Source organism: Solanum verrucosum, unplaced genomic scaffold, assembly GCF_900185275.1.
Source record: "Solanum verrucosum unplaced genomic scaffold, falcon-dt-bn FXZP01000103.1, whole genome shotgun sequence".
In the NCBI taxonomy this organism is placed as follows: Eukaryota; Viridiplantae; Streptophyta; class Magnoliopsida; order Solanales; family Solanaceae; genus Solanum; species Solanum verrucosum.
This window is the reverse complement of record NW_026020048.1, coordinates 1,419,028-1,484,795: the sequence shown is the minus strand read 5'-3', so window position 1 is coordinate 1,484,795 and position 65,768 is coordinate 1,419,028. Positions and strand designations below refer to the sequence as shown.

Below are 65,768 nucleotides of genomic sequence, written 5' to 3'. Positions count from 1 at the left end.
AGTACAAGTTGTCGTTAGAGTCTTAATTTATTTACAGCAACACGAATAATGACTCATACTGGTATTGTCTCCTTCTAGATATAGCTGATTATTACTTGCTTTAAAAGTAACTAAATGACTTTCAACTATTGTCTGCCGTGTCAAAATTTAATTTGCTTAGACTTTTATTTATTTATTAGTTTAAAGGAAACTAATGACTTAATTTCAAATATTGTCTGGCGTGTCAAACTTTAATTTGCTTAGACTTTTTATTTTTTTTATTTACAAGTTGGAATGCAATCTCAAGAGGAAGTAGCCGATGAAGCTTCAAAGCCTCAATATATTATTCAACAACATGTAATAGATATTGCTTAACCGATTTCGAATTCAAGAATACTTGACAAGGTCTTTACTCGCTTCGTCCCATTATTATCATCCCTAGGTAAAGAGCGCTTCACTTGCTTTATGCAGCACGAATTTGGAATGCTTCAATGCGAATATCAAACATCAAATTGAAAAATAATTGCTTAACCAATATTATATATATTATATTGTTCAACAGATATATATTGCAAATCACATAAATTGAAATTAACTAATATTGATTAATACATCATGTTTACATTATTTCGGGGTTTGGCTAATTATAAAATGCAAAACGTGCCTTAACAAGACATCAACCGACCATTCCAGTGACAAAGAATTAAATGGGAAATAGTTTAATTAATTATTTTAATAACCACAATCTAATTAACAAAGATATCCTTATCTTTCTCCAATACTGTCCAAGACAAGTGAATTAGTTGCAAGTTAATTAATTAATTATTAGTGGCTGCTGCTAAAAATCAAAACCCTAGCAACGGATAAGAAAACTACTTATGGATTTCAAAAAACAATAATTAGTCTTTAAGGACAAATTAAATGGAAATAAAACAATTATCTTTATCTTGAACTTCTAAATTAACAAATAATATGAAACAATTATTCTTACTTCTTAGAAATCATGATAGATGGATAATTTGAGACAAAGAAAATATAATTTATATGATATAATTTTATTTAATATGGAGTTTTAAGTAAAAGGGAGACTTGTAAAAATTTGTGAGGCTTTAAACTTTTGAAACTTAAATTTATCAAAACTTTCTTCCACCATCCATGTTTGACTTGGCACATTGTCCATGTTTATTTGTCTATGTTTGATTGTCTAATTCCTTTATGTATATATTGAGATTCACATAACAGGATTAACTTGACACATCCTTTTGAAGCAAAAATAAAGTAATTTTATTATATCATTTTTAATTATTTTAAGTCATCTAAATGTTAAAAATGAACACTAGCACTTAATAATAAAAGGTAATGTAAGTATATATTAAAAAAATAACAATAAACATATATTTTTAATTAATATAACTAATAAGTAAAAATAAACGGATGAAGTATAGTATATATACCATTCTAAATAATTGATCCTATATGCAAGCTTTATCCAATTTAAACACGAAAAAGTAGGTAACGGTGGCTTTTAATATATAGTCTTTTAAGTGCGTGTTCATGATGATATCTACGATATAAATAATTATTGCTTCCTTCAGCTTAATCGATGTTTAATTTTCTCCTTCTTCAAAAAATGTCCCCACATTAATTATATGGAGATGTAATTATAATGTTCGTAACCTGACATTAGCATGCACATGTACTTATAATTTCAGATCAAAATAGGTGAATTCACTTCGACATGTAATTATTTGTAATATATATATATATATGGAATTAATCGATGATCATAGAAGTAAAACAGATAACTTATACTAAGTACTAACATATGTTATAATACATATATAACATAAAATTTATTTATACCGTCCATATATATAAGTTGAATAATCCTGCAAAGAAAATACCAAAACGATAACCTAACAGGCTAAAACTATTCTAAAAGATCTTAGACCAAATTGTCAAATATTCAAAAGGTTGCGTTTAAGAAAAGCGTTACCATTATTTTTTCAAACACTTGAATTGTGACCAGTTGTTATTATGATTTCTATTTTATATAATATAAATATAGTTAATGGAAAGACGAAGTGCACGTTCTTTTTTGCTTTTAGTCAACAACTAAGATTTACCAACTAATAAATAAATTAATTAAGTTCATCTTCTTCCAACTTGTTTGTCTTAAATATTAAAAATACTAATATGATATTGGATAAATGACAGAAATCAGATCGCGAAAGTTTAGTAAATTAAAGGTTGAATATATATTAACATATAAATTTCAAAATTCTACAATTGTTTATTATTTTTTATTTTTTTAGTTAATCAAAGTGACAAGTGATGATACTAGCAAGCTTAACTATCGTTTGAGTTTTTAAGTTTTCAACATATTCGAGTTTACACATAATGCCAATAGTATCTTCAAATAAGGATATGCTCATTATTCCCTCTCTCTCTCTCTATCTATCTATCTATCTATATCTATATATATATATATATATATATATTAAGGTCTTACATTCACCTTGTTACATTATTCAAATATTTTACTAGCTAGGTTTATTTTGGGGTTAAAAGGACAGAACATTAAAAATAAAATAATATGCAGCGTAACAAAATATTGGGTCATCGTGTGGACGGACAAAGTGTTCAGGATAGGAGCATGAACTATATTCTTGGTACTAGTCGATATTGTTTACTCTCCGTTCATTTTTACTTGTTTAATATATTAAAAATATATTATTTTCACTTTTACTTATCACATTTTAGTATACTGACAGAACATTTTTTTTCCTTTCATATTTTACTTTTAATATTAATTACTTAATTTTCAAATCATTTTTCAAGACTTAAAACTAAACATTAATTGTGATAAAAATAATAATGTCAATTACTATTTCTCTACGACTAGGCATGCAAAATTCAAACTAATTAAGTGAACGGATGAGTAGTTCTTAGCTAGCATATATGTGTCACCTAAAGTTACGTTTGATCATTGAATTCTCAAGTCATTAAGTATAAAAACTTTTATTAGACTATTTAACCCCTCATTACACCTAGAGTTAAGAACGTTTTTAATTGCTAATTAAAATGAATGCTTTGACTTTTATTAGACTTTTTAACCCCTCATTACACCTAGAGTTAAGAACGTTTTTAATTGCTAATTAAAATGAATGCTTTGAGTAGGGGTGTTTGTGGTTTGGTTATTGATTAAAATCAAACTAATCTTGTTGGTTTTTTAAATTTCTAAAACCAAATTAAATCAAATGAAAAAAATAACCGCCGGTTTGGTTAATTTTTTCTTGAAATTAATAGTTTTTTCCTAGGACGTACGTATCTCGATAGACACAAGCACCAAGTACATGAACAATTCACAGAAAAGCTATTGTCGGTTCAATTAAGCAATTAAGCAACACTAGAGTTATCATTATACGAACAAAGTGAGTCAATTAAGAAAAAATGTGACTATTTTATGTGAAGTAGGGTAGGTAAAGATTAAAATGGATTTTGATAGACTTGGACTTAGGATTGTTATAGTTGGGCTAAAGTGTTGGGCGTCACTTGAGAAATGGTAGAGTTAAAGACTTAAGTTAATTAAAGTTAAACAAAATATTTATATTTTATTTATGAATAATATAAAAATAATTATAAAATTTATATATCTAATTTATCAGTTCGGTTTGGTTATTTTTGTGGTTGTTTTTTAGTAAAATCAAAACCAAACCAAATAGTATCGGTTTTCAAAATTTAAAACCAAACCTACCAAAATATTGGTTTTTTTAATCGGTTTGGTTCAAATTATGATTCAATTTGATTTTTTAACCATAACCATGAACATCCCTAGCTTTAAGTACTCAATATTGAAATACCACTAATCATAGTTAGTACTTAGGCAAATTAATTAGTCAGAAGACGTAATCGTTTTGAAGATGAAGATTAGTTACCTGTTTTATCTCATCTTATAATCTTCCATGACTCATGTGAAAATGCTATATGAATTTTCTGTTTGCCTAATTTCTCTTCATTGACTTTAATATCACTTGATTGAATTTTACGTGTTGACAATTAGAATATGTCAAATTGTCCAAGCTAAATTATATTAGTCGGTCACTAGGTTTCAAATATAATATAGGGAAAAGGCATAGATTTCTCCCTGAACTTGTCCCGAAAAGTCAGTTACACACTTTAACTATCTCGACGACCTATTACACACTTGATCTTGTTTAAAAAAATCTTAAAATTTGAGATATTTTTCAAAATAATTTTAATTTTTTTTTTTTGGGGGGGGGGGGGGGGGGGGGGAGGGGAGAGAGAGAGAGAGGAAGGGCTGATTTGAGAGTAGGGGTGAAAAAATTATTTGATATTTAAAAAATAAGATTTTTTTTTTTTGATAGGGAGGGTCGGGTACAGTGTACAGGGTACGGGGTAGGGTAAGAAAAAAATATTAAAGGATGAAGTAGAGTTTTGGAAAATGTTTTCCTTAACTTTTGAAGGGAAGTCATTTTCCTTAAATTTGAAGAAAAAGAGTTGATTTGCAAAACATTTAAGTCAACCAAACATAGTAAAATTAAAAAGTCATTTTAGCGTAGTAATAATTTTATTTTTGAATTGTTCTGTCAATAGATTACTCAAGATTTTTGTTCTTTATTTGGATCGAGAAAAATGGGATAAGTTCTTACGGAGTCATAATATAGAAACAAAAACAACAACTATATTAGTGTAATTGTATTATAAGATCTCAATTGAATATATTGCACAAGCTCAAATTAACGTAGCATGAAAATTCGATTATCCTTTATTTGTATAATTGGTTAGTAGATGATTTTTTTTATTTCTCTTACCACTTATCAATTTTAATTTCAGGCATAAGATTCTTTTAATCAAACTGAAAATCTTAGAAGGAAATATTACTAGGCAAGGATAATTTTTTTTTATAGATGTGGGACAACAATCAAATATTTTATCAGTCCTGCACAACTTTTAGAAAACAAAGATAGAATTTAAATAATGGCCTTAAAAAGGAGCATTTGCATAAACCAGTCCTTAGCAAAGGCATCTGCAACTATATTCGGGATTATAGACACCCATTTATATATTTATATTGTTAACAAAAAATTAAGAGATTTAAATTCTTGCCAAACTTATAACTAAAATGGAATTATTTTCTAAAAATATAAATAAAGTAAAGCTAGTTTATATTTTTTTGACAAGGCCAAAATTTAAATAATAGCACCCTGAGATGGCTGCTATTCGTGCAAATCACCTAATTATATTGGGCTCCAAGTAACAATGACAAGTGGTGAGTTGGGCCTCGACGAGTAGGGATGCGGGGTGGGTGGGTTTAAGGCTATGCGGGGCGGAGCAGGTTTAATGTTGTTTAAGCGGGTGGGCGGGTTGAAGTGGTCTTTTTAAAATTAATGCGGGGCGGGACGGGTTGTGGATATATCTGATTTTATGTGGGTTCAAACTTAATTTTAATTTTTTACATGTTATAAGAGTGATAAAACATTATTTATTAAGATAATTTTTTTAAATCTACTAAAATATTCAAGACAATAAATGAAAATGATTCAATAAAAAATAATATAATTTCTTACATGTTTTCCAATTGACCTCTAAAAAATAAAATTTTAAGTCACTATCCTATTAAATTAATAGAACTTAATGAAAAAAATAATTTATTTTTATGAATCTTATTTTTAGTATCAAACTTAACTAGAAAAAAAATATTATTTTTCTCTGTACTAGACCAAAGGATCATCGTAATTAGTGCTAACCAAAGAGAATTACATTACGTTAGGGTGTTAAATAGGTGGATTGAATTAAATTTAAGAATCATCCAAATAGGTTGAATTAATAGATAAATGTACCATTGAAGCATTTAAATACCATATTCAATTGTTAGCGACTCAGAACTCGATCTTTAGCAATTTATGACATCAGTTTTTTCGTTTACAAGGGACACAATAAAACATGAGTATTGCTTTACAATTTTTTTTTCGTGTGACCGAATGTTTGGTGACAACCCAATAAGGCCCAAATTGGTTTGTCTTGCTTCTTTATCTCTTTAGCCTCTCTTTTATTTTCACTAATCATTTTAAAGAAAGAACTAAGAAAAGGAAAACAATATTTCATCTCGAAACATAATATTTGTTTGATTATATAAGCCACGTATAATATATGTTTACTCTTATTTAGAAATGAGAGTGTGGATGTACTAACACTGCACTCTACAGTTGTACAAGAAGCTTTGTTAGTTGTACTAAATTGAAAATTCTCAATTTTACCCCTTCTTTTCCTAGATTGATGGTCTATATTGATTTTTTGGTCCTTCTCCTTTGAACATGTGTACTTTAAAGTGTTCTTCTTTCTTTTTCATTCTCAAATCTTTTGTTCCTTGGAAATTTAGAATATATTTGTTCGACATAGTTGAAAATTGAGGAAAGAAAATTTATGAATTAACCTTGGTTTCTTCTTGGAGACCATCATTTTACACAATTCATTCATTGCGGAGTAACATCTGAAAGCTTTCTATTTATTTTTTTTCATTTTAGTTTAGTGTTTAGGGATAAGAATTGTTCATATTTGATTTTACTCTTCATGTTTTATTGATGGAATCTATGTTCTTTTGGTGTTGTTATGGAATCTGAAGGAAGAACTTCTTACACTGCTAAAGTGTTTGATGAAATGTTCAAAAACAATTAAACAATTTTCTGTTTTAAATGTTAAGAAGATCTTACTTTTGAATAACTAATCTTGCACATGATTTATGCACCAACGTACTTCTTAAAAAATATGTAAACAAGTCTTACCAGGAATACATCATCAATTATATATTTTATATGTTATTTATTGAGTAGGCGTTAGTGTTTAAGAGAGTGTTTGAATTGACTTAAAAATTGGTCAAACCTACATTTAAGTCAATTTTTGACATTTGAAAGTGTTTGGTAAATATAAAAAAATAACTTAAAACAAGTCAAAAATGACTTAAAATAAGTTGGGAAGTGTTTGACAAGGACAAAAATTACTTAAAATAAGTCTAAAATGACTTAAAATAAGTCAAACTAAAAGTAGGTCTCGCCCTACCTTTTATTTTTGGACTTAAAAGTCATTTCAGTTTGACTTTTTTTATTGATTTAAAAGCTAATACTTTTTTTAAGTCAATCCAAACGGGCTCTAAGTCATTCAAATGAAGAGGTTGAAAATATTTGATGATGTAAATACAGATAAATGAATTTTAGTTTAGCTTAAAATATTGAGATGCAATTGTATGATCTTTTTAAAAAAATAAAATGAACTTTCAAATTTTTTCTTCTCAAAATGGTGACTTCGTGGAAAGTCGGTGAGATGCACTCCTACACATAGAATTATAACATTTACTATTTGTATTTGGCGTATATATCAAAATTTTAGTCACATATATCTACTAACATTGTGAAGTATGTAAAAGTCATATTTATTTTAAGATTTATTATATCAAGGTTTGTCAAAGTAATAGATATTTTTTTTGACTTTATCAAATTTCTTCATATCTAAATTTTGCTGTTAATTAATTTTTAGCAGAGAAAAAATATGCGAACCACATCACATAATTGTTCTAAGATGGCAGATAGTAGATGTGTGCTTTGTGATATAGCAAATAAATGTACGAGCAATGAGAAAATTAGGAAAGTCAGTCACTAATCGTTTTAAGAAATAAAAATTGATTGAGCAAAAAACTTTGAGAAGACAATATACAATCTATGTGATAAGATCCAGTGATAAGTAGAAGCAACACAGATTACTTTGGTGAGTTTGGTCTGTGCATCTGATTCCATCAACATACATATTTGAAAACGTATCTATCATAACTTTATCATTTTTGTATATATGTCTTCTGCTTGTGTCAATGATATTAGCATATAAGCTTATCATTCATCGCCAAATGACAATGTAAAGCATCAACTACTAGAAAATATGAAGTGTTAGGCCCGTGTTGACACGGGCCATGCCCATCTAGTGTTTATAAACATAAAAGTTTGTGAGTCTTGATGGGTGGTATTTGTGATGATGTGAAAGTAGCTAGTATTTTGTAGAATTAGTTAAAGTGTGCATAAATTGATGCAGACACTAAAGTTATAAGAAGTGTAATCTTATTAGAAAAATCAACACATGAAAATAGCATCTATAATTCTTACGTGAAATTTGCACAGAGAACTATGCACGATAAAAAATAAATCAGAAAAGGAAATGGGTTACTACATAAGAATCAACAAAAAAAATTTAAATGCTCCTCTCCTTATAATCAAGTGATTGAATGCCCCTCTCTAGATGAGAAGCTGAACACGTCATCACCTATATCACTCTGATTAAAAGTGACACACCCTAAGTATAAGCACAACTCAAACATAGTTCGAGATATACTTAGACTTTAGGGAAATGATTTCCATATTTAAAAATTACTAAACAAATTAAAATTTTGGCTTGATAAACTAATCTAATCAATAAAAGTTCTCACTTTGTGGAGAAATAATTCATCACCCGAAAATGATAAATGTTATAAAACAAAAATTACATAGGAGAGATTTAAAATATGGTATCCCACTAAATCTAACAAAAAATGATTACTATAGTAATGCATAATATAAAAGTTAACAACATGATCATATGACAATGGAAACTATTACCAACCCCCTAATAATAAATGACATTATAAGAACAAAAAAAAACACCCAACTTGATAAAGCAAGACGATAGACAATTTTTTTTTATATATATAATAACTTATAATTATTTCGTTTATAAATATGATAGACGATTGTAATCGATGTTAATTTTTTATTTTTAAATTACGAGCTTAAAATCTACGATCGATGTTTTTAAAATTCAAACATGCATAACAAGAACTCAACAACCTCCCTATGACACAAGAAAAATATAGAGTGCATAAAGTTTGTCAAAAAAAAGAGTTTTTATTAGTTGAATGAAGGTGTTCTTTTTGTGGAGCTTTGGACCAACTCTTGTCCAGAGTTGTTGAGTTATATTTTGTGATTAAGTTGTTGTATCCTGGAGGGGACAAGTCAAGAAGGACTACTGCTGGACCAGTGAAGAATATTTATTGTAGTGGACTTGAATCTCCTTAATGAGAGTGAGATATTCGCGCCTCAACCTGAAAAGATTTTTAGTTTCAATTGTAATCTTGTATTTTTTCACTAACAATTACTTTACTGTGATAGGACGAATTCCACCATTATGAATAAATGAGTGTAGTTGTTAAGGTAATAAAAAAAAAAAAAACAAAAAAAAAACCTCCCTATGGCCTAGGCCAAGATAAATAAAAAAACAAAGAAAAATGTTTTCTTATCTCTTTACTTTAGATGCTGATTGATTATGTTTTATTGTAAAATTTGAGAAAGATATTTTTTGTTTTCAAAATAAATAATAAAAATTGAAAATTGAGATGTTTTCCTCGTAGTAAAATATAAGACAATAAAAAAAATTATATAATATTTTTAATCTAGAGAAGTATTGAAAATACCCCTTAACTCGACATGAATTATTAATTCATCCCAAATTATTGACAAATTTAAAAACAACTCTTTACTTGACTAACCAAATCTAAATATACCCCGATCTTGCAACATGAGTAAAATACATCTCTAAAATCTCATCAAGTTTATGAACGCTTTCAACACTTCTTTTGGTTTTTTATTAAGAGTTCCATGTTCTTACAAGAGTTTGAGACCATTTGCTATTTCATATTGTATATCCGGGATTTATCCAAATTTAATAAGTCAAGTAAAAAGATATTTTTATGGCTGTAGATAATTCAAAAGCGAAATTGATAATTTACACCATTCTTTATAAAAAAAATTTAAACCTGATCACTTACGATTCTTTTTGTTTCATTCAAAATAAAATAGTAAAAGTGCCTTTGATGACCTAAAACACTCCACAAAATGAGCTCATTTGGCCACACTTGTTGTCACAATCTGGAGATTAAAAATTACAATTAAAAATTAAATACTTACCTATAAAGAATGTATAAATGTAATATGAAGGTACACTAGAAATTAATTAAACAATATGAAAAGAACAAAAAATGACTCCTCAGCTAACCAATACGAGAGACCAGGTGCTTTTGTGTATGGTGTGTAGCAGGGAATATTTGCCCCTTACCATAATTATTAATTAACAAGTACATAATTAAAAATAGCCGTTCTAAGCCTTCTGCCAAATTAAGAATTAACCCCTTAATCACAAAGTATTTCCTAATTCCTACTCACAAATCGTACTTAACTATTTATAGCCATTAGATCAAAAAGTTTAAAATTACGTATAATGAGGTTTATTAGCACTGGAATATTTCCCTGATTAATAAACTGCTCCTTAATTTGAATTCCAAATTTTTACAAAAAATTCTCTTCTTTTTGGGTCCTACCACAACTCCCTCTTCAAAATACACCGCTCAACCACAACAAATCAAAGCTTAAACACCCCACGCGCCTCTTATTTTATACTCATTTGAATTTGAATTAAAATACTATTTTAAATTTTTGACTAATTGTACTTTAATAATGGAGTACTATTATTATTTATTTATTTTTTAAGTTTTGACCACACATCCATTTATTTTTAGATAAATATGACACAACATTTACATTACTTAACTAAAAATCTCAACAATTATTATTATAATAAAAATAATATCCTAATCTCGTTTATCGTATAGACTAGTTCAACTATTTGAAATAAAAAAAAAATTTGGTTACATTTTAAAATAGTGAATCAACAATCTCCATTCTCCAACAAGGAAAGCCTTTTTATTTTTTAGTGAAATTTGTTTGAAATACTAATTTGAACCAACAATAATTGTGGTGGGATATCTAGAGATTTGAAATTCTTTTGACTTTGAAGTTACTTTTGTTAGAAATCACTATATTCAAAATACAGATTTTTTACATGAATCTGAATATAATCAGAATTCAGTATAGATATCGAACTGATTGAAACTCTTTTTTTTTTTTTGCAAAAGATTATTATTTGAATGTTGTGATTCGAATTCAATATTCAATTTAATATTATTAATATAATTACTCACACAATACACGCTCCTTCCTCCGAGGGTGGTTCTTTTTCCCATTGAAGCGTAAAACATAAATTAGCCCCCTCTCCTCTCTCTATTCTCTGTGTTTTTTTTGAAACGAGAAAGATAAAAGGTATTATCGCACTCGATTGCAACCCATATTTCCCCAAACTCGCCGGCACTCGGCTGAGACCGAAACGACAAACGAAGAAGCAGAAATTAAGCGCAAAACGACCGCTTCCTCTTTCTCCGGGTGCTTCTCCGATCGGTGTTTATCAATCTGAATAAACACCGAGAAATTCATATACATTTTCGAAACTTCTGTGCATTTATAGGTAACAATGTCGGAAGATGAGAAGTTGTTGAAAGAGGCAAAGAAATTGCCATGGGATGAGAGGTTAGCGCACAAGAACTGGAAGGTACGAAATGACGCTAACATTGACCTTGCCGCCGTCTGCGACTCCATTACTGATCCCAAGGACCCGCGCCTACGTGAATTCGGTGAGTATTTACTTCTGTTAGGGTTTTGATTTCATTAGATCTGGATTACTTTGCCTACGATCTCATTTATAGCGATCTATATGTTTTGTGTATGTAATGTGATTGTATTTGTTAATAGATTTTCATTTTTGAATGTTTTTCTTTTTGGAATTTTCAGGTCCTTTTTTTAGGAAGGCTGTAGCAGATTCAAATGCGCCAGTTCAGGATAAAGCTCTTGATGCTTTGATTTGTTACTTGAAAGCTGCTGATTCTGATGCTGGGAGGTAAAACTTTATTTATTTACTTTTTATTTAATTCTGTTTAATTGTTGTTGTGTTGGTTTATTTATTTGCTGTTTTTTTGGATGATGAGTAGATATGCCAAAGAAGTATGTGATGCAATAGTGGCTAAATGCTTAACGGGAAGGCCGAAGACAGTGGAGAAGGCACAGATGGTGTTTTTGCTATGGATAGAGTTGGAGGCTGTTGAGGCATTCTTGGTATGTGTTAAATCAAAATGCTATGCATTTCCCAAATGCTTACTGTGTACTTGGTAGTTACTCTTGTTCACTTCTAGGCGTTAATCAAAATGCTATGCATTTCCCAAATGTCTTCCATGGTTTTACTCACTTCTAGGCGTTATTGAGTTGAAGTAAAATAGCAAACAATGTGGAAGTAATTGTTTTGGCCATTAAAAATTCTTTCAGAAAGCTACTTTTTTTTATTGTTTACTTCATGCAACATTAATGCTGTTGTCTTGTAGACTACTGAAACTTATTTGAATCACGTTTCGTGCCAGAGAAGTCACCTTTTTGTTACTTAGCTGGAAAAGTTATTGACGATATATTTACCTCTTTGTATGAGAGTTCAGTGGCGTTTTATTTGTCCTCTGTGCTATTTATTGTTAGAAATCTAAAATGTGTAGTCATTGTGAAATGTAGAAAGTGGATTGAGATGCTAAAGGGCTACTAGCGTTGACTCAAGCTTGTATGACTGTAGCATATCTGGTGGTTAAAGAATACAGTTAGAAGGATTCCACAGAGATATTTTAAATTTAATGTCTTTCTAAATGGCGTGAGCAATATTATTTAGTAAATTAAGGATGTCACATCGAAATACCCAAGCGATGGAAATAACAAGTAGGAACACATTCAGTTGTTGTTAAGCACTTATACTTGGGGGTCGTTTGGTGTGAGAGATAAAAATAAAGTCTTGGGATAAAAAAATAGTCCTGGGATAAAATTTTGGTGTCTTGTTTGGTTGCCGTGTTTGGGATAACTTATCCCACCATTTATACCATAGTGATGGGATAAGTTATCCCATTTACATGGTGGGATAAATTTATCCTGGGATAACTTGTTCCCAACCAAACGACCCCTTAGTCTGTTAAGTAGTTAGTGCTTGTGATTACTTTAGGCTAAATTGAATATAATTGATTTATAATTGCTAATTTGTTAGAGGATATATTCCGAGGGAGTAATCTAGCTCTGAACACGTTGTTTAGTGCCTTTTTCTCCTTCAAGACTGGTGATAGGGTCGATGACAGCTGTTTTGTGGTCTTTTCATCACCAGGTGATATCTGAAACCCTCACTGTATAACTGGAAGACTTTCTTGTGGACTTTTTTTTCTAAGAAGACGTACTCTTTGTGCTTATGACAGTTGACTGTTATCATTTTGTATAGAATCCATTTATATTCTTTCTTTTTAAATCATACTCTTTAGAGTTGCACTTGGAGGGTAAGAAGATGGATGCTTTTAATTGGAGGCCAAAGTTTTACTAGTATGGAGTGTCCGTGCTTCAAATTCATTACATAGGATAGTGACTGAAATTTTAACTCTGCTATTCCGTTGGCAAAAAGTCGTGAGTGAACAATTCTTTAGAATAGAAGTCATGACTCATGATAAATAAATGAGAAGACATGTTAATTTGAATTCAGGAATTGCATAATTGCTACTCTATTTTATATGTACTAAGATTGTACTGTTTCAGTCTTAGTGATAAGGTGTACCATAAATACATAAGTTTATTGACTTAAAGCTTGCCTTTTGGTGTCTTATCTAAGCTTTTAATATAGAGGATCTTCTTGTTGTGTCATCGGAAATAGAGATTTTACTACTGATCCTATTGTAACAAAGTGAGCATTCGTCTTTCATTTTTTGTTCTAAATGAATGTAAGCCTATTTTTGGGCTACTTCTACTATTAGAACAATGTGCCACGCTACACTACCTCTCTTCCCATCAGGGTCGGATATAGTGTAGATGTTATTGCTCATCCGAGCATTGTTAAAGAAGTCACTAGGCGCACTGCAGAATTTTGAAATCATGCCAAAAGGTTGGGAAAGCAAACCAGACAGGCATGGTTCTGTAGTCGAAGCAACTTCATCACTTTCGTGCCCAGTAATTTTGTTTCTGACTTTGTTTATACGTTCAAAAAATATCGATCAGTTAAAAACTTAAAATAATAGATTTCAAACCTATTAAATCAAATGGGCTATGGTAGACTATCGAATTCGTACCCATGAAGTTCAAATCTTGGGCCCACCTTTGTGGAGCCAGTTTCCATTAGCGCTCATCTTTTGTGTGAAGAGAAGTCTCAGATGTGAAACGTTGACAAATGTATTAGTCATTGTTTTAGAGCGAATAAACGCAAAAAATGCCACAAGGTCCCTGGGGCTTGAAGCGGAAAATGAATATTGAAGCGCATATTTTTTTGAAGTGAGTGTACAATTTACAGATAATTAAAAGATAGCAAACATATATTAATTTAGTGCTGTAATATTCACATTACATCACAATTAAAATTACAAATTTCATCTGATTTGTAATAATGCTCATATCTATCCTTGATAAAAAAAGTTCATGTCTATTCAACTCCTTAACGTTGAGATTCAAAGAACTGATTGCTTCTAGTTTGGATTATTTTGCGTTTGTAACACACTTCTTTGAAGTGCATGGCTTCACCCTTGAAACAATAATGATAACCCCTCCCTTCGCATAGAACACGAAGTTGATGACCTTTTTTTTTGAAAGAGGTTGGTATTAGTTACACTACACATTGCAATCCTTGGACCCTTCAAAATGTAATTTTTCTCCTCGACTTTTAAACAATAGTAAGTTTTAGCAGTCTTGTTCTTCTTTTCTCATATTAAGCTACACTATTTACCAGTGTTGTCAAAGGCGAGCGAGACACAAACATGTTGAGTGCTTCACCACTTTATGGCGCCTTTCAATATCGTCATCAAAACTCTAAAACATACTTTTTATTGTCAATGAGTGCAATCATGAACGTGCGGCACTACACAATTGATATTTCACTTTTCATAATTTTATTAATTTTCTTGTCCGTATGAGTTATTCATTTTATTATGGTTAATATCTTGGACTACACATACATATTTATATTTTTTCTCCATTTTTGCTGTTTTTTATTAGATCCCACACTTCATTTGTGTTTTGCGCTTTAAGCCTCAAATACTTTAGCTTTTTGTGCATTTTTTTTTCGTTTTCGATAACATTACATTTTACCGATTCTCATCAGTAACCATGTGAGTCGAAACTCGCCATTTTATTTGGGATTGTGGAATCTCCATCCAAACGAAATTGGCGATTATAGAGTAATATATGTCAGATGGAAGTGCTGAAGGTCACAATAATTACTTCTGATGGAAAAATAAGTTGATAACTTCTCATATGACATGTGAAAGAGTTACTTTGGAGAACCAATTGCAATGGTGACCTTGTAATGATTCCAATATGATGCTTGGGAAACTAATAACTGCTTTAACAGATATTTCCATGAGTACAGTCTATCTGTAGGTGATCTTATTAGTTCATTACAAGGTCTATTGTGAACAACCTCTCTACCCCGCAAAGGTAGGGGTAAGGTTTGCGTATATCTTACCCTCCCAGACTCCACTTGTGGGATTACATTGGGTATGTTGTTGTTATTGTTTTGAGAACTAAATTAGTCCATTAAGCATCAAACAAATTGCTTTAAGTTGTAGTTGTGTTTATTATGTTTTTCCAAATTAAATATTTGGAATGTTCTCAGAAGTTGTGAGTAACTTTCAAGTGCTAATCTGCTATTAGCTAATGACAAGATATTGTGTTGGAACAATTTTCTTCATATGATTGAACAGTCTTTGAGTCATATGCGTTATAATAATTTTATCTTCTCTCCACTTGAATAATAATTATATTTTGCGTTCTTTTTGTGTATTTCTTGATTTTTGTTCCACCCCCCCGGCTATACGTTTTATTAGTTGCCTTGCTCACCAATATTGTTTGTGGTTTAGGATGCTATGGAGAAAGCAATTAAAAATAAAGTTGCCAAAGCTGTGGTTCCTGCAATTGATGTCATGTTTCAGGCTTTGAGGTTTGTGAATATCTGTGTTCACATGTTAGATTAATCTTGTTAGTTACTAGTTGAATTATGACACTTTACCAATATGAATAGTGAATTTGGCACAAAGATTGTTCCACCAAAAAGAATCTTGAAGATGCTGCCTGAACTGTTTGACCATCAAGATCAGAATGTTCGTGCTTCATCTAAGGGGCTGACACTGGAGCTCTGCCGCTGGATTGGAAAAGATCCTGTGAAATCTATATTGTTTGAGAAAATGCGTGATACAATGGTATACTGCTACCTTGGATACTTCTGATGTTTTTATGGTGTGTTTTGGATGAATCTTCACCTTACCTTTCTCTTTCTTTCTTCTTTTTAAGAAAAAAGAATTGGAAGCTGAGCTTGTCAATGTTTCGGGGACTGCCAAGCCAACACGCCAAATAAGGTATTTTCTCCAATCTGACAAATTTTGTTGGTTTTTTATTTTTTCCTCATTCCATAGCAGTTAATCCAAGAAAGGTGCATTATTCGTGCTGAAGTCATGGTTCTTCTGATTCATTTCTTTGATTGTGTGGGCATAGATTCTTGGCTTGGTCATCTTGTTGAGGACAAAGGTCAATCATTTAGGTTACAGGTGCTTGATAAAGAGACAGATTGCACCTCACCTATATGATTTCAAATTTATAATGAGCTTGAAGGATCTGTTTTCTCAAGTCTTCCGTGTAGGTTCTTCTACCATAGCCGGTGGAAGAAAAATGGTCTAGGAAGTCCACCTTGAATTATCTAGAATGATCCCATATAGTAGGCCTGCATGACACAGCTACACGAAAAAACTGTGTAAGCTCATTAAGAGCACTCAAATAGATGGTTGTTTATTTCAGTCTGATATTTATTGTCTTTGGTCGGAGCTTGATGTCTCTGGTGGATTCTCTTTGCTGTATTTTGTGTCTGATTGCTAACTGCATTGGAAGTTGACTTTGCTAAAATTGAAATTGATATATTCTTCTTTGGATGAGGCCTGAATAGTAGCTACTACATGGTATGCATTATTTGAGAAAATGTTTTGGTCATGATGAAGGTTGGGAAGGCATTGCTGGTGGAGATAATAGAAGTGAGGTTATTAGAAATGGAGAAATGCCTATGGACTTTGATGAGACAGGATGTGAAGCTTTAGGTTGAGGAAATGGAGTCTTTGCTATCTATCATTTCAAAAAAAGTTGAGGAAATTTAATCTTTGCTATCTTTGAGGATTAGTTGGATAGGTGCAGATTCCAAATTCATTATTAGGGTTTTAAGAAGAGATGACCGGGGTTTTGTTTTCCATTTAAATGTTATGAGCACCCTACTTTTGGAATTATATAAATGTGTATACCTTATCTATTTCTGCATCCAACTTGTCTTACTTGCTTGTACAATATTTTCTGTACTTGTGTATTTTGTGGATTGTGAAAGGACACATGCATTATTGACTAGTGGAATGTACTCACAGAACTATCTATCTCTGTATCCAACTTGTCTTACTTGCTGCTTGCTTGTACAACATTTTCTGTACTTGTGTATTTTGTGGATTGTGAAAGGATACATGCAGTATTGACTAGTGGAATGTACAATCTTTGTTGATGGAAGAATGTAAACATGTGTCAGAATGTAACCAGACTTGACAGTATCCTGCAAGTTTATTTTTTAATCTAGCTAAACATGTACCTGTTAATAAACATTCTCGTTAAACAAGCTGGCTTTGCTATGTTAGGTTTGATGTTGATTGACCTGATAAAAAAGTTTTGATGTTGATTGAATATTTTTCATTCTAATGATCTGGGCTGCCATGTGAGATCACCTAATGATTTTCAGTCAGGACCATTCTACTTGTGCATATCTATTTCTGCATAACTCATTAACATCACTATGATTAGCAACATTTTTTGGTGAAAGTGATTAGCAACAGTTTTTGGTGAAAGTGATTAGCAACATTGTGTTAAGCTTTTATTTTTTATTTATTATCAGATCTGAGCAGGACAAAGAGCCTGAACAGGAAGCAGTTTCTGAGGCAGTTGCCTCTGGTCCTTCTGACGAATCTGCTGCAGACAGTATGTAACTTAACTGAAGATTCCTTATCCATTTGAATCAATATTTCTACATAAGTCAAGATTCTTCTAGCACACCAAGCTAGTAAAAAATATGTATAATTAGGGTATGTGGCTCAACCACAATCATATATTGAGTCGGTGCAGCTCTCTACACAAAGGGGAATTCTTGATTTACACTTGAAAAAGAGATCTTGTTAATAATCACACTCAATATTATGGAATGTTCTCATATTTCTTTCATGCCAAAATAAGACAAATAGATTGATATGCTTCTCCAAGATGCCTTACTTTTGTTGCGGATCTTCTGCAATCTCCTACTTGGACTTTTGCGGCACCTACTATGTTAGCTATTTTTTTTTGGTTGAGAAAAAGACCCATGCCTTGTGAACATCAATAATGAATGGTCCTATCTGTGACATGCCACTTATTGCATGGGTAGTTATGGGGGACAATCCTTTTTGTAATTTTGGTTCTATGGAGGGGAAGACATAAGAGAACTTTTGATGGGGTAGGGAATCAAATTTTGAGAGTCAAAAGTTCTTCTTATTTCTTTCCAACTTGCGTAGACAGTTAGTTGACTAGATTTTTGGGAGGCGCCTAATGTATTTCCAAGCTTCACCCTTGTAAATATCATACCATACCATCTTGGGCAACTAGGGAGAAAAGCCAACACAAGTGCTGTGTAACTTTGCCCATAATTCTTAGGCAACTAGGGAGAACTCACCTAAAAATATATATTAAAGAAAAACATTAAGTCACAATGCAACAGTTGCTGATTTGTCTTCTCCCCAATAATCCGGCTCCTCTTCTTTAAAGAGATCCATATCACTATTTTGTTTGGCTTAGTTGCTGTTTTACTCGTACTATTGTCATATGGAAACAAAGTGCATATAATTTAATAAAACCTGGGAATTGCAGCTAATTGCACTAATTTAATGTTTGGAATTTTTCTCAATGTGAAAATTTTCATTGCAGTGTGAATTATCCCACTTGACACACCCTCTTCTTTCAGTTCCACAGGAGATAGATGAGTATGACCTTGTGGATCCTGTTGACATTTTGACCCCTCTGGAGAAGACAGGATTTTGGGAAGGAGTGGTCAGTGTTACCTCTTATTCTTTTAGGCTTCCTGTTTATTTTATTGCATTAAACTGTAGGATTTTCTTATGTTTAACGTTCTTTGGCATCCTGTTACTGATGTGACAAATTTCTTTACGAGCGACAACACATATTCATTCATTAATTTGTTTTTCAATTGATTTTGTGTAGAAAGCAACCAAGTGGTCAGAGCGTAAAGAGGCTGTTGCAGAGCTAACAAAGCTTGCATCTACAAAGAAAGTCGCACCTGGTGATTTCGCCGAAATTTGCAGGACACTTAAGAAGGTTTCTAATTTTGTGCTCCTTGGTTAAAGAAATTGATCGTTTAGCTGATGCAGAGTTTTTGATGGCTACCTGTCAATGATTCTTAAAATTGATTGTTGACCAGTAATTATTTCTTGTTGATTGGGAAGTACAGAAAGATAAGTATGATAGGCTTAAAGAAAAAAAACATTGCTAAGTGCCTGTCTAATACTTATGTGGCTCTTTGTACGCTATGGCATCACTGGTGGTGAAATCAACCAGTGGGGCTTGTTAAGTATCCCACATCAGTGGAAGAAATTGATTGTTATCTCCTTATATTGCCTTGGGCATTCCTCGCCTCATGTAGTTTTTGGGTTGAGTTAGTCCCAAGGTCCGTTCTTTAACAGTGCTAACCATGAGCTAGTCTAGAAGCTTGGATGGATCCCCTTTACTTTATTTCTGTTGTTCATCTCTCATCTCCTCACGCATTAAATGGTTCTAGCTGAATTTGTATGAGCACGGGCTCTTTATATTTTGCCTAATATGGTCATGGATGTCTATTTTCGCATCAATGAAGTGAATTGAAGCTTATGCTTGTGCATGGTGAACAGTATTTTGTTTGCTAACTGTCGCTTCACCTACAGTTCCGTGATGTTCCTGTTGATTGTGGTGTTACCAACTGTTTCCATGGGTTTCTGTGAACCCATGAAGAGTTTCTTTCTCTTTTACTTTTATATTCTTACTTTTTAGCTTCTGTGGAACTGTTATTCTGATACTCTCTTTCTGTATTTTTGTGTTTGTGGTGTTTTGACCACATTGTTGTAATCTATCTCTAGTTTCTACTATCTTGATTTCAATAATTTCTTTTTGTAAGAATTGTTTGTTTGTGGCATTATATTGATGGCTAATTAGTTCTTGTTTATTTATTTTTACATTGCACATTTGGTCATGTACTGTCTTTTTACCTTGCACATTTGGTCATGCACTGTCTTTTTACCTTGCACATTTGGTCATGCACTGTCTTTCAGTACAAATTGACTGTTGTCTTGTGACTTTGCAGCTCATCACAGATGTAAATATTGCCGTGGCAGTTGAAGCCATCCAGGCAATCGGAAATCTTGCGAGGGGACTGAGAACACATTTTTCAGGAAGCTCTCGCTTCTTGTTGCCGATATTATTGGTAAGCATTTGGCTTTAAGACGAGCATCTTTCTTTTTTATATACTTGGCGCATGTATATCTCTATTTTTGTCAGAAGTTGGTTCTCTTATTTGTCGTTGTGAACTTGCTATATCGTGGACCTCAAGTTAGTCCCCTTGTTTGGAAATTGAGGTTTGCGTTCTGTCCCTTGCTGGGGTTTTCAATTAGAAGACAGGTCTCTGGGGACTGGTCAGCCTCCATTCACTTTCTTCACACCATGTGGAAGCTTATGACTACCACTCATTTTGACATAGAATAATTTCTTTTGAGTTGAACTATTTCATACTTAAATTAGAATAATCTCTTTATTATATTTCTCTTTTACATGTTCTTTTTCTTTATAGGAAAAACTGAAAGAGAAAAAACCAACCCTGACGGATGCACTTACTCAAACACTCCAGGCGATGCACAAATCCGGGTGCTTAAATCTTGCTGATATTGTTGAAGGCAGGTTCCCGTTTTCAATTCGAATAAGCTATCTACATTTGTTGCAAATAATTTTCAGATACTGCAATTGCTAATATAAATTTAACTTGTGGAAATTTTTAAGCAGTCATGTGTTGCTTCTCTATGTCCATAGTGATAATTTAATCCCCTTCTCTATCTGATTCCTAGACTTTTTACTTGAAAGAACTTTATTGAATTTATGCTAGAAGACTTTCATGTCTAACATTGTGAAGCTGACAAACATCTAAGCATGCATCTGGTTCGTCTTACCGACTTTGTGCAAGATTTACAATAATAGTAACATTTGACATATGCCATTCAAGTTATTGATAGCTTACTTTTGTCCACAATTTGACTGAACAATATTCAAATATGTCAAAGGGTGAATAAGATTTTGATCCCTGGGGGTGTTGCATGAGTCCAAGACACAGCATCGATGATGCAACAATATGGCGGTATCTACTGTCTAACGCTACCCAGATAGGTGGCATCTAAGGAAGCCCTTGGTTACTGCTTATTTCTTAGTTTGTTAAATTGCCTTAGGGATTTTCCAGAAGGGCTTGTAGTAATACGGAGTTATTAAATTGCCTGTTTTTGTGATGGAGGTGTGTCTTATATGTTGTCCTTTGCCTTGTAAGTTGGTTTCACTAAATAAAACATTGTATTCGAAAAAATACCTAATTTGCTTTTATATTTTTGCAGATGTCAAGACTGCTACGAAAAATAAAGTACCCCTAGTTCGATCTCTGACTTTAAATTGGGTGACATTTTGCATTGAGACAAGCAACAAAGCTGTTATTCTAAAAGCGCACAAGGAATATGTTCCCATTTGCATGGAGGTTAGTTTGATCGGTTCCATGTACTTTGTTTCTTACAGTGATCCTTTTTCTTTTGATATTGTAACATTTGTATCATGCATACCCAAAAATCAACCACTCCCTCCATCCCAAGCTGGTGATACTTTTTCCGTTCTAGTCTCTCCCAAAAAGAAGGTTACCTTTCTATACTTAGTAAGGTATAGCTTTAAACTTCCCTTCTTACACTTGTAAGATGAGTTATAGCCATTACTAATATCTATGACTTGTTTTAGACCACAAGTTTCAAAAAGTTTTTCCTCTTTTTAAAATTTTGTGCCCAATCAAGCAACATGACATAAATTTGAAATGAGAGAGTATTAAACTTTGTTTTGGGAGTACATTTGTATTTGCTGGTATTCTGGCGGTGTTATATAAATTGCCGTATTCTTAATCACGCTAGAAAATATTGTGGTTCGTCACAAATTTTTGTGAAGGCAAAAACATTTAGATACTTTTAATGTTTAATGAGATTCGTCTATACACTGTTTTACTCGGTACGGAATTCTCTGGTTCTTACCGTTTTGTAGAAATGGCCTAGGATGTTTTAGCATGCAGTGAAAATTCAGTGCTTTTTTAGCTAGGTACAATACCCAATGTGGCCTAGCTCTTCCTAGGACCCCGTGAGAGTGGGAACATAGTGTACCGGGCTTTCCACTTTAATATGTTTAAACTGTAGTTGAAATGTTTGAAAAAAAGTTAATGGGTATAAAAGGGTGTCTTCAATTCCCAAATAACATGAATTTGCCAATTTTTGTTAGTTGGAAAATTTAAATGTTGAGGTGAACCTACACATCTTGCACTGAGATAGCTCTTTTTCACCTCCTGATAGTATCCCACTCTCTTAGATTATTTACTACTTGCCTATATTTGCTTCTTTATCATGGATGCTATGTTTATGATACTGTTTTTTTTTTAAATTATTATTATTATTATATTGTTTTACAGAGCCTGAATGATGGAACTCCAGATGTTAGAGATGCTGCTTTTTCAGCCTTGGCAGCTGTGGCCAAGGTACTTATGTCAGGGAATTTTTCTCTCTATTTGTAGAGCTTCTCACTCAACTTCTCTATTGACAACTGTTGCTATGTGTTTCTTTCTGCATCAGTCGGTTGGCATGAGACCTCTGGAGAAGTCGTTGGAGAAATTAGATGATGTTAGAAAGAAGAAGCTATCTGAAATGATTGGGGGCTCTGATGGTGGTCCACCTGCCGCATTCACCTCTGGTTGAAATTCTTTTACTTTTTCAAGTTTTCCATTGTATATGCTGTATTATCTATTTATTGCTAATATGTTCTGTCTTATCATGCTCAATTGTATATAACTGCCAGGTGCAGTCCCATCATCTGGAGGAATTGTATCTTCCACTCAGGTGATTTATCTTTCTTTTAACATACTGATCAATTCTATTTAAATAAAGTATGCTACGTAGGTCTATTTGAGTTATTTTGGGAGAATGTGGGCAAACATTTTTGTTTTACTCTACCACACTTGTGAATATATTTTCCCAAATTACTTTTGACTTGTTGCTTCTAACTACAGCTTGGTATAACTGCATTGAGACATTCGTTGTTACTATAAATTTTTGTTCCTAGCTACTTGGAGCAGTGAAGAAACTGTTATTGTTGTCATTAGAGTTGTATTCTAGCTGATCCAACACTCTGTATGACTTGCGATGGCCAACATTATTTGTTCGTTTTGTTTTCCTTTAACAATTTTAGGGTATTCAATATTTTGAAATGATCTGTCCATGCCAGCCTTAGGTTAATTTTTTGTTGATATCTATTTCCAGTTAATTTTCAGGTCAGTTTCTGTCTATGTTCTTCAGTTTTAAGCATATTAATGTGCGCATCTTTAATTAGGCTGTAATAGGTGTTAGCTACCAGAGTACAAACAATAGCACTCCATTTTGTAATGATGCGTAGTATTTTACAAAATATTTCCTTTTGAACCAAAAAGATATCTTGCTCTTTTTTCTTGTAGGCTTCGAGTGGATCACTTATTAAGAGGTCTGCAGCGAGCATGCTGAGTGGAAAGAAGCCTGTACAAGCCGCTGTGAGTTTTGCTTTCTTTTCCTACTTCAATTATCTTTCTTTTGGTCTTTCGTCTTCCTCATTTTTGTGATATGATTCTCAGCCTCCTAGTAAGAAAGGGACATCTGCAAAATCTGGTACAAGCAAGAAGGGTGATGGAACTTCTCAGTTAAAAGCATCTAAGTCTGTTGAAGTTGAAGATGTTGAGGTGATGGCTGTTATTTTGTTTCAACTTTAACTTTTTGCTTAGAATCCTTTCGCCATTCTTGATACTGTGAAAAACACACATGATTAATGAGTTAATTTTTGATATATGAACAGCCCGCAGAGATGAGTCTTGAAGAAATTGAAAGTAAGTTAGGGTCCCTTATACAGACGGAGACGATTACTCAGTTGAAGAGTGCTGTGTGGAAAGAGAGGCTTGAAGGTTCTTTCTTCTTCCTTTTTTTTTTTTTTTTTGGGTCTTTTTGTGCTTATCTAAGATGATTTCATGGACCCTCCCTCCAAAAAAAGAGGAAGACGGAAGAAGATGGAGCCCTGGATATACAATGGCCTAAATTCTACTTTCACTTTATCCTAGAATGGGATAATAGATGTGGACTTGATGCAGACAACTTACAGAGTATTCAGCTGAGAGTATCTACTGTATTTTGTAGTTTTGATTCACCTAGTTTCACCATCTGTTGTTGCAGTAGGATCATCGATAATGTTGTGGTCACTACTTGTTTTATGTCCACTTGCTTGTGTCAATTCTTTGAAACAAGGCGAATGCCGTGTCACCTGTCTTTATTAACCCTTACAAAGTTAGTGATATTTGATCCTCTTCTTATAACCTTCTACCAGAATTTGTACTATAAAACATGTATGTATTCCCATAGATAGCATGCGATCCCCATAGCAGTTAGCATGCGATCCCCATAGCAGTTAGCATGCGTCCACGTAAGATGTGGATCCTCTTCTGGGAACTTTCAGTTCCTGGAATGTTGCCACATTTCACTTTTTTTTTTTTAGCATTTCTTTTTGTTTGTTTAATTTGCTAGTTTTCTCTATTAGTCCCTGCAGTTTTCCTGCTTTTAGACCTGATGTGGAAACATCTTAAGTAGATGATACCATACTTTTTTTGTCAAAAAAATGATACCCTACTTTTGGCTTTTGACTTTTTTTTTTTACAGTTTTTTTTAGCCTAAAAGTGAGAGCTTAAAAACACTTCTTAACCTTGTCAAATACCTCCAAAATTAAAAAAAGTGCTTAAAAGGCAAAAGTACCTAAAAGTAAGCTAATCCAAACGGGCACTAAGAATGTAATATACTTTTCAATGTATTCCTTTACACCTCTGTCCATTTCTTTTTGGTTTGAAAGTTGATATTATTTCTCTACTATCTTATGCAGCTATTAATTCATTCAAAGAACAGGTTGAAGCGCTACAAGTGCTTGACCCTTCAGTGGAGATTTTGGTCCGTCTTCTCTGTGCTGTTCCTGGTTGGAGTGAAAAGAATGTCCAGGTTTTTCTCTTTTGCCTGAACTGAACATAGTGAAGATGATTGATCTGGAAAGTCACACGCTTTCTTGGTTCTTGTCAATATATATCGAAGTGCAGGTCCAACAGCAGGTTATTGATGTAATTACCCACATTGCTTCAACTGCATCAAAATACCCAAAGAAATGTGTTGTGCTTTGCATTCAAGGTCTCTTCATTTTTTCCCTTTTCATTCCACTTAGTTGCATCATCCTACCATGCAATTTTTTATTTTATTTTTTTGGCTGATTTTAAGATCAAATTCATTTTTGTCAGGTGTGAGTGAAAGGGTTGCTGACATTAAGACTCGTGCTCAGTCCATGAAATGTCTAACTACGTTTTGTGAAGCTGTGGGCCCAGGGTTTATTTTTGAGAGAGTAAGTAAAGTTTGTACATGCATTGTTTTCTATTTTAACTTCATGATATGAAATACTAATATTTGGATGTTGTTATTGAAGTACGACTTATCTATACTTTCATGTTACTGAGCTATTACTTTTTGTATCTGCTTTGATTTAGCTTTATAAAATTATGAAAGAGCACAAGAACCCTAAGGTTCTTAGTGAAGGCATATTGTGGATGATTACCGCAGTTGATGACTTTGGTGTTTCACTTCTTAAACTAAAGGTATTCTGAGCTTATGAAAATCTGAATTCACTCAAGATTAGTTCACAATTTTAGGTCGGCTTAATCTTTGAAAATGGATGTTATTCCTATAGGATTTAATTGATTTCTGCAAAGATACTGGCTTACAATCCAGTGCCCCTGCCACAAGGAATGCAACCATTAAACTTATTGGCACTTTACACAAGTTTGTTGGTCCAGGTGAGCTGTCTTCTTGGAAATTCTTACATGCCTTCTAGGTTATTGCTGGGGATGAAATATACTTATTATTTTTACAGATATCAAAGGGTTCTTGTCAGATGTAAAACCTGCTCTTATTAGTGCACTTGATGCAGAATATGAAAAAAATCCATTTGAGGTATATTTGATTGCCTTCATCATTTCTTGTCCTTGTGACTAGTGGCTTTAACTTCACCTCCATGTATGTAGGGGACATCTGCAGTCCCAAAGAAGACTGTGAAGGTATCAGATACCCCTTCCTTGTCTAGTGGTGGGCTTGATAGTCTTCCACGCGAAGACATTAGTGGAAAGATAACTCCTGCTTTGCTCAAGGGATTGGAAAGTTCTGACTGGAAGGTACCTCAATTGTTATCGATGTTTCAGCAATTGGTGTCTTAATAGTACTGCTGTAATTCTTGTATTGAATTTCAGGCTCGGTTAGAATCTATTGAAACTGTAAATAAAATATTGGAAGAAGCCAATAAGCGCATTCAGCCTACTGGAACTGGTACGGTGTTCTTACTGTGCTGTGAGTGATTATCTTGCAATAGTACTTGTGTGCATATGAATGTCACTTCATTTCCCCCCCTTAACTGTGCAGGAGAGTTGTTTGGTGCTCTTAGGGGTCGTCTATATGACAGCAACAAGAATTTAATCATGGCAACTTTGTCTACTTTTGGTGGTGTTGCTTCTGCGATGGGACCAGCAGTTGAGAAGTCAAGCAAGGTTCAAGTTGTTCAGAACCTAAAAGTTATCTCTGTATTTTTTCTTGTTATTGATTATCCAATAATGTTTTTCATTGCAGGGGATTCTGTTGGACATATTGAAATGTCTTGGTGACAATAAAAAGCACATGAGAGAGTGCACTTTGAATACATTAGATTCATGGCTTGCTGCTGTTCATCTTGATAAAATGGTTTCCACCTCACCAGTTCTGTGCTATGTTTTAGTTTTGGTTAGCATTGTTCACCCCATTCACAATCATGTTATGTAGGTGCCATACATTACTACTGCGCTAACTGATGCCAAACTTGGTGCGGAAGGCCGCAAAGATCTCTTTGATTGGTTGTCCAAACAGCTAACTGGAATGAAAGAATTTCCTGATGCTGTACATCTTCTAAAGCCCGTAGCGTCTGCTATGACGGTAAACTGATGGCTCTTGCACTAATCGTTTAGTGTCTGGCATATAAACTTTGCCTTCTTTTACTGGACCTAATTGTCTATGTCGTGCACTAAAGTGATTGCGTTCTTTATGTTAGGACAAATCAGCTGATGTTCGGAAAGCAGCAGAAGCATGCTTTGGAGAACTTGTTAGAGTGTGCGGGCAGGAGACGGTATATGAGCTTTAAATAGTTTTGAGTTATTTCTGCTTGTCCACCAATTATTTGCTTGACATCTCTTTCTGTTTGTTGCGTTACTCTCTGATGTAGGTGAGCAAGAACTTGAAAGATATTCAAGGACCTGCTTTAGCTATTGTTGTTGAACGATTGAGACCATATGGGGTACTTCAAGGTATACTTTACTCTATGTTCTAACTTTACGATTTTGTTGTCATCCACTTGTGATGGTGTCTCTACACAATCTATCATTTCATCTTTGGTTTATGTGATTGCAATAATTATTATTGCTTATCAGAAACCTCTGATCTGGGAAGAACAACTTCCACTGGGACAACATCGAAGGTGGGGTCGAAGATAGGAAAATCCACTGGTCCTGCTGATCGTGCTTCTAGGCATGGAAACAGAGCTGGTGCTTCGGTATGTTTCTATGTGATTGAATGACTGAAGTCAGGGAGCAACTGGAGTAATGATTTTTCTTTCTTTAATTTGTTTCTCTAGAGAGTTGTTCCTGCAAGGAGCTCAAGGCAAGAGACCCTAATGTCTGTTCAGGACATTAGTATCCAGTCACAAGCTTTGATAAATGTCAAGGACTCAAACAAGGTATAGCTATATTTCAGGAAATACTATCTTTGTGTTATCTATTCCTTTTTGTTCAGTGATGCTATGATCAAATACACTTGCAGGGTGACAGAGAGAGAATAATTGTGCGCAGATTTAAGTTTGAAGAGCCACGATTGGAACAGATTCAAGATCTTGAGGTTTCTGGAAGATTCATTTAGTGAACTTTAATAATTGTAGTTTTCATTTGATTGGTGAATCTCATTAACCTTTAATTGCAGACTGACCTGATGAAGTACTTCAGAGAGGATTTGCATCGGAGGCTTCTCAGTACAGACTTCAAGAAACAAGTTGATGGAATAGAGATGCTGCAAAAGGTGCTTTTATTATTAGATCAACCTTCTTTCGGGAATTGAGTCAATTGACTATCATCAACCATATTATGTTTGCTCATTTCAGGTGCTTCCATCAATTGGGAAGGAATTAATTGAAATTCTTGATATAGTACTGAGATGGTTTGTTCTGAGGTTTTGCGAATCAAACACTTCCTGCATATTAAAGGTTTGTTCCTATTCCTTTTATTTGTCCTTTTCCTTAATGTTATTTTAGCTCTGTTGCGAATCAAACACTTCATGTTATTTTAGCTCTGTTGCTTTCTTCCCTGAAGTCATTTCAGTACTTCACTGTGATAATTTTTCTCAGGTTCTGGAATTCCTGCCTGAACTTTTTGAGATGTTAAGGAACGAGGGATACATGATGACTGAAGCTGAAGCTGCCATTTTCCTTCCTTGTTTAGTTGAGAAGGTACTTGTCCAATGATCTTCTTTACTTCAAATTGTTGTGAACTTGTGATGTTCTTTATGCTTGATCTTTGAAGCTCATAGGTCTATGGGCTCTCCTTTGCTATCTCCATAATTGATGTGTATCTATAAACATATATGCCTGTAAATTTGGCATACTGCCTTTTCTGGTATTGGCTTGCCTTCAGATGACATGTTGTGTTAGATGCTTGATTTTTATTCTAGTCTGACATTATTTCCTTGTTTTCTTTAATTGCATGTTTTGCGTGTCGTAGTAGTTTAGTTATTATGCTCAGTTCTTGGTATTGGTTTATTAGATAGGTCGTAATAGTTAAATCACAAGAACTGTTATTGGTACTATATTCACACATACATGGATATTTAAGCGCGCTGCCGATGCTTTATACATGTAACACCTCTTCTTTCTTAACCAACACATTCCTTCCTATTTTTTCATATGAACACCGACCTGTCTCATATGATCCTTTCAATCTTTTCAGTCTGGTCATAACATTGAAAAAGTGCGAGAAAAAATGCGAGAGTTAACTAAGCTAATCATCCAAGCATATTCTGCTGCAAAGACTTTTCCTTACATTTTGGAAGGTTTACGATCAAGGAGCAATCGAACTCGTATAGAATGTGCTGACCTTGTTGGCTACTTACTGGATAATCATGAAGCTGAGGTAAATATCTGAGTTATTGATCTTCTCACCTCTAGAGGTTGCTAAATCCTCTTCTGTCCTTCCTGGTGATAGATTGGTGGACAATTGAAATCCTTGCAAGTTGTTGCAAGTTTAACAGCAGAACGGGATGGTGAAACTAGGAAGGCTGCGTTGAATACTCTGGCTATTGGCTATAAGATTCTTGGTGAGTGTTTGTGTTCTGTGAGGTTCTTTAGTTATGAATACTGGTGTAAGGTTAACTGGCTTCCGGTTTCAGATTCCGTAAGCCCTTGGCATGTCTGTGTTGCCTTTTGAAATATGTTTTTCCAGTGAACTGGATGAATGACAGTAGTTTGGATGAAAAAGCATCTTAATTAAATGTCTTTCAGGTGATGACATTTGGAAATATCTTGGAAAGCTGACAGAGGCGCAAAGAAGCATGTTAGATGATAGATTCAAGTGGAAGGTTGCTAAACGTTTCTGCTCATTATTTTCTCTTTATTTTATTGCATATTTTGCCGAGGGTATTTCGGAAACAGCCTCTCTACCTCCACGAGGTAGGGGTAAGATCCACGTACAATTTACCCTCCCCAGACCCCACTTTGTGGGATTTCACTGGGTATGTTGTGGGTGTCTTGCATATTTGTTCCCTTACCTTTCTCACAACATTGGGTACTAAATTTTTTCCAGGCAAGAGAGATGGACAAAAGAAGAGAAGGCAAACCTGGTGAAGCTAGGGCTGCTTTAAGGCGTTCAGTGAGGGATAATGGGTATCTATTTATTTGCTAATACTTGGATTGTCTTGTACTTTCGATGTAGAAATTTTCAACTAGGCAAGAAACATCTTTTGGAGGGTATGTAATGCTTAAAGTTTCATCTAGACAAGAAACATCTTTTGTAGCATATTGAGTTACCACTTTCCCTTGGATTGCAAATCCAACCTATAGGTTAATCAACTGTCCAGAACCTGGATGATAATTATACAATACTTTGACTGTCTAACTTACTAGTTGACGGTTTTCGTTTGAGTTCTAATTTGTTTTTACATTTTGTTTCAAAGGTAGAATACCACATATTTGTGCTCTCGTTCTGTTGTTGAACCCAGGTTGAGCTCATAATATTTGTTACTTTCGTCATTGACACTGGATATTTTTGGTTGATCTTTAGGACTGATCTGGCAGAGCCGAGCGGTGAAGTTTCACGGCCAATAGCTGGCCCAATCTTAAATAGGTGATCAAGAGATCCTTGCATTTTTTTCTCCTACCAATCTGAATATGAGTTGCTAATTTGTTTTCTTTGTATGTTTTATCTCTTCTTTCCAGGGATATTTATAACACTACAGAGCTTCCCATGGAAAGAAATATGAATCTACGGCCAGTTGCTGGTACAATTGGTCCCTCAGACTGGAATGAAGCTCTTGATATTATATCATATGATTCTCCTGAGCAGGTTGTTTCCCCTTTTCCTTTTCATGGATTAGGATTGACTTTCATCTTAATCCCTTGTCATACCCCGTGTTTATAGCAATGAAGGATTATATAAGCTTAAGTACTCCATACACCCACCAACAACTGAATAAAAATGAGCATTCTCCAAACAAGACTACTCTAAGGGTGTGTTTGGCCTGAAGATGTTTCCAATTTTTTTCCATGTTTGGTTAATCAGAGTTTGGAAATCACTTCCTCTAGTAAAACAAGCTCCTTGAAAATGAATGTCATGAAATAGGGAATACAAGTTCCATAAGTGGTATTCCACTCTTCCCCATCCTCTCCTACACACCCATAGCTCCTGTCTCCACCCCCACCCACCCCATAGTGTTTCCAGATTATCTGTTAATAATTTTGAAACAATATTTTCTGCAAGAAATCCATTTAGTTTCCAAGAAAACATTTTCCTCTGAGATGTTTTTCACATCCTGAACCGTATTGGGTGATCCAAATGATTGCCTAAGAGTTAATCCACAATGTTTGTGTTTTTTCTTAAGAATATGAATGGTTTTTGTCCCCATTGAAATATAGAAATTTGGATCCCTAATTAGACTACTGGAGTATTTTATCTTCTGATGCCGATGATTTCTTTCTTCTTTGGTTTTGGGGATATTCTCATTGCTAAACTTGTTGTGAGCTTATAAAAAAAAATGCATAAGTTGTCTAAAATCCAGAACAACGTATGTTGCACAATTTATTATAGCTGGTTATGGGTTCATCTTTCTGTTTGTTTGTGTGTCTATGTCTTGGTTTTCCTGCTTCTATGGATTCATCATTACAGAGGTTAATGAGGATGGAGGGTAACTGTCAATGATTCACTGATACAATCATTTCTTTCCCTTGTTGCAGTCTGTTGAAGGAATGAAAGTTGTGTGCCATTTGTTGGCCCTAGCAACCAATGATCCTGAAGGCAGTGCCATGGATGAAATTGTCAAAGATGCAGATAGGCTTGTTTCCTGCTTAGCAAATAAGGCGCGATATGATTCATTCTTTGTGTAACTAATTCGTTGTTGTCTGTGTATTCTTCAAATTGCTCATGTTCTAGATCTACTACAGGTAGCAAAAACGTTTGATTTCAGTCTGATGGGTGCATCTTCAAGATCTTGCAAATATGTTCTTAACACACTCATGCAGGCATGTGGTTATCCAATATCTATTAATTCTGCACTAACATTATTTTTTCCTTGTATATGTGATCATCAAGTATTTGAACAATTGTTGGTCTCACACGTATTTGGAAATATCTCAATTTCTGGCTGTTTCCTTGTTTGCAGACATTTCAGAATAAAACGCTTTCTCATGCCGTAAAGGAGAGTACCCTAGATATCCTCATTACTGAACTTTTGCTTTGGCTTCTTGATGAGAGAGTACCCCGCATGGATGATGGCAGTCAGCTCCTGAAAGCGTTGAATGTTTTGATGCTAAAAATCTTGGTACTTCTGCTTCTGACATTGCATAAAAAGAGTGCAGTTTACCTTTATTTTAGCTGGCTTGTCCTGATTATTTTCTGTCTTTCTTTGGTCACTAATATAGGACAATGCTGATAGAACATCATCCTTTGTTGTGCTGATTAATCTATTACGGCCTTTGGACCCATCAAGGTGGCCATCTCCAGCAACAAATGAATCACTTGTCATAAGAAATCAGAAGTTCTCTGATTTGGTCGTCAAATGTCTTATAAAACTTACAAAGGTAGTTTTTCTCGCTTGTTATTACAATCCTGGGTTTCTTAAGATTGTGATGACTAGCAATTCGTAAGCTGTATTTACGTTTTTATGCAAATATGTTTGTCTGCCTCCTTTTCTCTCTTTGTTCAATGTGATGTGGTAAGTTTCTGAATGCAAAATCTATACAATCTCTCCCATGTTGCTGTAGTAGTGTAGTGGACATGTTTCTTTCTTGAAGGTTGATATTGTGACGATTAAGTATCAACTGTTGCTTTCACATTTTATAGGTTCTTCAAAGCACCATATATGATGTCGATCTTGATCGCATCCTTCAGAGTATTCACATTTACCTACAAGAACTAGGAATGGAAGAGATCAGGAGGAGGTAGCTTTCAATTAGATTTCAGATTTTTCTTTTTGGGTATGCACTTTGATATGGATTAATCAGCTATTTTCTTTCCTAATTCTTGTCTTATAAAATACTGAAAGAGCGGGAGCCGATGATAAACCTTTACGAATGGTGAAAACTGTGCTGCATGAACTTGTCAAGCTTCGTGGTACTGCCATAAAAGGTCATCTGTCCATGGTGCCAATAGACATGCAACCACCACCAATTATTCTTGCCTACATTGATCTTAACCTTCAGGTTATGAAATTTTTAACTGCCATATTGCTTTTTCTGTGCTACTAATTCACGTGGAGTTCCCAATTGATGTTAATAATCTTTCAGACCTTGGCTGCTGCGAGGATGCTGACTCCCTCTGTACCTGGCCAAACTCACTGGGGTGATTCTGCAGCAAATAATCCAGCACCAGCAACACATAATGCAGATGCTCAATTGAAGGTATAATGTGTGGCATTTTTTTTCTAGCTTGTTTTTTCGAAAGTGAACTTTCCTTTTCTTTCCTTTGCAATATAATTTTGTTGCATTGTACTAGTAAATAACAAAGTAGTGTTATGTTGTGTGTTTTACAGCAGGAACTTGCTGCCATATTTAAGAAGATCGGTGACAAGCAAACCTGCACAATTGGTCTTTATGAGTTATACCGGATCACACAATTGTATCCCAAGGTACAATGCTTTATCCTTTTTAGTGTCAACTTATTTCCCTGCCTTCAAAACTGAACTTCTTGTAACGTCATTTTGTCCAATCTGTATTAGGTTGATATATTTGCTCAGCTGCAAAATGCTAGTGAGGCATTCCGAACATATATTAGAGATGGTCTAGCCCAGGTGTGCATTGGATCTCTTTGTACTACACATTTATAGATTTGTAGTTACTAGTCATGGAATAATTGTTCCCATGAAATTGCAGATGGAAAAGAATGCTGCGGCTGGAAGGACTCCTTCTAGTGTACCCATGCCAACTCCTCCTCCATCTTCACTAAACCTGTCTTCTCCCAAATTTGGTCCTTTATCTCCTGTAAATACTAACCCATTGAATGATGCAAAATCTGTAAACAATAAAATTGAACCATCACACTTTAGTTTGCCACCGTCGTATGGCGAAGATGACAGAGGTGGTAATGCTCTCCCCTCAAGAGGACTATCATCTGAACATTTGGAGTTGCAGAGAAATGATAGATTGCCTTCTGGAGGTACACATGTGCCAAGTTATTTTTATTCTAGCTTTCGTGTTTTCCTTTCTTTTTTCATTTTTGATATATTAACTGTCAATTCAAATGTCAGTTACAAAGTAGTTTTGTTGTTGCAGTTACTAGTGGAACACTAGAAGCGATCCGCGAAAGAATGAAAAGTATTTCATTAGCTACTACCGTGGGGAACACGGACCCAAGTAATAGACCACTAATGTCCATGAATGGTAACATCAGTCACATGGTGTCAAATCACGCTCCTGGCACAGAACATTCTAGTGTTGAAAATACCATTCAGAGTGGGGTTCTTCCCATGGATGAGAAGGCACTTTCAGGGCTCCAGGCACGAATGGAGAGGCTGAAGAGTGGATCTATGGAATTCTAGATATTTTTTGGTCAAGCGTGATTCCCAGTGAACTTGCATCATAAGATGCTTTATGTTTGCCGAGAAACACCTTGAGCGTTTATACAGCTCATGTCTGATTACAAGTGGAAAGCTCGGTCAAGCGTTGCCTGCCATCTCAATTTTATGGGACAGATCTTTGTGTTCTTGAGATCTCGTAGATAACGTACCATAATGGTTTTTTCCGGCAGGATTAGCTGTATATTTTTGTAGAGATATCTACTGATTTGATTTGGTCTAATTTAATTGAGAGGCTCTCGTGTGTTTCGAAATCTTGATCTAGTATGTCATGCCTCAATTGATAGCTAGATTCCGGCTAGGTAGTTGAAACTGTTGTAAGCTGTATGATAACACTTCAATGTTGAAATCTTCCTATTTTCACGTTTGATTCCGACTCCTTGGTGGAACACAATAATGACAATATAAAGGATAGTAGTATTACTGGAGTAATATTGTTTTAAGTCATCTCTGTTTTGGATGAAAAAAATCTAAAAGATTCTAAACAATATCACACGAGATATCAATAACTTGTTTTGCCTTGAAACTCTGCGTGTGAGTAAATTCAATTGTGCAAAATTTTTATTATTCGTCTATAATTTTTTGATGTTTTTCTTAACGTGATTTGCTCCTTGTGGGACACACGTGACCACTTTTATTTAAAGAGGAAAACAGTAGCTTACTAGCTTTCTACCATTAAATTTTTTTAATAATTTGATAAAGTTAGTAACTAATTTGATATCATAAGTTAAAGGGATAATGTGTACTGGTAAGGGTCGTTTGGTTCAAGTACATTCAAAAATTAAAATGCATAGATTATTTATGCAGTGATACTGGCTTAATATCTAATCTCAGAATGCTTGTATAATTTATATATTATATTTTTTATACACAGCCAATTAAATATTACATTGTCTTTTACAAATTTTTATACTGAGATTAGTTGCACTAATAACACAACTAAGCCACCTCTTAAAATAGGTAAGTTGGGTTTAAACTTAAACCTATTTTTATATTTTCCAACATTGTGAAGACTGAGGAATATTGTATCAACAAAGCTAACTTTTTTTTTTTTTGTATAAATAAGTTGAAAAAAACTAAAGTAACGTAATTTGTACATCTTCTCAGAAGGTTCCTTCCATAGCCTTGTACCTTTTGCTTCCTCCCCAAGTACCCCTTTAAATTCAAATACTTTTTTTTTTTCTGGGATATGCTTTAGTCTAAATTTAGTTTCTAGCTTACGTATACGCATGACTTTTTAATTTTATTTTGCATAAATATATTTGTTTGGGTTTGATTTTGGTTGCAGAGAGCGAAAATATAAAGTTTGTATAGCAAGATGGCTTCAACACTGTTACTGGTTTTGGTTTTTGTGCTTGATTTGATAGCTTTTGGACTTGCTGTTGCTGCTGAGCAGAGGAGGGCTACTGTGAGTTGTTTTCCGATAATTCTTCTTCTTTTTTGCTCTTTCCTGTATGTTTTTTTGTTATATTCTTCGTTCAGCTTTCAGTATCATATTATATACTACTGTATTGGGGTTTTTTTGGTGTGGGTTTGTATGTTGAGGAATTGAAGAAATTATGTAGCTATTTTAGAGGGTAAATAAATTCTCAGCCCATAAAATTCTTCGTGCACTATGAACAGTAGTTATGGACTAACACTAGCAAGGTTGAAGATAGTTGGATTATGTTCTAGTATATAGTTTATAGCTTGTTGAGGTGATATTCAGGGAAGGACCCAGAAGTTGATTTAACAAAAAAATTTAAAAAAAGGATGGGGTGTGGGTATTTTGAATTTTGAACAAGTAGGGTCATGCCCCTCCACTGGCCTACTGCATGTGTCTGCTTCTTGTTGTTGTCTATCAGAATATAGTCTTATTTCTTTCTTGGGTTTAGCAATATGGGACCGGCTTGATAGGTTTGAATTGAGTGGCTTCTCATTTCTTGTATGGTGACTCAACTAGTAATAGTTAAGTATTATCTCAGAAAATCATTTGGACAACGAAAATGATTTTTTAACCATATGAGAAATCTAATCCTCATTTTATGTAAGTAATGTCTTTAAATCTAATTAGATTTTCTTTGCAAATAAAGGTTTTATAAATTTTACACTTATCCCTATTCGAACTTAATGTAAGTGTAACGACATCAACAACTTAACTTTAATCTGACCAGTGTTGGTAAATTGGATCCTTGCTTCCATAATGTTTTATGTTTGCTAATCTGATCATAGATCTACCTCGTTCACTTTTATTACCATCTATTGCCATAGTGTCACATCTACAGATTAGTTTGCATATGCTGAGGCTTGTCGTGATATCAGGTCATTATTGTTAACTGAATGAAGGACTTGGTGACTTAGATGCTTTTGGTTATGTCAATCAAATATTTAAGTTAGAAGCATTATTTGCACATTCTCATTTATATAAGCACGTGAACAGATTTGCAAGTCTGATCAGAGATAATTCCCTATCCAACTTCTCGGATGTGGATAAACTTGGAAGGAGTGCTAGTTATATCCTTAATTCAGTTGATCTAAAAAGGTTGTTTCGATGATTCTTTGAGATTCCACAAGTAACTTGATGGTCTTTTAAGATTTGGATAATCAAATTAGAAAAGTAACCTGTTCAGTCGCATCGCCATATAAACAAGTGAGTGGATTAAAAAGCGTGGCCAGAGATCTTAAGTACATATGGACCTTGCCTTTCAAGATACTATGCATCAACTTCATCGAAATCTGTTCAATTTGTACCTTCATGGTATTATTACATCTTGCTTGGTGTTCTCTCTTCTTCCCTTGAATCTCTGTGTGTGTGGTTGGAAGGTGAGGTGATTATAATCTTTTGTTAAGTCTGTACTAAATCAACCCCAATATGTAAGTCTACTCTCTAAGAGAGTTAACCAATGTTGATGTCCTTGTTCAAATGCAAGTGGAGTGGAAGTTGTCTGAGCATGCGAGTCTTTACGTGATCTGATGTGATCAGAGTTCTCATTGACTTTTTGAGGTTAGAACAGACAGGAACCGATCATGACAGACTAGTTCTGCAAGAACGACGAAGTTACCAAGTAACACGTACATATTCAAAATGGACATGGTTCATAGGTTTCATGCAGGGACGGTTATAGTCGTTGTAGGAGCCAACTTAGATGGTGGCCTAAGAGGAAATATGAGATTTCAGAGCAGTTAGAAGAAGTAAATGATAGAAATCAATATCTGCGCTAATTGCTTAGAGGTTTAGTTTAATATTATAAAAGCATTTCTGACTTAGCTATTTTGGCTATAAGGTTGATGTTTCTATACTTGACAATTATCAAGATCGTAGAGGCTCTGATACCATGTGAGAAATATAGGAAAAGAATATTATTGAATTTTTGTTGTGTCTACATTATTACATTGAGACCTTATTTATACACTAGAATACAATCCTTTACCAAGTAGGATACAATTTACTATTTCCATTCCTTTTCTAAATAGGATTGTATAAACCTATTCCTATTCTAATAGGATTGTGTAAACCTATTCCTATTCTAATAGGATTGTATAAACCTATTCATGTTCTAACAAGTACTAATAATATACATTTTCAGTAAGTTTAATTATTGGGTTCTTTATTTCAGGCAACGATCAACAGAGATGCAGAGTATAATTACTGTGTGTATGAGTCAGATGTTGCAACTGGCTTGGGTGTGGGTTCATTCTTCTTTCTTTTAGCTAGTCAGCTCCTCATAATGTTTGCAAGTCGATGTTTATGCTGTGGGAGGGCACTGCGACCAGGAAAGCCCCGATCATGGGCTATTGTCTTATTCATCACCTGCTGGTACGTTTCTACACATGGTTCATGAACTACATTTTAGTGTTTGCTAGCCAGAGTAGAGACATAATGATTTCACTGATGTATGTAAGAATCTAGTCAAATATGTGAGAAACAATTATGTCTTGAATTTCTCAGGGTCACCTTCTTTATTGCTGAAGTGTGCTTACTGGCGGCTTCCGTTAGGAATGCCTACCACACAAAGTATAGGACTTACTTGGCACAACATCCTCCGTCCTGCGAGGTTTTGAGGAAGGGAGTCTTTGGTGCTGGCGCTGCTTTTATTGTTTTCACTGGCATTGTCTCTGAACTTTTCTACGTCAGCTATTCCAAGGCCGATGAAGGATCCATTCCTCCAAGAATGGATGGTGGCATAAGGATGAATGCGTTCAGGTGAACCCATTGAGGAGAAGGAGGTTTTGGTTGTATACTCACTAAGCTTTTGCACTTACTTAGAATGTGATATTGGTAACGTGGTATACTTAACCCTGTCGGGTTGGTGATTTGACTTCAACGAAATTAGAGATTCTGATCATTTGTTGCGACTTTTGTGCATCCTTCATCATTGTTCAAAATTGCTTAGTAGGGATATAGACACAGATAGGTATGACTGCTACTTGTGAGTTCTGTTGTACAATGTTTTGAAGAGAGTTTTTCTGGGGTCTGATGAGGCAAAAAATAGGTTGTCCACCTTATGATACCTTGAGATGATTCTAATGTTCCTGTTGCCATTTCACATTCTGTTCTAGTAGCATATTCATATTTCTTGACAACTGAGACATCTCCGAGAGCTGTTGGATCACAGTTTGAAACTCGGTGAAAAATGGGCCTGCCCGCGCTACTACTATCCTTCTCCACTTAGTTACCAGGCTTGTCTTTTGGAAGTGTTTGAATTCATGACGTACACCTAACTCACACTTGTATATAACAATAGAAGGGCAAGGAGTTTCTTTGGACATATCTACCCATCAAATACCCAAGTCCTTGTCCATATTCTTGACTTTTTTTATATTGGAGGTCATCATCATCTTGAAGGGTCTACTTATTATTTATTTTCCATTCTAAACATAATTTGCATATTTCTAAATTGTTAATTTAAATGGGGTTGAATACCTGTTATGTGATTGTGATTGTGGTAAGAGTTATAAAATATGTTATTATGTCATGTATAGTTAATTAAGACATATTTTCACCTCACTTGATCATTGTAAAGTTATGTAGTTAGTGATAAAATCCGATGTAGATAAATAACATTTTTTGGTGAGAACTCTTCATAACTTTTCCTATGACCAAATATACATGGTGGACAGAGGACTAATCATAATGCACAAACTGTTACATTTCGTTCGGTAGATGATTAGAATTATTAGATATTAATTTTGCGGATATTAGCTATTTCATCTTTTATTATGTATAAGATAATACATAAATTTCCCTATAACTTATTATACACATATATTAGTAATGCATTCTAAATTTCAAATGAAATTTCGTATTAAATTTTATACATGAGTAATTTTCTGACTAACTACTAATTAACTTATACCAAAATTAAGATACTTCTTTATGAGCTACCAAATGATCCCATAGAATTCAACAACAACAACAAAAAACTAGTACTTACAAGAAGTTCAAAAAAACACTATGATTTTTTTTATCTGTCATAGTCTTGGTGGACAGAGTTACCTGATACCTATTGCTAGTAGAAGGTGGCAAATATTCCATAAAATTAATTGAAATGCACAAAAAATAATCCAAACATCACGATCGTAAAAAATAAAAAAAAAACTAGTACAAAGAAGTGGGGAGCAAGAGGGAATGACTCCCCAAGCAATTAGACAGATGTAGAGAAGAAAATAAATCTTGTGAAGAATTATTGATGTAAAGAGATTAGACATATATATCCACAAGAAAGAATCTTCCAATTCCATTCAATCACATCTAAATCATCCCACCACTACCTAGCTGGAATAAGACCCCATCAGTCTCTTCCATTCTTAATTCTAATTAATCTGTACCTCTCAATATTCACACCCTTTCCTATCAACATTTAACGGTAACTGAGTTAATGTCATTATATTCAGAGTCACTAAAATCTTTAGTATCATTTATATAAAGTATTGATTATAAATATTGATAGTTATTATTATCGATAAATATAATATAATGACAATTATATTATTACCGCTAAATTCTTTGTTATAGGCTACACAACCTTTGTGTACTTGTTTTCTCATTCACAATCAAAAGAGAGAATGGAAAACACAACATTATTATAGCATGAAAGCTGATTATAAAAAGGGATATGCATTTTTTGAGGGAAAAAAAGGTTAATGGTAACATTAATAGTACTAATTAACAAGACTTAGCTTGAACATTAGCCCAGCATAACCCAAATTAAATTTACATCAAAACAAATCCTTTAATTAACTAATCAATATACAAACATTTCTCTTGATCATCCTCTTATGGTTTGATCTCTAAATCATCCCATGCTTTATTGAGATCGGCTGCATTACTCAACGTCTCGAATTCGTTCCAATTCCAGTAATTACTTGACATATTTTCATCTATAATAAGATCATAATTTCTTGTTTCTGGAACTTTCCATGGCTCATGAGAAAGAAGATCATTGCTGCTTGTAATTGGCATAATTGTAGTTATTGTTGACTCCTCCAATATTGTACTATCAAACTTCCCCATATGTTCATAATTATTATAAACATTTGTAGATAATTGAGTATTAGTACTAGAATTGGGAATTAATGAAAAATGTGTATTCCCATGATCTTGAGAAATATTTGAAAATATGTCATAAGGTAATGAGTATGAAGGAAGATTTTTGATATCTTCATCTATAGTACTAGTAATAGTACTATTTCCCCTTATTGTGACACTTGGCAATATGGAACTTGTAATACTATTGGTCATACTCGTCGTGGTGATTAATGGACACCTCTGATCGTTTACTTCTAATCTGACATGTTTCCTTCCAATTATATGATCAACGGGATCAGTAGGCCTGAAACGTTTATTTTTTCGCCCACCGCCTATCGGAACGTTACGAAGGGTGCCACCTTCGGTCCAATGCCTTTTACAACCTTTACAATAATGTCTAGGCTGTGACTTGTTGTAATTGTTGTAGTAACAAAATTTAGTGTTGATTGAATCACACCTTGGACATTTCAATTGCTCCGATTTTGGTGGCGGCTGCCGCCTTATCGACGGTGGTTCCGGTGGAGTATTGTGGGTGGTGGTGGTCCAATTATCTAGACCATCATCCTCAATTGAAACCAACTTAGTATTCAACCCCATAAATCGATACAAATGATCCCTAGCTAGCTGAGTAGTGAATTATAATTTTAGTATACAGTAGCTAAACAATCAACCTATTGATTTCTAATGTGCAATTTTTTGCCTTTGGATCTTGATACAAGAAAGAGAAATGAAGATGAAGAGAATTGGAGTATTATTATATGGTGAATTTTCTTTGAAAGAGAGAATATTATTTATGAGGAAGGTGATGAGAAATGAGAAAGTATATCACTAGCTATTTTTTTTGTTTTTTAAATGTGAAAGTGTGTATATACTTGTGGAAGGGGTGGTGGTCTTTGGGGGCTATCTATCTATCTGTAAAATTAAAATAAAATATAATTGTATATAATAAGATCTAGATATAAGATATATATTTAATTTCTAGGTATATATGTATATATCACTTGAGAGCAATAGTTGTATTGTATGGTTTTGATTGATACTTGTGGCTTGTGGGGTGCAGTCTATATTAAATTATGACTCTTAGGTTTCATTTTAGCAGACAATCTATAACATCCCCTCCCATTATTATTGTATTATTTCATCTTATAATTATTTATTTCAAATCGAATGTTGCTTTCATTTTTTCTTGATCAATAACAAGTGTTAATTGCTGTTAATATATATATATATATATATATATATATATTTCAGTAATTAAGTTATTATCGTCAATTAATTATCGTTAAAGATTATTTTTAAAATAACGTAATCAACAATGTAAAATAGACATTTACACTATTAAATTACAAGAGCCAAGAGGTTAGTAATTAAGCGTTGTTCATCGATACATAGCCTGAAATAAATGGTAACTAGCTAGTTAATTATAAGTATGTTGTAAATTGTAACATGTTAAATTACAATGATTATTACAACAGCTAATCCTGGTTGTAACATTAACTTTTTAGTTAAAAAATGAAAGAAAACGGTAATTTAAAGTAATTTTAAATACACTTTTTCATCACAATTACTTTTTCTAATTCATGTAGCTGTTAAAAAAAAACATTTCAATTTTCATTTATCGACATCCATATGTTTTGGCGTGCACACCTTCTATTCAAATCTTATATACACTTATCCCCAAAAAAAATAAAATTTAACCTAAATATATAATTTACTTTTTCGACAAAAAGTGTTTAATCTATCCCTTTTACTTTCACAGTATATAAACACGTTCCTAAGAGGAAGGTCAAGCAGGAGCAAAACTAATGTATAAAAAGCGTATTTAATAGACTTAATAATTGTAGTTCAAATCCTATATTTATGAAAATACTTTAAAAAATCTAAAATTTTAAATTCTGCCTCTGTCTCAACTCGGACGTGGAAATATATGTACCGACGGTAGTGGGAGTTTGGTAAGAGAAATGTTCCATTCTATATACTAAAATTGTATAGAAAAAGGGACCATATGTTACATATGGATTATTGAGTTAGTGATGTGGTCAATTACTCAATTAATTAAAAGAAAAAAAGTAAAGGGAAACCAACAAATAATATATCCAGATCCAAGAAGATGCTTACAAAAGGGTACCACCGTCCCTTTTTTTTCCTCATATTCCCATAAATTACATATACAAAATTGTTTTTTCCAGTCACGTTCATATAATTATTTTTAGTGAATAAAAGGGATGGTCGGTTTGATATTGACTCCACTTGTGAAATTATTATGCTATAAGGGGGTTAATGAGATTTACATGTAGAGTTTGGGCATATAGTGTGGAAGTAATCTATTTGGATGGTTGTTAGGTATTGTTTTAGTGAATGGATTATTCTATATCGTTATTCGTCGTAATATAATGTTATGTATTAATAATTTAAAGAATAAATTTATTTAAGAAAAGTGGGTTATGTGTTAGAGTTATAATAAAAAGATAGAATAAAAAAATATTATTAAATAATAAATAAAAATAAAATGAAAAAAATAAATAAGGTAAGGACACGAATATAGTAAATTGGTTGTTACACAAAATAGGACTTTTCAGTTTTCCTCATCACCTAATGATAGATTTAGCGATATGATAAACAAAATTTAAATAATAATTAAAATAATCATTGTATTCAATACAATACAATGACTAACATCCATTAAAACTAGGAGGCTTTTAGGACGACATACACTTATAGAAAATACATAGGTGTAAAAAAATACTTTCGTCATTTCATTTTAAGTGTCTTAGTTTGACCAAATTACAGTAAGCATAAAGAGAAAATAAGACTGATTTTTTAATCTTACAGTCTTAAACTAAGTTATATATGTTGTATTGTATTTTCTAAAACAAGAACTGAGAGCTTTAATTTGACGTAATTAATAAAATTATTATCACGAAATCAGGAGCTCACGAATTCAAACTTGTGATATATATATGGTCCGGCTCTTCCTTAGATCCCGCCAATAAATAAACATCAAACCAAAACATCATGGTCATTATTTTCAATGGTATGATGATGAATGTATTGGCTGAAACAATATCCAGTCGTAAAAGTCAGCGGTAGTGTCAAATATGTTTGGTTTTGTTCATTTCTCGATATGTACTAAGATATGACTTCTATTATATAAATGACGGAATTATAATTTTCACCAGGAGGATTCAAAATATAACAAAGTAAAAATATAAAAAAAAGTCAAGGAAATTCAACATTTACTATATGTACGTTAAACATAAAAAAAATGGATGCAACTATTCTAAACTATCAAAAACAATCTATATTGACGGTTGAATTTCCAAATCATATAAAATATCAAATTACCTCAATATCTTAATATGTGCATCCGTGAAGTCCCATCACCATCCACAACATTAAAAAAAAAAACAAAAAAAAAAGTAGATGAATATTCAAATGAAATTAATTAAATAATTATAAATATGAAAACCACATGCATGTAATCAAAAGATGGTGGTTAAGAGTAATAGAAGTCTAGTCAAGCATATAATTAAAATTCCCTAGATGTTAAATTAGTAAGACATATTTATTATTATTAGTACAAATCAAAGAAATCAAACGTGGTCGGTTTGTTAGGTACTGTCACTATGAGAATGTTTTTCCCCTTAAATATTAAAAGAAAGAAGACAAAAAAGAATATTTTTTGGTCGGACAACTAGGACTTCTTCATAGCTTAGTTATAAAGCTTAGATTCAAATTAATTAAAATAATGAATTCAAGTTTAAATTATGAAGACGAAAAATCATTCTAATTTGACAGCCTAAAGTGTGGATTAATTTATTGACAATAACACGTGTGTACATAATCCCACTATATCAATTCCTAGTATTCTAGGTATATATTAAGTAACGTCCTACTTATTCTTAACGGTGAATCAAATATTTTCACAATATATATAAAAATAATAACTATATAGTATAATTTTCTACCGAATGGATTTTGTTTATTGTATGAATGTTAATTAATTAATGGGAGAAATCATTAGACATGATGGGGTTTACCAAACAAATGGACCACTTGAGAAAAAAAAGATTTGTATGATAAGGTTCCAGCTTGGTTAAATCATGAATATGAAAATCTCATCCATGTACTATGTCAGATAAAAGGTGCAAAATATATTCATCATCATATATTTCCATTAAGCTTAGCCGCCCATTTGCATGATTATAACCACTATGCAATTCTGAACCAGAAAAAGCTATGCAGAGATTATAATGTCATAATAATTACTAATAAATGATGATATAAATTTTAATTAATTATTTGGTGCAGATACTTCTTACACGAATATTTAATTCATTACAAAAGTAAGATACATAATATCGTTATTTAATCCTTTGTTTTTTGTTTTCACCATTGTTTATGAATCCTCAACTACTAATTATAATGCAAAAAGAGAGAAGAGGTGAGCTTTACTAGTTTTGTTCTATTTCAATTATTAAAATCCTTGTAGGCTTTGTATGCTATTTTTGTGGGGTAAATATGGTGGGCAAACATGAAATGGCAAAATGTAATCACCAGTAATAGTTTGTACAATCACGTGAAATCTAAGTAGGAGTTTGGCCATGCGATACCATATCACGATATGGTATCGTGAGATGGAATTAGCGTTTGGACATGTGATTTTACGCCGATTCCATCTCATGATTTCATATTCTCCAAAAATCATGATATAGAATTATATGAGAATTCCATATCATTATTTGAGATATTTTAATACAAAAATTGACCCACGAGTTTGTTAAAACAACCACACATTTATATCTACTAACCATTTATTTCATATGTAAATAAAATTTATAATCACATCATTACTTTTTAAAATTTATTATTCTCACCGATATAAAATTTATTATTCTCACCAACATATAGTCACTTTAACTCACACCAACCGATTGTTGAGTAATAAATTTATTTTATGGCCTTAATAAGTGCACATTCATATTTTATGTGTAAGTTATTAGTATTTAGTTACATATGTCCTATCAACTTTGTTTAAAGAGATAATATTTATTTTTTGACTTTGCATTGTCTTGGAAGCACTATATTTTTATTACTCTTACAAATATTATTTTTATGAAGTGCATTCTATAAAGCTTCCAATTTATTTTATGTTCACTAAACTAATATTGAAGTATTTTTTATTTGGTAGGATTGTGTTGGTGCGATTGATGGAACATATATAGAAGGGGAGGTTTCTAAAGCGGTGTAACAAGCATATCGTAATCGCAAAGGAAGAACATCACAAAATGTCTTATGTGTTTGTGATTTTGATAAGCGGTTTACCTTTGTTGTTGCTGATTGGGAAGGTACTGTACATGATAGTAGAGTACTTGAAATGCACTTGTTGAACCAATGTTACAATTTCCATTTCCGCCACATGGGAACTTTAAATTACATCCTTAGAATAAATATTATTTATTTACACAAAGTTGTTTCATTTACTTCACATATGTTTTTAGTAATTCTTTATAAAATGTTTGTTGGTAGATAAATATTATGTTGTTGATGCTGGTTTTCGAAATACAAAAGGATTTATTTTTAGCTCCATACAAAGGATGACGCTTTCATTTGCAAGATTACCGAGGAAGTGAAAGAGAGCCTCAAAATGTCAAAGAACTATTTAATTATAGGCATTCATCTCTGCGCAATGTGATTGAACGAACTTTTGGAGCTTGGAAAAATAGATTTAGAATACTGAAACAAGGCATGAACCATTATGATATTAATACACAAGTGAAAATTGTCATAGCTTGTGCAGTGTTACATAATTATTTGTGAAAATACCAAGTATTGATGGAATATTTATGATCTATGAGCATGAAAATATAGTTGCAGATGATATTGATCAACAAATGGCTCAAAGTAACAATGTTGGTTCGTCTTCTCGATCACATGATCGAGAAATGCAAGTTCAACCTGAGAAAATTGTCCGTACTATGTGGGAGGATTATATTAAAGACTTGTACACTACAATTTATTTTTATTTTTTTTATTAAATTAAAGTTAAATGAAACAATTACTCAAGTGGAGAACAAATAGTTTTGTATTAATTTATTATGCGATTTTATAAATTTTTATTTATTTGATAAGATTGAATAAACAATTGGAGATATTTTAATAGTTTTACAACTTAAGAGATTTTTATGTTTATGAGAAAATATACAACACAAAAATTCCATATCGCATGTCCAAACAAAACTTCAATTTCATCTCATGATACCATATCGCATGGCCAAACGGGCCCTAAATGAAAACTAAAACTAAGATTACGACCAAGTCGAGCATATATCAGAATTAGGGCAAGAGATCTTCAATGTTCAAATACAGCTCAACGCATGTAGAAATGAAACCAGAGGTACAAACTAAGCACATTTCATAGGATAGATTAACATACCAACTCCCCTGCTTAAACGCATGGGAAAACACTTCATCACAACATACAGATTTATCGCAGTGCATATTGAAACCTACTTATGCTATTACCCTAAGCTGCATGTACTGCAAGCCCTAAACTAGATGGTACAATTTATCAACCTCAAAACTTGAAATCCTTCTTCTTCGACTTGCCATCCTTTTCATGCATTTTACGCTTCCTCTTCTTCTCATTCTGCAGTAATTTTATCTCATCAGAACTGATAATCACTCTTTCTAAACCAACAATTCAATGAAATGTAAGGTGGTACGGAGAGAAAGAATGAAGATAAGACATGAAATAACTACACACCTCTGCTACCATGTCACTGAAATCCTCACGCTGGCTACGGAGCTTCTCTTCCTCTCTAGCTTCCTCGTATCTATAAAAAGCACAAAAAGGTTTTAGAAACATTTAAACTGAAATGTAGGAGCTTCTAATCATAAAATGTTAAAAGAATCACTACTTACTTGGCTGGTAAAACATTGTCCATAAGTTCCAACTCTTCAGGTGCCAATGTGACATCAACTCTATCTGACTTCTGACCTTTAAGCAGATCAACCTGCAGTGGACATTCCAAGCAATTAGCCTCAAATTCTTATCTAGTGGCTCTTCTAGAAGAAAAGCCAACTGTATGCATTAATATCAGAAAGTGACACAAATGAAAGAGAAGTATCAAATAATTTAGTCAAAATATAACAAGATATTATGTCAGAAAGTGACAAATGAAACTGAAGTACTCCGCCTGTCTTGAACTATGTCTTTTCCATCAGTGACCAACTAACAAGAAATAAGCTGAAAAATTCACCATATATGACTTATCCACAACAGCTATAGCCCCACTAATAGGGGCTGACACTACTGAGACCATGTCACTATGAAGATTTCTGCTTGAGAAAGTAAACTTGCATTTGAACACAGGACACAGAAAAAGATACTCTTACCCTTTTGGCACCAGCCTTGTCTTGAGCGCCAGTGTTGATCACATACCTGCAGGATCAGAGCATAAATCAATTGCACAGTAGAGGAAAGGATAAATGCTAGTGTCCAAAACTATATAAATGTGAGTATAGATAGATTACTTACGTATGGCTTGTTCCAAGAAGAGTACCAGGAGCTATCTTTTCTTCTTTTTCTTCAAGCACCTTAACAGAAAAAGAGATGTAATGAGTTTCTTTGCAAGGACAAATAGTAAGCAGGCAGAATATGGAAACTGGGAGACAAAAAGATGGCCTAATTACCTGGTAGAGGGGCTTCTCAGGCTCCTTCCTCTGTTGCTTGCGAAGGTCAATAACATCAGGAGTCTCAACTCCAGTAGGAGTACTACACCATAGAGAGAAATACATTGAGAACAAAGCCTAAAATGGACCTCAGCAAGAACGAATAAACTAGTGAAGGGAATCAAAAATGAGGAAGATTTCAAGCTACTACAAGATTTCTAATAGATATTGGATCATTAAAGGTACTGATCAAGTGCAGTACCTTGAAAGACTGTCCACTGACTGAATACCATCCTCCATCTCCTCTTCCTCCATCTCTTCTTCCTCCTCCTCTTCCTCCTCTTCTTCCTCTTCCTCCAAGTCACCCCAATGTTTAGTCTTATCAACAGGTTCATCCTACACATGGAGATGAGCAGCATGATATTAATTTACGTAATACACCGAGCAAAAAAGTGAGGCTCAAGCCTTTGTGGCACCAACTACAAAACCACATTTATGAATATATAAACAGATTTTTTTAACAATATTGAAACATTATCAGTAGGTCTATACCATTGCTAGGTTACAAAAATCAAGTAGTTAGTTTAAGTATTCTCTATAACCATATTGAATATGGTGCAATTTCCATTATTTTACTGTATCATTAGATGATAAGATAACTACCTAAAATAAAATCCTAACCCATTAAGTTTACACTACCTCATAATTAGGCTGATCTTGTTGCAATACACCAAAGACATCTCCGTATAAAGGGCGCCCATACTATGTCAAAGAAAGAAGGCAAAGGTTAAAATTAAAATAAGAAACTCTAAAGCAGAACTATCTGAAAGAAAGAATATAAAACAAATATACTGAAAAGTTGTAAAACCTACTTCATCAACAGGTGGTTTACCCCAACCTCCCGGCTGATAACCGAACTTGGCTCCAGGTGGAATAGGAGCATTTAATCCAGGGATCTTCAGCTGAGGATAGGAGGGTGGAGGACCATATCTCTGCACAGAAAATTGGAGGCATGGAAAATCACATTAGCAATGAACTAAACATAGTAATCAAACAAGAACTTGGGGTAACAAACGATTCTTCCAGTAAAAGAACAAGCAGTTTTAAGTTATCTAACCTGCATATTGATGAGCCATGGAGGAGGAGCACCTTCAGGCATACCAAGGGCCTCTTTCAGTTCATGAGACAAAGTTCCAGGTTTCATTTCCCTCAACTTGACCTGCACATCAAAATAAAATGATGGTTAACAGACAAAAATGCAGAGGATAGGATATAGAAAGTAATAACAGTTGTACAGCCTAACAACAACCAAGAATTAACACAACAGGAACACATCTCCAAGTTGAATAGTCCTATCCAAACCATCCCAGTTTGGTCATATAAGATCACAACAGCAAAAAGACTTCCATTGTTTTTCCCCAGGCTCGGTGAAATATCAGCAAGGTTGAGAATAATCTTTTTTTTGAAAAAGTTAGCATGAAAGCTAGAGAAGAAAGAGCATGTGTTTGGCACCCAAGGTTGTGGCCTAGTGGTCAATGAAGTTGGAGCACAACATGGGGTCTCAAGCTCAAATCCCAGCGGAAGCAAACATATACTAGGTGTTTCTTCCCCTCAATCGAAGTCTTGGGGCAGATGTTCTGCGAAGTAGCAGATACCTAGTGGAATTGGTGGAATACTCTACGTGCGCACAAAGCTCACCCAGACACCACCATCATTAAAAAGATTTAAAGAACATGAGTTTGATGACAATATTCATGGCTATTTTATACCTCAAACTCCTTCCCTTCATAATACAGATCACCAAGGGATGTCAACTTTGGTTTAGTTTGATACTTAAAAAAGGCGTCATGTAGAACCTGTGAAGAATAACCCAGAGCAGTAAGTCTTAGAAAAGTAAATAAGCAGTTAACTATAGTCTATAAGTATTTGAAAGGTCAGCATCATTGAGAAACCAAAAGCTCGTATAAACCTGATAATCAATATCCATCTTCCCCATTTTTGGCTGCATCCTTTCCCGCTGCTTTTGTTTAAGCTTCTTACTGTCCTCCTTTTCAATATAAGCCTGCACCAAAATAACAAATACGATGTTCAAACATCAGCAAGGAAACTAGACATACTACATATGCTCAAAGAAAGGTATCATATTTCAACAAGTTTTAACGCAACAGATTTGTAAACTCAACATCTTACACCAGGTAAATAGTTTTAGGATCTATCTGTTCTACAATTAGAAGAACTACCAAAGGGTCAACGGACAGAAAGAGCACATTTCCTATGTGAAGTCTACGTGAAGTCGTGACTTGAGAGCCTTTTTGGTGTAAGAAGAATATTATAATTGATCTTGCCTCACTGATGGATCTTTTATAGTATTTCAAGATGTAGGTGGACTAAGACCTTCAGTTGTACTCTTCTTGGTACACATTAATTTATCTTTTCATAAAATAAAATAAAATGTCATAGGGTGTTCTTCTATTAAAAAAACAGGGTCACCAGGCTCATCTCAAGATAACGTAGAATGTGAAAGCATCAAGGAGTTCCACTTGAAATCTAAGCTTCATTTTAATTATGATCATTACGTTGATACAACTTCGATATTGTACCACCAACATATTCTCATTTTTCCATAGTCAGAACGAAAAGCCTTCATTTATAAATAGTGTATCTACAATAATTCATGCAACATATTCCTACTTAACAAAGCCATCAGCCAAAGGAGGATAAAATTGGATAGAAAATCCTACTTGTCTAATTTTCTCAATTCCTGTTGCAGCTATAAAGTCAGGAAGTTGAAATGGCTGTTTCTCAATCCCACGCTTCCCCTGAAAAACAAAATCAGTCAGTGAGATAAAAGCAAATTAATAAAAAAACCACTAAGAAAACTCTATACAAATACTCTGTGTGGCTTATATGACTGTATGGCAGATCCCTTCACATTAGAAAATCCAACTTTGAACAGATATAATGCAAAAATAACTAAAATTAGAGAATTTAGATAGGAGAAAATATTAGTCACTCAATCTTTAAGGTGCTCAAGAGCAGCCAGCCGTTTTTACAACTAAGAGAAGTGAAACCCCAGCAACATACACACCAAAAACAGACAAATGCATGTATCCCAACCCACTAAATAATAAAAAACATATATACACAGAAACATAGACATGATGCAAGGATTCTCCTTGCCAAACACCTACATGTTTGAGGCTCCACCAGTGTCACAGCATCTCGCCTGCAAGAACCACATATATATACATATAAGACAAACTCATTTTTCTTCTATGAGCCCCTTCATAAACCAAACCTTTTCTCCTATCAAACAATTCTACTATTACTAGTTGTTACATGCAGTGCAAGAGGTACACATTACTCTTCACTTTGTTAACCTTACTATACATGTATCAATAGTGATGACTAACCTGCAAAAATTTCCGTTTCTGACACCAGTGTCTTGGAACAGGAACAGTATTCCGATAAGATTTCAGAAATACCAGGAGCTTAGGGTCTGCTGCAGTGGCATCCCATACCTAGACATATATGCATAATCAGTACCAAGGAAAAGTGGGCTACACTTTAAGTGAAAAAATCCAGAGTCTAAACATCAATATAGTTAGGAGTTATCCCGTATAAATCAGACACCAGACAGACATTTTACCACGTCAACATTGTCATGCTATCAAAAGAGTTGAGTAAAACCTGCATGACTATCATGCAAAATTTACTTCCAGTACAGTAGGAAAAAAAAGATGATTCGGAAGATGACAATGGTTTATCACGGTGCAAAATATTCTGCAAAATCTGGCACTTCACATTTTCTGCACAAGTGGGCTGGAAAAAAGACAGCACACAAAACACAGAAAACATATCTCCCATAATAAAGATGCAAATACCTTCCTTTTGAAAGGTGATAATACCATATCTTTAAAGAAAAATAATGTCAGAACCCTCGTAAAGTCATACTTAATAAATGATTCACATCATTGCAATTGACACAACCATAAAGCAGATTTAGAGAGGCAAGCAAAGAAAATTTGTAGAGCTAGGGATGGGCATAATCACAAAAGAAAGAACACAAATGACAGACAGAAAATCAGAACGTAATACATTTCTAAAAGGATAATAGTTGATAACTCATTTGGCTCATGACAAGATAAATACACAGGGTAACCGCTAACAGTACACAAAACTGCATAGAGTATGTATGTCAGGAAAATAACAATGAAACAAATGTCTTCCATACCTCAACAACATCAGGCTTCATAGAGATTTGTTTCAGTTCTGCAATGTTCATCCTACGCTGAAGCTGAAATGAAGAAACAGTTCAGACTGAGACCTAACTGAAGGTAAACTTAGAAGTAAAAAAGAAGAAAATCTAACTTTTTTCTTTTTGTTAGAGACTCCCTTCTCCTTTTGCTGTGCATCCTCTTCTTCCTCCTCAGAATCAGAATCCGCCTTTTTCTTTAAGGCTCCATCAGCAGCAGTTTCATCCTTCTTATCATTCTCCTGAAGAATTTCAATTGCAAGATATTGGCAAACAGGCTTCAGCAGAAATTATAACCACAGTCCATGCAAGTGAACAAAGCTTTATGTACCTCAGCACCAGTGGCATCCGTGAAAGTGAATTTCTCAAAAACCTTCCTGAATTCCTCATCGAACTCACCATCTAATTCGGCCTTCTCTGGTACATACTCTACTTCAACTTGAACCAAAGACTGTAAAAAATTGGGGAGTTATAAAGATCAAATATTTTTTAATGTAAATATGCCTTGAAGGTAAAAAAAAAACCATAACACAATAAAACCAACAACAAAAGGTTATTCTTTTTAAGGCGATGGAGACCAACTTTTGCTGCTTCCAGAGTACTTTTACATCCAGTGTTGCTTCAAAGGTGAATCTCAAAAAACATATCATTGAATAAAATAAGCACACTTTTTTCTGCAATTTAGCAACAAAAAATTCTAGAAGGTTCAATATTTCTACAGATATCACAATAATATCTTAGGAAAGATTGCTTCATAAAGAAGGCAATGAAACAAGCAATTCACCAAGCGCCAACTATTTTCCAGAGACAAATAGATTAACAGAACTTCATATTACCCACTGAAGTCAGAAATTCACCAAACGCCAACTATTTTGTACACAATAAAACATGCAAATGAGAAACAGTCGAATAATCTTCAGTATATTATAGTATATTAAAGCTTACTGCTAAAAATAAAAGGTTATAACAAGTACCACTTCACTTGTGAGTTGCGACTTCTAAAGAACAAATGGTTTTGCTCATATCATTTGCAAAACTGATATCAGTCCCATCACATCACCCTTTTACAGCTGAACAGAAAGGACGTAATTATGTCAAAAGACTCCAATAATCCACAAAGGTGTATATTCTTAATCCAGCAGTCCCGTAAAATAACAAAAGGGAGCAGGGAAAAGACACACACTAATGTTAATTTTTTTATAGGGTCTTCCACCTCACTTCTTTTTGTGGGTGAATAATAATGGTGTTTAGCCAGCATTCTGCCCACAGAGGTTAATCCAATGGCATATAAATTCTTCCATCCTTTCACATTCCTAACTTCTTTTAAGAAAAGAGGTTGTCCAATTTTTGTATTGTAGGAATAACTTCATCACACATATAGTGATACATAAATATGCAATATATATATATATATATATATATATCTTTTATAGTAAAAGGTATCCACCTATGTTACTTATTTCTTAGAAAGAAAAGGGGACCACCTATATTACTTACTAAGGAAAGATAAAAGGTTAAGGTTGCCAACTATTATCATTACTATAAAATGTTGTTAAATGCTCGATCAAGGTATGCTTAAAACCCAAATTTAGGAGCAAAACTTGACCTCAATCACACTTCGCTGTGCAGACACTAAGCATACAGCTTATCGCTCATAGGCACTATCTTAAAAACAACAGTACTATAAAATAATATAGGAATAATATAATGAACTTCTTACTGATTTTATATCAAGTAATGAACTTCTTATTGATTAAAATATAAACTTAGAAATTTAGCATAAGAAACTAATACAAAGTCCGAATTAGAAACTTAAGTTGGATCTCCGCACAAGCACGTAGTCAACATCTAAAATCATTTGAACTTGCTTTACATGTTTTAGAATCCAATATTTCATTTACTTGAAGTTATTCAAATTCCTTTGTTCCTATAATTATTGTCTGTACTTAATCCTATGTTGCTCAGACTCGGGTGCGGGGTGTTGGATTCGGGTACTGATCTAGAGATCGGATTCGGCATAATCGAAATTTTAAGATTCGTGGGTGCGGGGATTCGGCAAAAAATAATTCAAACTTCTAAAAGTATAGCTGCAAAATTATGCCTACATCATGAGAGAGATTTTGTGGAAGTACTTAATTCTTAGTCCTAATCAAATATACTGACATTTCATTAATTCCTTAATATTACTATTAAATACTCATTAATTAGGAAGAAGATAAAAAAGGAAAAGTACAAAGAAAAAAGAATGTTATCACCATTTTTAGTTTGTTCGTTTTTCTTGCACGGTTATTAATTAAGACTTCTATATCACTAAAATTTGGCTGGAGAAAGATCTATCACTAAATTTGTAACAAACATAGTGAAAGAATAGTCTAGTTCCTACTTTTAGAGGGAAAATATTTATTCTAGATGCGGATTGTGAAATGGGCCGTTTGTCTTGGCCCATGCTCTATGTAGCTGAAAGTGTATTGTGACCAAGGCCCAGAAACAAAAGAGTTTCTCCGTGTTTGTATCGCACCATATTGAGATGCATTCTATATCCCTTAATTTTCCTCAAATCTTCTTCTCTATAGCTTCTTTTTTCTTCTTCGAAGATGTATCACCGTGAAATCCAATATTGTCTACAAATAACTCAGTAATTTCAAACCCAAAAGAGAACGAAACTCAGTCATTTCAGACCTTAAATAAAAAAAGAAACTCCGTCGTTTTCTCCAATGAGCTGACTCAGTCATCTTCCCCAGTTTCATTAAATTCTCTGCTTCTTCCCAGTGGTTTAACTCTCTGTTTGCTTCAATTTGGCCTGCTATATGAAGAAAACAATATTGAAGAAATCGGAAACAGAGAAAATATTGAAGGTATGCCATTCCACGTCTTCAAATCTCTACTTTTTGTTATCTTGAGAAATCAAAATCTCAAAAATATTTTCTAATTTGTCTGTGGATTTTGGTCAAAGAATCCAATCACTATTGACTGGATCTGACACGACTTCTGCACACTACCGTGTCAATGTGTGTAGACCCTGGTCCTGGTACAGCGGCAAAAGTGCTGGGTCCGAGCAACATAAACTTAATTATATACTCGCAGTGAAAGCAAATATATAAGAAAATAAAAAGGAGTCTATTCTTAGTTGCCAATATAAACGCTGATCTCCACGACAATGTTCATGTTCCTGAATCCTGACACATATATTTTTTCTTGCACTATGTCTGAGTGTGTACAGATTTTCCAATGTGTTCTTTTTGGTTCATTTGCACCCATGATCAGTGAAACACATGCTTTATAGTCCATTGTACTTGAAGCCCCATCAGATTTGACACGTGTCATCATGATACACACGCTTCGTCCTGAACATCTTAGATTGGGACCAAAATGGTAAAAGAAATTTCCATGAAGTATTCTAGTATATCCTACAACGATGACATAATTTACTTGCCCTACAACTATGAACAAGTTCAATATGATACCCATTAACAACAAACCTCACACATGTAGTCAGACGAGCTCTCATTATTTTCATTCTCAGCATTCCCAATGGAGGAAATTCATTTCCTGATACCAATTAGCAATTTCATACTATATCCAATGTTGCCTCCTCCTCCTCTTATCTTGTTTCCCCAAATCACAAAACATAACAAGATATTCTTCTTATACTACCGTTTTAAAACTACCACAATCACTAGAAAACTAAAACTGACTCAGCCCGATCTTTTTACACGAAAAGAGTATCAACATTTCAAGCTAAGAAGTTCCTCAACACAAAACCTTAGTAATGTCAAGCTACAACACAAATATCTGAAATCATTCATACAGAGAAGATCTATCTCCACAACAAATTAACTCATCAACAACACTAAGCAAATTATATTCACCAAAACATACAGAACACCGCACACATAACATTAACATTAAGGATAAGCAGAAAGTACCTTCTGAGGATCAGAATTTTCCTTAGAACTATCTTCAGCGCCGCCGTTTGCCTCTTGCGCACCATTATCACTGTCTTCTCCATTTGCAACCTTAGATGCCGCCTTGTTCTTCTTCTGCTTCCTCCGCCTACGACGTCGATCGCTTTCCTTCGACTTCTTAGAGGCGGCGTTAGGGTTTTGAGGTCTCAAATCGCCTTTTGGATTACCAATGGCTTCTGTTACTCTGGTTGCTACTTCAACCGGCATAGTACTCCGGCCGTTTGAGATTAATGTAGATTTTCAGTTGAGATATTTTTTTCCGGTGGAGTTGTACGAGAAGGTGAAGAGAAAGAAAAATGGAGGGAGTCGGAAGATGAAGAAGAGTGAACGAGAAAATATCAGATCCGTTGCGAGTGATCGTTGGGCTGAACCATTGAGGAAAAAATAGTTGGGCTGAACCGCTTTGTGTAGCCTTGGGCTTATGTTATTGTTTAGGATTACACCAAAACACAAATTGTAAAGTACCGAAAAACACAAATCCCACTAGTTTAGAATTTAATTATGTGCTTTTTCGTGAGTTTTTGAAATTATCATTCGTGCCATATTTCAATCTCAAATACTAGAGGTCAAAATTAGGTGCAATTTATTCTACATACATTAGATTCAAGTGTATTTCATGTCTCTGAATCTCTCGCTTGCCTCTCTCCTATATCACTCACCCCTCTTTCCTATTCTACTTGCTTTTCTCCTCTCTTGATCTCCTTTCTCCCTCTCTCGCTCTTCTCTCTCCCAATGTATCTATATTTTCGGAATCTATCTGAAATTTCAATTATATGTATCTAGTGTGATTTACATGTATCTAGGTCTCTCGCTCACCACTCTCCTTTCTACATGTGTATTTGTATTTTAGAATATATCTAGTAGTAAAAATACATATATTATATCTAATATGAAATTATTAAATAATGAGACATTATGTAATTATTTCATATAGGAAAAATAATAAATATGATAGAAATGTTATGTTTAATTAATAGTTTTTCCAAAAATAGATTATGACATAATATTTTGATGGGAAGAACTCTGTCATTTTTATTCTCCTTGATCTCCATGCATTATTTAGAACTCAAATAAATATAATAATTTAAATGGTGACGATTTGATACGATTCGTGAATATTTCAACATGTCAATTTGGGTGGAATAAAGCATGAAGTCATATCAGGTCCATTACAGTTTTGAAATATACTTATATTTTTTTCATCTTCTTTGTCTATAGTTTTAAAATTTTCACATAAGTAGTTGAACCAGATAGATAATTAATTTAGGATATAACATGAAGACATATTGATTTAATACAAAATATTTTAGTCAAATGAACATATTTATAATTTATAACTAGTATAAGTCCTTCAAATGACTCCCGTGTTGAAAAGCAAAACAGTTATATCCAAAAAAAAAAAAAAAAGTCTACCGACAAGATTATGGTAATCAAATTTATATTTATGGTAATAACACAAGTTTGATAATATCCATTCATGCATTTACACACATATTTTGAAAATTGAAACTGTATAAAACAATTTCTTTTCCTTTTTTTGAATGTTTTGTTTTCTTTGGTAATGTATTTACATCATAAGGATTAGGAAAAACACTCTTGACCCTCCAAAGGTGGAGTGTCAGTCTCACATTGGTTAAAAGTTAGTATTTTCTGAATTCTTGATTCCTCAGATCTAGGAATAGTCTTTCCAACATATGAGAAAGAAGAAAGAAATTGCAGATCCCAGATTTTAGACATTTTGAGATAACAAGGAGAAAAATTAACAAAACCCCAGAAGAAAAAAAACAATCTTTTTGTTTGATTAGTGTGTAGAGAAGGATTTAGATATTGAGAAATACAGAGAAGATGGGTATCCAAGAAAATGGGAATGGGGGTGTTTTGAAGTATAAGAGGATGGATTCTGATGGAATGGAAGAGGACGTTGCTGTATTATGTGAAGAGAAAAGAAATGATATGAGCAGCAGAAAATATGTTTTGGTTTGTGCCATCTTTGCCTCACTTAATTCTGTGCTGCTTGGATATGGTTGGTATATCTACTTCTTCTCCTAATGAATAGTGCTTATTCTTGTCCTTTTGTGTTCCATTCCTTTATCCGTTCCTCTCATCTTTATATTGATTCTCTTTGCTTTACCAATGGTTTTGCCATATATTTGGAGTGGCAAGATTAGCTTTAGGATTCTGTTTCTGCATCATATACTGATTCATAAGGCTAGAGGATACTGGATTATGCAGTCTGTTGTTGTGCTTTTTTTTTAATGTCATCATAAAGCTCCAAGAGTTTAGTAGATTTTGTTCACTTTTGAAACCTACCTCTAAAAGAACCTTATAAATAGCCAAGACCTCCTTTTGAGCTCTTGATGAACTCTTAATGAAATGTAGGGTAAGGTTGTGTACAATAGACACTTGTGGTCCGGTCCTTTACCGGACCCGTGCGTAATGGGAGCTCAGTGCACCGGGCTGCTAAGTGTCTTTTAGGTTTAGCATTTTGGTCCCACTTCCCTTTAGTTGTTCAGCATTATACCAAATGTTTTTGGCATAGACCTCTCACCTCAGTGTTTTAGCTGGTTATGTGTTCAATTCAAAGCTAGTATCTAATAGGAATTATTCCATTTACAGATGTTGGTGTTATGAGTGGAGCTATTATATTCATTCAGCAAGACTTGAATATTACTGAAGTACAAGAAGAAGTTCTTGTTGGAATCTTGAGCATAGTTTCACTTTTGGGGAGTTTAGCAGGAGGAAGAACTTCAGATGCCATCGGCAGGAAGTGGACCATGGCTTTTGCAGCCATTGTGTTTCAATCTGGGGCTCTTATAATGTCTCTTGCTCCTGACTTCAAGGTGTTAATGATTGGCAGATTTTTGGCTGGAATCGGTATTGGTTTTGGAGTTATGATTGCACCTGTTTATATTGCAGAGATATCACCCACGGTTGCTAGAGGGTCTTTCACTTCCTTCCCTGAGATATTCATCAATCTAGGAATTCTTTTAGGTTATGTTTCAAATTATGCATTTTCTGGTTTATCCCCCCATATAAACTGGAGAGTCATGCTTGGTGTGGGGATTCTCCCCTCAGTTTTTATTGGTATCGCGCTATTTGTCATTCCAGAATCTCCAAGGTGGTTGGTGATGAAAAACCGGATTGATGAAGCAAGGTTAGTCCTACTTAAAACTAATGAAAATGCTAATGAAGTGGAAGAGAGGCTAGCAGAAATTCAGCTAGCTGCAGGCCATGTTAATGCTGAGAAGTATGAAGAGAAAGCAGTGTGGCGTGAACTGCTAAATCCTTCACCTGGAGTTAGAAGAATGCTGATTACAGGTTGTGGTATTCAGTGCTTTCAACAGGTCACAGGTATCGATGCCACTGTGTATTACAGTCCAACAATTTTTAAGGATGCAGGAATTAAGGGTAACACTCAGCTCCTAGCTGCAACTGTTGCTGTTGGATTCACAAAAACAATATTCATTTTGATAGCCATATTGCTCATTGACAAAGTTGGCAGGAAACCTTTGTTATATGTCAGCACAATTGGTATGACTACTTGTCTGTTTGGCCTTGGCCTCACACTTTCTCTACTGGGTAATGGTTCAGTTGGTATCAAGCTGGCAATCTTATGTGTGTGTGGAAATGTAGCATTCTTTTCCGTGGGGATTGGACCAATTTGTTGGGTCTTGACATCTGAAATCTTCCCTCTGAGACTTCGAGCTCAAGCATCAGCTCTTGGTGCAGTAGGGAGCAGGGTTAGTAGTGGTGTGGTTGCAATGTCTTTCCTCTCCGTTTCTCGTATGATTACAGTAGGAGGAACATTTTTTGTGTTTGCTGCTATATCAGCTCTCTCTGTTGCTTTTGTTCATAAATGTGTTCCAGAAACAAAGGGGAAATCATTGGAAGAAATCGAAATGATGTTCCAGAATGATAGGCCACAACAAGGTGGTGAATTGGAGCTTGAAGATGTCAAACATCTAATGCAGACACAATGAAAGAGGCATATTAGATATCATAGTTTTAGCAGCAGCCAGAAGAAAGTTGGCATTTGCTCTTGAGACACTTATTTGATTTGCCAGCTTAACAATATCTGTGTTGCATTGCACAAAATATAAAGTTATAAACAAAACAAGAAACTTTATATCTTTTTGTCGTTAGGGGTGAGGCTTTTCTTGTATCTTGATGACATTGAAATTCGATATCTAGAAACATAGAAGTAATACATAGATTCTCTTCATTCACTTTCTTTTTCCTTTTTTTTGTAAGAACAACAGAGTACTGATGGTGAATATCTGTATATAGGTTCCACTTGATATTCCACTGACTTTTACTGGACCATTGTTACCTTCTTCTGTTTACCCTTATTTTTACTTTACTATCAAGAAATCCCTGAGGATCAATGTTAGCACAATCCAGAAATCGACACTTGATGGGCCAGACCCTTTATCCTTCCACTTAAAATGCCAAACTTTTGTACATGGTAGGGTTCAAACCTGTGACGAGTGCCTAACCCATGCATCACGCACTACTCTCTTATCACTAGATCAATGCCATGGGTGGTGGTTTCTGGTTACCTTTTTCATCTTTTAGTTTTAGTTTTTTTTTTTTTTTTTGCTTTTAGTCTTTAATAAAACTTGCAGAAATCAAAAGGTTCTGTCATGTATAGGATGAATTACTGTAAAGGAATAAAAGTTGTTAAAATACTAAATAGCAAGTCAAACATTTTGGTCAGTCCTCAATGGAAAATGAATTAAATGATATGCCTCCTTTTTTCTTCTATAATGTTCAACCTCTTCTAAGGTATTTAGAGAATGATACTAGCAATTATTTTGAGCATTCTGGTGAAGTTGAATTGGGAGTACACCAAACAGATAGACCTGAAAGTGAAAGCTCTTAAAGGAGCACATGCACTACATAGTGCAGAAAACAAAGAAAAGGACTGGTCATCAAAGTTCCACCAGCTAAACATTAATTACCTTTTTTTGGTCCTGTAACTTGGTAAATATCTAGATTTTGTCACTCCAAATACACCAATTTGATCAGCAATGTAACTGGATAAAGTGAGTGAAAAACGGGTAAAAAAACGAAAGTAGATTGGCCCATGTGTGGAGTGGTATCTACTCAAAAGATAGCAACCATGTGCAGCATATGCATTTCCTAAGAAACTTAACAAACACTGCTTTCAATCTCAAATTCAGCAAGCTTAGGGAAGTTTATGTAGTCATCGACCGCTAGATAAAATATTAGTTGATAGTATCTACATTCTTTATTGTGTTGAAAGCAGAGAGTACAGGATCACCACCTCCCCCACCCCCCACCAAAAGGGAGAATAAAATAGAAGACAATAATTGAAGTGTCAAGCACCAAGTGTACCATTCTAGAAACATACAATCACAGAGAATAATTCTCCTGGCCTCTTCAGAGAATCTCAGTTTAATGACATTATTCTAGTCTTGAAAGGACAATATGAAGATCAATACAGGATACAAATTCAGTTATAATGAAGTAATGTAGTTAATGAAAGCTCGTAATCAGTGTCACAAAAATGAACAGATATGAGGAGTGATGGAGGAGCTGCAGATTCAATATGTCTGGTTGTCATTTTACTTTAATTAACAGATATGAGTGAGGAAATTTCCAAGTATTCTTCATGATAATCCTGTTTCAGGTCAACAAAATATTTGTGCACCAAGTAAGGAGATATCACTGAAGGTGGTTGGATCACAACATCTTCATGACTTTTCTGCACAAATTACATTCACATGGAACTAACCAGATAGAATTATGAATTATTAGTGTTAGTAGGGTAGTTTATGAATAATTCCAGCAGAAACTTGCTTACTAACCTATTATCATACAGGTAGCACCCTGTCTCCTACAGATTTAGAGGGAAACATTTCACTTGCTTCCCTCGAGCTAGCATAATTTCATGCACAACAATGTGAACGAACTCTGGACCATAATTAAAGTAAGGGCACGAGCTGATCAGTAATAGCTCAAATGTTTATTCAATGAATAAGCTAACAGCATCACATTACATATAGTGGTCCTGAATCAATTCATTAGCTGATAGACGCCCTCCCAACTACTGTTGTGACTTTGATATTAAAGAAAACTGAAGTCTTTGCCAAACACAAGCAAAAAAATCAAGATATTTATCCAGTTAAATCGTGGGGCCAATAGCATTTCAGTCGATGGGAACTTAGCAATAATTCTGCTGTTCTATCTTTGTATAATTTGTTCAATCACATAGACAATGAAGTAGAATACATGAATCCTGCATTACTTCTGTACCACCTAAGATTCTTCAAGACAACCTATGTAATGAACTTAGGTGGTCCATAATCCTACAACAATTAATGAAGAATAAAACACGCTGACGCTGATTTTCCGTGGTGTATACTTACAACTTTGATGAGTAAGAATTGCAGAAAACACAACAATCTGACATTATATGTTGAATTATGCTTCCTTCTTCAACCTCAAGCTCTCTACTTTGCTTGTTCCAAAGATGCACTGCCAAACTTCCACTCTGAATCTGCTGGAGTTTCAAGAGCAACCATTTCGACTGAGTCTCGTTCCTCGGCCCAAGAAAGAGACTACCAATCCTATTCCAATCAACTGGATAAAAAGCCATTGGGGGAAAAACAGTGAAATTGTATCCATCTCTTCCACTTACCCTTGACACAACCCTTGAAACCAAATAAGGACCATTATGACCCCATTTATTCCCATCAAACGTAAGTGCAAATTCTTCAATAAACTTGTACAACAAAGGATGCCTCTTATCAAAAATCATTACAGCATTATTTAACCTACTCCAATTTCTTGTTTCAACATCAATAGTTTGAGCCCCAATAACATTCCTTAGCTTCCCAAAACTCTTCAACACTATAACATCAGTATCTAAATAAATCCCACCAAACTTATACAGTAAACCAAGTCTTAACAAATTTGAGAGATTCTGACCTAAAGAAACTTCCCCTGGGTCAATATTACCCTTCATTAAGTTATCAATCCAGGCTTGACCAATAGTATTTTTAAACAAGTACATAAAATCAGGTGAAATTGCAGTTACCCTTAATCCTTTCTCCAAGAAAGGGTTTAAAACTTGCATTCCTCTTGGAGAATCCATTGAAGTAGACACAATGACCAAACAGCCATTTGGGTGTGCCTTAAACAGACTCTCCACAGCAAACAGTTCCCTTCCACCAAAAGATTCAATGGAAGAAATCCAAGTCATGAAAAATCGAAACTTACAGGAAGAATTGGATGATTTAGAACCAAAAAACTCCTTCATTCTCATTGAAAACACATTGATTCTGTCCCCTGAAGGAAGAACCTTCACCAAAGGCTTATTCTTTCTCCTTCTTCTAGGTTGATAAGCCACTGAATCATATGTAAAACCCACCAAGTTTGGATTTTTCCGGGAAATTATCAACTGGGTGTTTGGTTTTACAAGTGGGGTTTCTTCTTTTACTGCATATATCACAGAGGATGAAAGTTTAGCTGAAGTAGATAAAGAAACCAACTTTCTTGATTTTCTGGCGACATTTTCAGTTAAAAAACTTGAAATCTCCGGCGAGGAGTTCCCCGGAACCGGGACTTGAACATAGAACACAGTGGAACTGTTGTAAGCTAAGAGAAAAAGCAGAAAACAAGAACCAATTGCATATAAAGACCTCCTCTTAATGACACCATCCATGGTCTTTTCTTGTAAATTAAAAATGTCTCCTTTTTCATAGTTGGTTTCTGAAGCAATTTTCTATGAGAAAGTGATGAAGATGATAGTAGAGGAAGTTGAAGAGCATTTTTTCAGTGATGGAGGCGGCAAAAAAAGTGCAGGAAAATTGAAAAGATGTTTTTTTTGGTGCTTTTTGGAAATTTTCAGTAGCCAAAGATCACCACTATATGAAAAAAGCTCTTGGGTTTTGAGCCTGTTTTGTATTTTTGTGGAGTAAAAGGAGGGACGAGAGAATGAGAATTAAATGTAGCAGAGTTTGTTGATTGGGCTATCAAGTCAATAGCTTTATGAAGAACAAACTCTATATTGCATTGGTTCTTAACTTACCTTTATATAATTGGGCACATTTGGTTTGGTAGGAAAGAAGAGTAGTAAGTGGTAACTAATTTGGTGGTTAATTTTAGGATGAGTTTATTTATGTTCGAGATGGTATGTTATTTTTATTTTATATTGAGAGTAAAATAATTAATTTTGAGATAATTAATTTTGATGTTTCTAATCAAATGAGCCTTTAAGATTCATTTCATTAGGAACAGGAATTAAATTATTCTAATTTTTTAAGTTTTGGATTAATTTGTCCTATTTGAGAAATGGAATAAAATAATTTAAAGTTGGATGAGATAAGATGAGATATCCTAGAATTAAGTTTGAAATAAACTTTATACATCGCATTTGATTGATAATATTCTAAAAATATCTCATCTTATTCCACTTATTAAATAACCTATAGAATTCCCCTTATAAATAACCTATAGAATGAGTAATTTCTTTTTAGCTGTAGGCGCTGCAGCATTTTTTTCCAATTAATATCTGACAAAGTTAATTTCCTTTACTGTTTATTTTTATTTTATTATGATAATGACAACTTGTCATCATTGGATAAATTGCAATAGCTTGCATATCACATCAAATAGATAATTCAT

At 33.9% G+C, this 65,768-nt stretch overlaps 5 protein-coding genes across 6 annotated transcripts; 3 read left to right on the top strand and 2 right to left on the bottom strand.

Moving 5' to 3' along the window:
* Positions 1-11,150: 11,150 nt before the first annotated feature.
* On the top strand, positions 11,151-35,081 carry LOC125822912 (protein MOR1). Its single transcript, XM_049502372.1, has 54 exons — positions 11,151-11,539; positions 11,697-11,802; positions 11,894-12,017; positions 15,815-15,894; positions 15,976-16,153; positions 16,245-16,309; positions 17,869-17,951; positions 18,964-19,049; positions 19,221-19,334; positions 20,353-20,472; positions 20,836-20,938; positions 21,641-21,777; positions 22,741-22,806; positions 22,901-23,018; positions 23,124-23,164; positions 23,776-23,847; positions 23,929-24,033; positions 24,147-24,252; positions 25,215-25,327; positions 25,423-25,510; positions 25,618-25,718; positions 25,861-25,968; positions 26,061-26,166; positions 26,244-26,323; positions 26,395-26,541; positions 26,617-26,692; positions 26,786-26,910; positions 26,990-27,100; positions 27,179-27,328; positions 27,444-27,518; positions 27,615-27,696; positions 27,820-27,941; positions 28,023-28,124; positions 28,208-28,282; positions 28,364-28,459; positions 28,542-28,643; positions 28,785-28,886; positions 29,383-29,565; positions 29,638-29,749; positions 29,934-30,010; positions 30,235-30,314; positions 30,712-30,774; positions 30,867-30,993; positions 31,881-32,003; positions 32,088-32,165; positions 32,306-32,464; positions 32,565-32,723; positions 32,986-33,083; positions 33,188-33,344; positions 33,429-33,542; positions 33,674-33,769; positions 33,860-33,931; positions 34,014-34,296; positions 34,413-35,081. The coding sequence occupies exons 1-54, from the start codon at positions 11,380-11,382 to the stop codon at positions 34,676-34,678; spliced, it is 6,072 nt and encodes a 2,023-aa protein (XP_049358329.1). The 5' UTR covers positions 11,151-11,379; the 3' UTR covers positions 34,679-35,081.
* An 833-nt stretch (positions 35,082-35,914) lies between these two features.
* LOC125822663 (uncharacterized) lies at positions 35,915-39,269 on the top strand. The gene is made up of 3 exons (XM_049502096.1): positions 35,915-36,122; positions 38,311-38,510; positions 38,643-39,269. Exons 1-3 carry the CDS (start codon positions 36,033-36,035, stop codon positions 38,899-38,901), a joined length of 549 nt encoding a protein of 182 aa, XP_049358053.1. The 5' UTR covers positions 35,915-36,032; the 3' UTR covers positions 38,902-39,269.
* An 8,261-nt stretch (positions 39,270-47,530) lies between these two features.
* Positions 47,531-57,488, bottom strand: LOC125822152 (uncharacterized). The gene is made up of 18 exons (XM_049501531.1): positions 57,078-57,488; positions 53,483-53,602; positions 53,268-53,393; positions 53,131-53,193; positions 52,310-52,417; positions 51,638-51,715; positions 50,866-50,958; positions 50,666-50,752; positions 50,014-50,115; positions 49,769-49,888; positions 49,596-49,658; positions 49,159-49,292; positions 48,918-48,999; positions 48,763-48,821; positions 48,621-48,666; positions 48,147-48,238; positions 47,989-48,058; positions 47,531-47,871 (listed from the first exon to the last, which is right to left on the bottom strand). The coding sequence occupies exons 1-18, from the start codon at positions 57,321-57,323 to the stop codon at positions 47,800-47,802; spliced, it is 1,761 nt and encodes a 586-aa protein (XP_049357488.1). The 5' UTR covers positions 57,324-57,488; the 3' UTR covers positions 47,531-47,799.
* Positions 57,489-58,702: 1,214 nt separating this feature from the next.
* LOC125822486 (probable polyol transporter 4) lies at positions 58,703-61,112 on the top strand. Of its 2 annotated transcripts, none has more exons than XM_049501886.1 (2): positions 58,703-59,139; positions 59,733-61,112. In XM_049501886.1, the coding sequence occupies exons 1-2, from the start codon at positions 58,962-58,964 to the stop codon at positions 61,094-61,096; spliced, it is 1,542 nt and encodes a 513-aa protein (XP_049357843.1). In that variant the 5' UTR covers positions 58,703-58,961; the 3' UTR covers positions 61,097-61,112. The 2 variants fall into 2 exon arrangements, with proteins under 2 accessions (XP_049357843.1, XP_049357844.1); XM_049501887.1 differs by having other exon boundaries at positions 58,703-59,143.
* Positions 61,113-63,255: 2,143 nt separating this feature from the next.
* On the bottom strand, positions 63,256-64,994 carry LOC125822383 (uncharacterized). The gene has a single exon (XM_049501777.1). The coding sequence runs from the start codon at positions 64,804-64,806 to the stop codon at positions 63,505-63,507; it is 1,302 nt and encodes a 433-aa protein (XP_049357734.1). The 5' UTR covers positions 64,807-64,994; the 3' UTR covers positions 63,256-63,504.
* Between the last annotated feature and the right edge of the window lie 774 nt (positions 64,995-65,768).

What these genes read in the sequence shown, in the direction of transcription:
- LOC125822912 (XM_049502372.1), top strand. Translation starts at nt 11,380, where the DNA reads ATGTCGGAAGATGAGAAGTTGTTGAAAGAGGCAAAGAAATTGCCATGG. An exon ending in CCCGCGCCTACGTGAATTCG is followed by an intron (nt 11,540 to 11,696) that starts GTGAGTATTTAC and finishes TGGAATTTTCAG; the next exon opens with GTCCTTTTTTTAGGAAGGCT. An exon ending in GAATAGAGATGCTGCAAAAG is followed by an intron (nt 28,460 to 28,541) that starts GTGCTTTTATTA and finishes TGCTCATTTCAG; the next exon opens with GTGCTTCCATCAATTGGGAA.
- LOC125822486 (XM_049501886.1), top strand. Translation starts at nt 58,962, where the DNA reads ATGGGTATCCAAGAAAATGGGAATGGGGGTGTTTTGAAGTATAAGAGG. An exon ending in TTCTGTGCTGCTTGGATATG is followed by an intron (nt 59,140 to 59,732) that starts GTTGGTATATCT and finishes TTCCATTTACAG; the next exon opens with ATGTTGGTGTTATGAGTGGA.
- LOC125822152 (XM_049501531.1), bottom strand. Translation starts at nt 57,323, where the DNA reads ATGCCGGTTGAAGTAGCAACCAGAGTAACAGAAGCCATTGGTAATCCA. An exon ending in TCTCTAACAAAAAGAAAAAA is followed by an intron (nt 53,194 to 53,267) that starts GTTAGATTTTCT and finishes TCTTCATTTCAG; the next exon opens with CTTCAGCGTAGGATGAACAT. An exon ending in ACAAGGCTGGTGCCAAAAGG is followed by an intron (nt 48,239 to 48,620) that starts GTAAGAGTATCT and finishes TGTCCACTGCAG; the next exon opens with GTTGATCTGCTTAAAGGTCA.
- LOC125822663 (XM_049502096.1), top strand. Translation starts at nt 36,033, where the DNA reads ATGGCTTCAACACTGTTACTGGTTTTGGTTTTTGTGCTTGATTTGATA. An exon ending in CTGAGCAGAGGAGGGCTACT is followed by an intron (nt 36,123 to 38,310) that starts GTGAGTTGTTTT and finishes TCTTTATTTCAG; the next exon opens with GCAACGATCAACAGAGATGC. An exon ending in GTCTTATTCATCACCTGCTG is followed by an intron (nt 38,511 to 38,642) that starts GTACGTTTCTAC and finishes TGAATTTCTCAG; the next exon opens with GGTCACCTTCTTTATTGCTG.
- LOC125822383 (XM_049501777.1), bottom strand. Translation starts at nt 64,806, where the DNA reads ATGGATGGTGTCATTAAGAGGAGGTCTTTATATGCAATTGGTTCTTGT.